The 69,333-nt window shown below is 51.3% G+C and overlaps 3 protein-coding genes, 1 long non-coding RNA gene and 2 other non-coding genes across 11 annotated transcripts in view; 2 read left to right on the forward strand and 4 right to left on the reverse strand.

Annotated features, from left to right (window-relative positions):
* Window positions 1-22,315: 22,315 nt before the first annotated feature.
* On the forward strand, window positions 22,316-41,748 carry ST6GALNAC2 (ST6 N-acetylgalactosaminide alpha-2,6-sialyltransferase 2). 4 transcript variants are annotated; one of them, XM_088829313.1, is made up of 9 exons: window positions 22,316-23,164; window positions 27,044-27,107; window positions 32,079-32,253; window positions 32,876-33,044; window positions 33,464-33,602; window positions 36,043-36,146; window positions 37,779-37,979; window positions 39,758-39,857; window positions 41,251-41,748. In XM_088829313.1, exons 1-9 carry the CDS (start codon window positions 23,040-23,042, stop codon window positions 41,419-41,421), a joined length of 1,248 nt encoding a protein of 415 aa, XP_088685439.1. In that variant the 5' UTR covers window positions 22,316-23,039; the 3' UTR covers window positions 41,422-41,748. The 4 variants fall into 4 exon arrangements, with proteins under 4 accessions (XP_088685439.1, XP_055264485.2, XP_055264486.2 ...); XM_055408510.2 differs by having other exon boundaries at window positions 22,327-23,164; window positions 40,969-41,391; XM_055408511.2 differs by having other exon boundaries at window positions 22,376-23,164; window positions 37,896-37,979.
* Window positions 41,749-42,454: 706 nt separating this feature from the next.
* LOC129544685 (uncharacterized) lies at window positions 42,455-47,044 on the reverse strand. 2 transcript variants are annotated; one of them, XR_016035582.1, is made up of 5 exons: window positions 46,895-47,044; window positions 46,289-46,371; window positions 45,755-45,848; window positions 44,121-44,216; window positions 42,455-44,001 (listed from the first exon to the last, which is right to left on the reverse strand). It is a non-coding gene; the product is annotated as an uncharacterized LOC129544685 (long non-coding RNA). The 2 variants fall into 2 exon arrangements; XR_016035581.1 differs by having other exon boundaries at window positions 42,455-44,216.
* On the reverse strand, window positions 44,359-44,443 carry LOC129544824 (small nucleolar RNA R38). Its single transcript, XR_008683568.1, has one exon. It is a non-coding gene; the product is annotated as a small nucleolar RNA R38 (small nucleolar RNA).
* LOC129544823 (small nucleolar RNA R38) lies at window positions 45,928-46,005 on the reverse strand. The gene has a single exon (XR_008683567.1). It is a non-coding gene; the product is annotated as a small nucleolar RNA R38 (small nucleolar RNA).
* A 13,126-nt stretch (window positions 47,045-60,170) lies between the features above and the next one.
* Window positions 60,171-64,111, reverse strand: PRCD (photoreceptor disc component). Its single transcript, XM_088828573.1, has 4 exons — window positions 63,609-64,111; window positions 63,243-63,311; window positions 60,655-60,735; window positions 60,171-60,264 (listed from the first exon to the last, which is right to left on the reverse strand). The coding sequence occupies exons 1-3, from the start codon at window positions 63,680-63,682 to the stop codon at window positions 60,714-60,716; spliced, it is 165 nt and encodes a 54-aa protein (XP_088684699.1). The 5' UTR covers window positions 63,683-64,111; the 3' UTR covers window positions 60,171-60,264; window positions 60,655-60,713.
* A 2,058-nt stretch (window positions 64,112-66,169) lies between these two features.
* CYGB (cytoglobin) overlaps window positions 66,170-69,333 on the forward strand; it is a 9,944-nt gene continuing 6,780 nt past the window's right edge. Inside the window, exon 1 of one of the 2 annotated variants that reach the window (XM_088829314.1) lies at window positions 66,170-66,458. In XM_088829314.1, coding sequence (XP_088685440.1) covers window positions 66,316-66,458 — 143 coding nt within the window. In that variant the 5' untranslated portion in view covers window positions 66,170-66,315. The remainder of the gene's footprint in view (window positions 66,459-69,333) is intronic. The other variant, XM_055408513.2, reaches the window with a different exon arrangement.

Genomic DNA, 69,333 nt, shown 5'->3' on the forward strand with positions numbered 1-69,333 from the left:
AAGCCACGAGGCTTGCCTGCCCCCCCCTCCCACCACAAAAAAAAGAAAGGAAGAAATTTAGCAGGAACATACTATCAGTTCAATGAGAGAAGTTGTACTTAATAGCTCTCACCCTTTTCTTTAACCCATTCCAGCCTGGACTAAGAGCGTCAAGTTCAAGTTCACCCTTCCCAACCCTAAGGCTTGGGCATTCCTTGGTGGCCCGGTGGAATGAGGTTCCACTGGAGGGGGCACAGGTTCAGTCCTTGGAACTAAGATCCCACATGCTTCCTATGTGTGTGTGTGTGTGTGTGTGTGTTAGTCACTCATCTGTGTCCAGCTCTTTGCAACCCTGTGAACTGTAGCCCACCAGGCCACTCTGTCCATGGAATTCTCCAGGCAAGAGTACTGGAGTAGGTAGCCATTCCCTTCTCCTGGGGATCTTCCCGACTCAGAGATCGAAGCCAGGGGATTGAAGCCAGGTCAGATTCTTTGCCATCTAAGCCACCAGATGAACATGTGCCTTGTGGTATACCCCCCCTCCAAACAACAAGAACAACAAAACTCTAAGGTCCTTCCTCCCACCAGGAGTGCATTTGTAAGGATTCAAAGCCCGGGCCAGGAAGAAGGAATTTTGCCAAAGGGCAAACCCCAGGATCTGCCAACTCAAGGGGGTCCCGTCACTGAGCTTTCATTAACCCACTTCTCTTTTTCCTCCCTCTGCTCAGAACTTGCTGCTCAGGTTCTCACTGTTACTAACCCACTTGCCACTAACATTGCTTCTCCTTTCTCACATGCCTGGGCCTTATGTTTCTAAGTCAGCACAGCTAGAGGACTTACAACCTTAACGGGCAATCCCACCACTGCTCACAGTTTTGTATTCTGTCTACCTCTGTTCCACCCAGTGGCTTCTGGGTCAGCGGTTTTTGTTCCTGCTTTTCTTCTTTTTTTCATAAATTAAAAAAAAAAATTTTTGTTTCTTTTCTGATGTGGATCACTTTTAAAGTCTGTATTGAATTTGTTCCAATATCATTTCTGTTTTATGTTTTGCTTTTTTGGCCACAAGGCATGTGGGATCTTAGTTCCCCAACCGGGCAGGCATGGAACCCGCACCGCCTGCATTGGAAGGCCAAGCCTTAATCACTGGACCTTCAGGGAAGTCCCTCTGCTCTTCTTGTAGTGAGAAAGCACTTAGATTTTTTGAAGTTTGTGAAAATGAGAGAAAGTACCCGGATGCAAAAGCTGTTCCTGGGTCCAGAGTATGTTACAGAGATGGAGAGGGATTATGAAGCAGAACGGATGTTGGTGTTAGTGACGGAAGGTCTTTAGTTGACTTAGCAGAGGATGGTGGCATCTTCTGTTCTCAGGGGCGATCCAGCACCTGCTGTCGACTGGTATAAAGGGAAGGTGAAAGTCCACCAGTGTTCACAGAAGGAGAAAGGCTCATCTTCACCAGCTCAAGGATTTATTCACATCTACAGAATTGTTTGCAGAGGGGTTGATACTAAAGCATGGCGTTCTCTGGATTACCACGTTCTGGAAAAACACACAGGGCTGCAGTGTGCTGGCTGCCTGGGAACCAGGAAACTGGGAGCCTTCCCTGATCCTCCTCACACACACACCAGCTTCCTCGAGATCTCAAAGCAAAAGCGCACCCAGGTGATGCAGGGCATGGCCGCCATCATATGTTCACCCTCAGTGGAATGTGAGGGCAGGCTCCACGTGCCCTTTCATTTCCTGTAGGCAACACACTCCTTCCAGACGAAACACAAACTCTTGGGAGACTTTAACCTATGTCGTGACTGGAGAACTCCTCTCCCCCCAAGATGCAGTAAATTTACCCAGCGTTGGTGGTTGTTTGGGAGGTGTCAGAAAAGTACAAGGAGGGGCTTCCCTGGTGGTCCAGGGGGTTGAGAGTCTGCCTTGCAAATGCAGGAGGCAGGGGTTCAATCCCTGGGCTGGGAGGATCCCACATGCCCTGGGGCAGCTGAGTCCATGCACTGCAACTACTGAGCCTGCGCTCTGGAGCCTGCGAGCCGCAGCTACTGAAGCCCGCGCGCCTTCGAGCCCATGCTCCACAACAAGAGTCGCCACCGCAACAAGCAGCCTGCACACCACAACCAGCACACCCAGGCGTGCCCCCCAGGAGTAGCCCCCGCTCGCTCTCCGCAACTGGAGAAAGCCCACCCTCAGCAACGAAGACTCAGCACAGCCAAAAATAAATTGTTATTTGTTATTGTTTTTAGTCACTAAGTCATGTCTGACTCTTTTGCAGCCCCATGGACTGCAACCTGCCAGGCTCCTCTGTCCACGGGATTTCTCAAGCAAGAATACTGGAGTGGGTTGCCGTTTCCTCTTCCATGGGATCTTCCTGACCCAGGCATCAAATTCGGGTCTCCTGCATTGGCAGATGGTTTCTTTACCACTGAGCCACCTGGGAAGCCCAAAGTAATTAATTTAAAAACATGATCAGTATCTCGGAGTTAGGGACAAAAGAAATCAGAAAACCCACATCAGGAGATATGATTGGAATCTGAAAAAGAGGGTTGGTGAGAAAAGTGTTTGGGATGAGGGACCAGGTAGGTTTCTGATTTAGACATTTAGAGCAGTATCATTGATCACAGGGCTCAGCTTGGTGTAGAGACAGACACAGGCCACCTCTTGCTGGGGACGTTTATGGATTTATAAATACACCCACACGGTTCCCAGGAACTTCTCTCTCCTGCCTCATTGTCTTCCAGCCTCCAGTGTGGAAACTAGAAGGAGTCCAGTAGAAGGCTAATTCGTTTTCTAAGTAATGCATTCCTGCCACTGGAATTCCACTCCTGGGAATTGTGGAATTTCACCAGGAAAAGCCCAGGGCTTACCTTCTCCTCCCTGCGAGTCTGAGTCAGATCAGGAAAATCTTTATCATTCACCCGTGTCTTCCCACCTTACTGCGCTCCCTTTTGTCCCTAAGATCCGTCCTTCAAGTCTCTCGCTTGATTTATAATTTATGTATTTTTAGTTATTATTTTTTGCCCTGTGAACCAAGCATTTGGATTTCAACCAAAGACTACACCTTTTTTTCAGATCCTCTTGTGAGTTTTTTTATTTAAAAATCCTGTCGCCCTGAAACGGATACATCTTTATAAATCAACTATACTTCCATTTGTTCTCTCTTTCTGGCTGTGCTGGGTCTTTGTTGCTGCTTGGGCTTTTCTCTAGTCGGTGTGCGGGCTTCTCACTGCAGTGGCTGCTCTTGTGGAGCACAGGATCTAGGCTCACCGGCTTCAGTAATTGCAGCACGTGGGCTCCGCACTTGTGTTGCACGGGCTTAGTTGCTCCAAGGCATGTGGAGTCTTCCTGGACCAGGGATCGAACCCATGTACCCCAAATTGGCAAGCAGATTTCTATCTACTGCACCACCAGGGAATTCCTCTACTGAGTTTTTAAATTTAAAATTCCTGTATACCTGAAACTAACACAACACAGTAAATCAATTCTACTTCCATTTTATAATGGTAAAAAAATAAACTGCAAAAAAATAAAAAGTCAAGGGTGTTTTTTTTTTTCCTTTCCATTTGTTTCGGCAGGCGGGAAGCGGGGACATCAGTCCCAGAACATTTTTAAATGTTCTAATAGAATCTCCCTGAAAGGACTCATAACCATTTAAAGTTCTCCTCCCACCAGGCCTTCCTTTTGTTTCAGTGGTGACAGCTGGGGTGTTCAGCCTTGACCTTGGGTTGTGTAATCCTCCTAAATTAGCCGCCCTCTTTGGGCTGCTGAAAACTTAGCACTTCCTCAGCCACCAGGCCAGGAGAGTGGGATGTGAGATGTGATAAGAAGGCTGTCGGCACATTTGCAGGCCAGGGTTGAAGAGCCCAGTGTGAGCCCTCTGTGGAAGCCCCGGCAGGAAGTCCCACTGCTGCTGGGCCCCCAGACGTCAGGCGCAGCAGCTCCACCCCAAAGCCTGGGCCTGTGAAAACCCCGCTCCCTGAGAAGCGGCCCTCCAGGCCTTCCGAATTCTGAAGGCTTGGACAAATGACCACATATTTGCTCACGATTTTATGGCTCAACGATCGAGTCTGAGATCGGCTTCCTCCTGGTACGGTCTGGAGTCACCCACGCAGCTGCAGGCCTGGAGCTGGACGCTCCACGACGGCCTCACCCTTCTGTCGAGTCATCCATGCTGGTTCTCATTCTCCTCTGTGAGGCCTCTCGTCCTCCAGGAGGTTAGCCCGCCTCCTGGACATGGTGGCAGAGGGTTCCAAGAACACCCTGGAGCAGAAGCTACAAGGCCAGGGACTTCCCTGGTGGTCCAGTGGCTAAGACTCCGTTCTCCTAATGAAGGGGACAGGGGTTTGATCCCTGGTCAGGGAACTAAGGTCCCACATGCCACAGCTAACAATCCTGCATGCCACAGCTGAGACCCAGCATGGCCAAATAAATCAATCAATAAATATTTTTAAATTTAATTTATTGTATTTTTGGTTGTGCTGGGCCTTCATTGCTGCTCGTGGGCTTTTCTCTAGTTCTCTGGAGCAGCGGCTTCTCTTCACTGTGATCTGCAGGCTCCCCCTGTGGCGGCTTCTCTTGTGGAGTGCAGCGTCTAGGCATGTGGGTTTCAGTGGTTGCAGCTCGAGGGCTCAGTAGTTGTGAGGCTTAGTTCATGCACAGCATGTGGAATCTTCCCGGACCAGGGATTGAACCTGTGTCCCCTGCATTGGCAGACAGACTCTTATCCACTGCGCCACCAGGAAAGTCCAATAAATAGTTTAAAAAAAAAAAAGATGCTACAAGGCCAAATGAGGCTGATTGTCAGAAAGCACACAGTGTCATTTTGGCCACATTCTATTGACCAAATAAAGTCCAAGGCCAGCCCAGAGTTAAGGGGGGGGTTGGGTAACAGACTTGACCTCCTGTTGGGAGGAGGCAGTTGAGGATGGGAGGGCTTGTCGTAGCACCTCCGCCAGCAATGTACCTGGTGACAGTAGGCTTTCAGGTGTAGCCCTCCTATCGCACCATCCAAAGCCTGGCACTGTGGGCAGACACAGCATTTCACCCACAAGGGCCCTGTCTTTCTCCTGGTCCAGCATCTGTCCCTAACACATCACTTTTCAGTCTGCATCGGACTAAAAACATCTGTACAGGGCTTCCTCCATTTCCAGAACCGTTGCAGGCACATTTGATAAGTGTAGCAATTCTTTTTTTTATTATTATTTACTTTTAATTGGAGAACAATTGTTTTACCATATTGTGTTGGTTTCCGCCATACATCAACATGCATCAGCCAGAGGTACCTGTACATCCCCTCCCTCTGGATCCTCCCTCCCATTTTCCATCCCATCCCCCCTACTCCCAGGTTGTCACAGCAGCAGATTTGAGTTCCCTGGGTCACACAGGAAATTTCCACTGGCTGTCTAATTTTACATATGGTTATGTATATGTTTCAAAGCTTGATAAGTGTGGCAGTTCTTATGAAGTCGTTACAGATGAGGAAACTGGAGGGTAGCGAGCTTAAAGAATTTGTCCCAGCTCACAGTCAGTCAACAGTAGAGCTGAGGGTTTCCCATGGTGGCCCAGTGGTAAAGAATCCGCCTGCCAGTGTGGGAGACACAGATTCGATCCCTGGTCCTGGAAACTCCTACAGGCCACGGGGCAACAAAGCCTATGCACACAACTATTGAGCCTCTGCTCTAGAGCCTGGGAACTGAAACAAGAGAAGCTGCTGCAATGAGAGGCCTGCCACTACAACCAGAGAGTTGTCCCCACAGCTAGAGAAAAGCCCCCGTAGCAATGAAGACCCAGCACGGCCAAAAATAAATAAGTAAGTAAAAAAAAAAAGGCACTGAAATTGTGGATTGTGATCTACTCTCTTGAGCATCCCACCCTCCTGTCTTTTGACGTTCTGCCTCGGAGGTATCTGGAGGTACCTTCTACCTTGGCGTCCCTCTCTCCTTCCTTGTCTAACTAATCCCAGGGGGTCAAGCCCAGGGCTTTGAGGGGGATGGTGGCTGGAGCGCACATCCCTACCCCCTTCTCTCCCCGACTACAGCAGCCAGGGAGGCCAGCAGGCAGGGCTTGGCATGAACATCTGAACTCCAGAGTTCCCTGGGGAAGGAGGCAGGTGAGAACTTGATTTGTTTCGGTGAAGTGGGCGACTGTCGCCAGGGACCAGCAGGGACGAGGAACGCTTGCCTGGTCTTGCGGAGGCAAAGCTATGTAGGAAAGTGCAGGCATGTGGGCTCCCCGTGAGGATCCAGCCAGTGCAGATGGAGGGTGGGGCTGGTCTGTGCAGTTCTGGGCACTGGCTGATGGCCACTGGTTAGCCCTGCCCTCACACACACCCTGTGTCCGTGTAGGCGTGCATACACACATGATTTCAGTTACATCCTCTTTTTGAGCCCAGTGCTGAGTGCTCTCATAAGGAATGAAGTGAAACCAAACAGGTGCTCATGTGACCAGGCAGCTGAGCCTGTATCCAAGCCCGATCTTGCCCCTGGAACCGTCCACTGGGGACAACACCCCTGTGTCACTCTCACCAGCTATTTGCCAGAACTCCACTGGGCCTTGATCATGTACAAGAGATCCGTGGTGTAAATTTCTTCATCACTTATAAGACATCCCCATTTAACCCTGCAGCTCCCAACTGGCCCAGGGAGAGCGTCCAGATAGAGCGACAGGGAGCCCCAGCCCCTCCAGCTGTGCTTGGTTGCCAGCGGGAGAGGGCTGACTCTCCTTCGGCTCCCATGGTGGGAAGGAGATCCTTCTCCCTATTTACTTGGCAACTGCAAAATAATCATGTGTTTGGATTCTAGATAGACATGGCAAATTTCCATTACCTAGGAACTTTGTTGCTTTCCCACCCGGTATTTTTTTTAAATATTTATTTATTTGGCTGCACTGGGTCTTCATGGTGGCATGTAGGGTCTTTAGTTTCGACACGCAAACTTGTTGCAGCATGTGGGATCTAGTTCCCTCACCAGTGATGGAACCTGGGCCCCTCGCACTGCGAGTGTGGAGTCTTAGCCACTGGACCACCAGGGAAGTCCTTCCACTCAGGATTAGTCCAATAGATTTGGTTTGTGTGTGTGTGTGTGTGTTTTAAGATTTTTTTTTTAATTTATTTTTTGATCTAGGCCCATGGCAGTGAAAGCACCAAGTTCTAACCACTGGACCAAGGAATTGCTGAGACTTTATTATTTTATTTACCCTGGGTTCGATCCCTGGGTTGGGAAGATCCCCTGGAGAAGGGAAAGGCCACCCACTCCAGTATTCTGGTGTGGAGAATTCCATGGACTATACAGTACATGGGGTCGAAAAGAGTTGGACACGACTGAGCAACTTTCACTTTCACTTTATTATTTTATTTATTTATTTTTTGGCTGGGCTGTATGACATGTGGAATCTTAGTCTCCTGACCAGGAATCAAACCCATGTCTCTTGCATCAGAAGCTCGGAGTCTTAACCACTGGACTGCCAGGGAAGTCTCAAGGCTGTATTTTTCTTTCTTTCTTTCCTTTTATGGCAGTTTGAGGTTCACAGCAACATTGAGAGAAAGGCACAGAGATTTTCCATAGACCAGCTGTCCCTACACATGCACAGCCTCCACCATTATCAACATTCCCCCACCAGAGCAGTACGTTGGTTACAGTTGATGAAATCCATTTGTTTTTACATTAAGAAGATTGGTTTCAGATTTGCTGATGTAAAGTGTAAAGGACCCTTTTAACCCAGACTGTGTTTTCTACAGATGAACAGATTTCAATTGTGAATTCACAAAGGGCCAGTTCCTGCGTATGAACCTGAGTGCATGCCACAGTAATGTGCAGCCAGATACTAAGGGCTTCCCAGGTGGTGCAGTGGTAAAGAATCTTTCTGCCACTGCAGGAGACACAGGAGATGTGGGTTCGATCCCTGAGTCAGGAAGATCCCCTGGAGGAGCAAATGGCTAACCCCACTCCAGTATTCTTGCTTGGAAAATCCCATGGACAGAGGAGCCTGACAGGTTACGGTCCATGGGGTGGCAAAGAGTCAGACATGACTGAACACGCATTCAAGGGCTGGCTAGTGTTCAAAGAAAATGAAAGGAAAGGAAATGAGTTCTTCCCACCCCTGCTCCTATGGGAACTGGCTTTATCTCTTCAATTCAGAAATATAAACTCTAAATTGAAGTCTATCTGCAACCTAAGTGAGAATTTTCTAGTGCATTGCTTTGTGCTGAACATTAAACAGCAAGATGCTTTTGAACTGTGGTGCTGGAGAAGACTCTTGAGAGTCCCTTGTACTGCAAGGAGATCCAACCAGTCCATTCTAAAGGAGATCAATCCTGGGTGTTCATTGGAGGCACTGATGCTAAAGCTGAAACTGCAATACTTTGGCCACCTCATGCGACGAGTTGATTCACTGGAAAAGACTCTGATGCTGGGAAAGGTTGGGGGCGGGAGGAGAAGGGGATGACAGAGAATGAGATGGCTGGATGGCATCACCGACTCTGTGGACATGAATTTGAGTGAACTCCAGGAGTTGGTGATGGACAGGGAGGCCTGGCGTGCTGTGATTCATGGGGTCGCAGAGAGTCGAACACGACTGAGCGAGTGAACTGAACTGAACTGAACTGAAACAAGTCTGAATACCACAAAGTTTACAGATAGTAAAGCAAATTTAACACAATTTACATTTCTCCAGGAACTTGGCTGCACATTAAGACTTTTAATTTCTCCCCACTATGAATATAAATTATTACTATAAGTTCTTTATGGTATTTTGGTTAGCTTTTATGATATTCTCTTGCTGTTTTATGATATTTAGAGTATAAATAAATGGGAGCATATTTTGTTCTGAGTTGTATATAAATTGGACAGATAGGAAAGAATAAACACAGGTCATAAGACAGAAAGGGAAAGGAAGTATACACTTGGTGTGTATACACTTGGTGTATATACACTAAAACACAGACATACATTCATACCACAATCACACACCATTTCAAGCACACCTCAGCACATGGTATTAGCTGAGTCTATTGGTGAATATTAATTTGAGCCAGTATATGGCAAGTGTCCACAAAGCCAGGCAAAGGAAAACCACCAGAAAAAGAACAACCACTAAGAATCTGGGAGGTGAATGAACCAGAGCTCACATAGCTCAAAAAGCCATGGCCAGCAGACCTGGGTTAGAAGAACTGTCAAAGGAAGTCCTGAAAGAAAAGGAAATTATGCCCAGTGGGTACTCAGGCCTACAAGAAGAAAGGAAGAGCTCTGGAAATGATAAAACACCAATTTCATTTTCAGTGCTTTTGAAAGATGATTGATTATTTGGAGAAAAGAAAATAGTGATGAACTGTAGGGTGTAGAAGTAAAGTGTCCAGTAATATTGATATAAAGGATGGGAAGGGGAAATGAAAGTATACAGTTTCCACATTATACATTAAATGTCATGCTGTCATTTAAAAGTAGGTTATGATAAACTAAAGATGAATATTATAAACCTTAGAACAACCATTTTCAAAATAACCCAAAGAAATACAGCCAATAAACCAATAGAGGAGATAAAATACTAACAAAAAAAGAACAAAGAACAGACGAAACTAATAGAAAACATTCAGTGATCTTGTGGGTATAAGCCCAATCATATCAATAATTATATTACATGTAAATGTATTAAATACTCTGAAAGATAGAGACTGACAAGTTGAATGAAAAAAAAAAGCAAGACCGGTCATATATTATTTAAGAATGAAAAAAGTTAACCATGTAAACATTTATAATAAAATAGTTAGGGTGGCTATATTAATACCAAACACGATAGACCTCAGGACAAGGAATATAATCAGAAACAAACAGGAGCATTTTATCATGATAAGATGGTCAATATATCAATAAACAGAACAATCCTAAAAGCACATACATCAAATAACAGAGCTTCAAACTACATGAAACAGGAACTAACAAAACTGAAAAAAGAAATAAATAATTTCAAACCTGTTTTGGAAATGTCAGGCTCTTTCTTCTAAGGCTAAATATTCACCTTCCTTATGATGTTGCAATTCCACCTCTAGATATTGACCCAAGATAAATAAAAATATATACACAAAGGGATTTGTACAACAATGTTCAGAGCAGATTTACTCATAGTTCGTAATAGCTAGAAACTGGAAACCTAAATGTCCATCAATAAGAGGATGGATAAATAATGTGTGGTATATGCATACAGTGGGATGAGAAATACGAGACGAGAATGAGCTGCTAGTGCACAAAGTCACAAAGAATACAGGCCGCGTGACGCATTTTTATGAAGTTGGAGAACAATCAAAGCTAATTTTTATTGAAAGAAAACAATAGTGGTTGTGTCTAGAGGCAACAGTGGATTGACTGGAAAGGTAATGGAAATGCCTGTATTTTGATGGGGTGTCGGTTACATCAGTTCAGTTCAGTTCAGTCCAGTCGCTCAGTCGTGTCCGACTCTTAGCGACCCCATGAATCACAGCATGCCAGGCCTCCCTGTCCATCACCAACTCCTGGAGTTTACTCAAACTCATGTCCATCGAGTCGGTGATGCATTCCAGCCATCTCATTCTCTGTCGTCCCCGTCTCCTCCCACCCCCAATCCCTCCCAGCATTAGATTCTTTTCCAGTGAGTCAACTTGTCGCATGAGGTGGCCAAAGTATTGGAGTTTCAGCTTTAGCATCAGTCCTTCCAATGAACACCCAGGATTGATCTCCTTTAGAAGTATGTGCAGTTTCAGAACTGTATTATAAAACTATGTATTTCACTCCAATTAAAAATAAAAAATTTAAAAATCTACGTATTTCCGTGTATACATATATATGTATGTAAGTTATTCCTCAATTTAAAATATGGAATGGCAAAAGCAATCAATATAATTCATACTAACAGAGGGAAAAGAGAGACCTAATAGGATTATCTCAATAATGCATTTGAAAAAATTTAAAATTCAACACCCATTTATGATTTTTTAAATTTTTAGCAAACTGGGAATGGAGGAAAATTTCCTTAATTTGATAAAGTACAGCTACTAAAAAATAAAGTCAGTAACAAATATCATTCTGAGCGGCAAAATATTGAAAACTTTCCTCCTGAGACTAAGAAAAAGATAAAGATGCCAGCTGTCATGACTACTATTCAACACTAAACTGGATATCCTAACCATATCAATAAGCAAGAAAAAGCCATAAAATGCATAAAGATTAGAAAGTCATTATTGTCTAGCAACATGACTGTACACGTAAAAAAATCCAGAATAATCTAAAAACTACTAAAATTAATTAGTGAATTTAGCGACATCTCTAGATACAAAGTCACTTCAACAGAACTTTGTGTTTCTGTATGTCAGCAACAAACAAGTAAGAAATAAAAATTTTAAAACAGCATAATTTACAATAACATCCCAAGGCATGAAACTCCTAGGAAAAAATCCTAAGGGAAAATGTGCACATATCCACATATCTATACTGAAAATTATGAAACATTACTGAGAAATAACGAACTCAAATAGATGGAACTACACACAAAGAGATATACTCAGAAACACTATAGATAGGAAATTCCCCGGTGGTCCAGAGGTTAGGACTCCTGGCTTCCAGTGCAGGGGGTGTGGGTTTGTCCCTGGTCGAGGAACTAAGATTGGACCAGGCACTTGGCAAGGCCAAATTCTGATTTATAGATAAATCAAAGTAGAGTGCTAAAAATAACACACAGGAAGGCAGAAGAGGGTGGGGGGAGTGGGGATTAGGGGCAGCAGGGAAGAACTGGGCTTCTCCGGTGGTGCTAGAGGTAAAGAACCTGCTTGCCAACGCAGAAGATGCAGGTTCTATCCCTGGGTTGGAAGATCCCCTGGAGAAGAAAATGGCAACCCACTCCAGGATTGTTGCCTGGGAAACCCCATGGACAGAGGAGCCTAGTGGGGCTACAGTCCATGGTGGCATGAAAGAGTCAGACACGACTTAGCAACTAAATAACAACAAGTATGACCACAGTGGCTAAGACTCTGAGCTTCGCAGGAAGTCTGGTTCAATCTCTGGTTGGGGAACTAGATCCCACATGCTGCAATTAAGTAGTTCACATGTCACAAGTAAGAAATTGCGTTCTGCAGCTAAAAGGTACCACAAGCAGTAAGAAGATCAAATATTCCACATGCCACAACTAAGACCCTGCAGAGTGAAATAAATATTTTTAAAAATATATGCATGCATGTGTGCTAAGCCATGTTTGACGCTTTGTGATCCTACAGACTGTAGCCTGCCACGCTCCTCTGTCCCTGGGATTTTCCAGGCAAGAATACTGGAGTGGGTTGCCATCCTCCTGCAGGGTATTTTCCTGACTCAGGGATCGAATCCACATCTCTTATATCTCTTGCAGGTGGGTTCTTTACCATTAGTGCCACTTGGGAATCTGCTTGGCTTCACTAAAGTACCATATCTTCCACTGTGCCTGGTTTCCTCCAGACCAAGACTCTATTTAACTCTTAGAGGGAAACAACCCTCTGGTCTTTTGCCAAGAATGAGGGGCAGCATGTGTTTGAAGAGTGTGTGGAAAGGATTTTCTTAAACGTATTTCTATCAAGCCTCATTATAGAGGTACAACCTGCCAAAAATTTCTAACCCCTTTGAAGCTTCTGCAGTATACATTAGTTTGGTTGTTGCCCCCCCGACTAAAAGTTCATATGCAGCTATCTGCTGCTGCTGCTGCTAAGTCGCTTCAGTCGTGTCCGACTCTGTGCGACCCCAGAGACGACAGCCCACCAGGCTCCCCCGTCCCTGGGATTCTCCAGGCAAGAACACTGGAGTGGGTTGTCATTTCCTTCTCCAATGCATGAAAGTGAAAAGTGAAAGTGAAGTCGCACAGTCGGGTCCGATTCTTAGCGACCCCATGGACTGCAGCCTACCTCCTCCATCATGGGATTTTCCAAGCAAGAGTACTGGAGTGGGCTGCCATCGCCTTATCTGGAGATGTTAAATCAGTTACTTATCCTTCTGATTTCAATTTGCAGAACTGTGTTGCTCTGATCTCTAATCCTCTCTCCCTCAACTTGTGGGTTTATGCTTTCAAAAAATCCCTTTATTATCTATCGTAGTGGTTTTTTAAGAGGGAATATAAATAAATGCACGTGTTCAGCCTATCATGCTTATCCAGAAGCCTATGAGAAATGTTTAGTTTAGTGGTTTTCATTTTACTGTTGTTCTTTTAAAAGCTTAAGAGAAGTCTTTCTGGTCATCTGGACACTGGTAAGTATTGCCATATGGTTTCAGTGCCCCATTTATATTGATGATTATTTACCCGTCTCCTGAAATGTCATATTTTAATTACTTTTACCACAATGTTTCTCAAACTAGAGGACAGGGCTTTTCTATATATACATAGAAAAGTATCCTCACACTTTAAAAATTACTGGCAGTGATATGGACCTGGGCTTTCCAGGTGACACTAGTGGTAAAGAACCAGCCTGCCAATGCAGGAGACATAAGAGACGTGGGTTTGATCCCTGGGTCAGGAAGATCCCCTGGAGGAGGACACGGGAACCCACTCCAGTATTCTTGCTTGGGGAATCCCATGGACAGAGGACCCTGTTGGACTACAGTCCATAGGGTTGCAAAGAGTCAGACATGACTGAAGCAACTTAAGCACACATGCGCAACATGGAAACTCTGAAATCTTTAAGCAGACGAGAGGTATGTTTAGAACTCCATCTAAGTCACATATGCAGCTAGCTGAGCAAAAGTTGAATTTGAGAGGACAAGATGGAAGGCAGACTGGTGATTAGAAAACAATTGTAACCCAATATTGTCCACTTATAGTAGGGGCGGGGAGATGAGCACAGATTTGAAAAATATTTAGGATCCAGATAGTAAATGGATAGTAAATAGAGGGACTTCCCTGGTAGTCCAGGGATTAAGACTCCCAGCTCCCAATGCAACAGACCCAGGTTCCATCCCTGGTCAGGGAACTAGACGCCACATAATGCAACTGAGAGTTCCCCATTCCAATAAGAGTTTGTGAGCCACATCTAAGGATCCCACATGCCGCAACTAAGGCCTGGCACAGACAAATATAAATAAGTAAATCTGTAAAAAACAACTTATTTTTAAAAACAAGGCTCTCCTCCCTTAAAAACAAGATAGCACATGGATTCAATTTGGATTCCAAACTAACAACAACAACAAAAAACATAGTGAACTGTGTTCAGCATCATAGACAGGAAAATAGTAAATCACTGATTTATTTTGGAGCAGTTAATTCACTATAATAAATACAGTATTATGGCAGCACAATTGAGATTAATGATGAAATCACTTTTAAGTCTCATAATTTTAACATTTTTGTTTCCTATTATTCCCAGGAACAATTATAATTGTGCAAAATTTTATCAACTGCACTGTCACACAAACAGACAAATCATCTATTGTTAAGACTAGTTTCTCATTTCTGACAAAATAACATTTGTTTTCTCAAGAAGCTGACATTTTTCAAGGGATTGAAAAAAATTCCCATTAATAGGTCTATAGAAAAAAAATGTAAAAAAAAGAAACATTTTACATCTTGAAAAGCATTAGGCACTAATTGTTTGAATCACAAATGCTAGTCCGTGTTCTGACTGACCCAGAACATCCCAGCTGATATTCAAAATTTTGTCATCAACTGTATTTTCTTTTTGCAAGCTCAGTTTCTACTCAGCTTCAATTCAGTGCATAAATTTCTCTTCTTATAAATTCTTGAATTAAAACTGGAACAATTTTCATCATGGCTTTTTTCATAAAATAATAAATAATCATCTAAAAATGGTTTTGATTGAAATAACAAAAACTAGCTTCTGATACATAATTAGAACATCTGATAAATTTTGATTAGGAACTTGCTTGAAATTCATGCCATTTCAGATAACTGAAAAATAAACTGATTTTAGTTAAAAAAATTTTTTTACAAAGATGCTTATAAAAGTTGTTTCAGAATGAAGAGCACTCAAAGTTTGATCTCTCAGTTCTATAGAACATAATCTTAGGTGAAAAGTATGTATATATACTCTTCAGGGTTTTAATTCAACTAAATGACATATTTCTAAGATATCTAATGAAGTATATTTCACATGTAGACAAAAGAAAAAATTAACATTTTATTACGGAAAATTTCAAATATATACAAAAGTAGAAAGGATAGTGTAGTGAACTCCTACCATGCAGCTCATATTAATAATAATTAATATAAGTACTAATACAACATAATAGAAAAATTGTCAACTCTTAGCCAATCTTGTTTCATCTGTAGTCCTTATCCCCTTCCCACTAGGGCCCTCCCTCAACTATTTTAAGCAAATCTAGTGTGTCATTAATGTTTCATCTGCAGACATTTCAGTATGCATTCTAAGAGGTAAGAACTCTTTAAAATAATATTTTAAAGACTTTAAAAACTCTTTAAAATAATAGGTATAATATTATTATGCCTAAAAGAGTTAAGAATTTCTTAGATTCACCAAATATCCAGTTTGTATTCAAATTTCCCTGATTCAAGCTGTAAAATAACAAACCAACAGAAAAGCCAACATTAAGTTAAAAATCATTGCAGGGGATAAATTTCCAATATGACAGCCCAAGAAATTCCACAGACCCACTCTGCAGTGGAGCTGGTGAAAAGTATAAAAAGATAACCATTGGGACTTCCCTGGTGGTACAGTGGCTAAGACTCCACACTCCCAATGCAGGGGGCCCAGGTTCAATCCCTGGTCAGGAAGCTAGATCCCAATTGTTACAACCAAGACCTTCACATGCTGCAACTAAAGATCCTGCATGCCCAGCTAAGACGTGGAGCATCCAAATAAATAAATGAAAAAAAATTTTTTTAAGAGATAACCATTCAAAGCACCTGGAAATGGTCCTAAAAATATACAGCAAATACAGAAACATCTATTGGAGAAAATCTACTAAAAGTTGATAAGAGTCTTTGAGCCAGAATTGCTCGCTTGCTCTCCCTCCCCCTCCCTACTCCCAGCCCAGTGGAGACAAAAACTCCACTCCAGATTGGTACAGCTAAGTGCACAGGGCTCACCCTCCCATCAGTTCCCTGTCAGAGCGTTCTTTCTAGGAGAATTAATGCATCAACATTTCTCATCCTGCCCTAGGTACCTGCTTCTGAGGCTAAGTTATGGACTGTCTTCTGCTCAGCCCCGCCATTCATGGAGCAGAGGCTCTCCTTTGGCCATGACATCACTGAGGATTCTGGGGCCTTGGTCATCCCTGCCCTGGCTCGTAAAGTGGTGGTTCCACGCCAGGAGAGGCAAGCAGAGAAGACCCGAGGCTATGGGCTCTCTTCTGCCACTTGGTCAACTCTTACACAAGGGTATCACTCAGAGAGAAACACATCATTGTCCCCACCCACAGCTGGAGTCCAGGCTCAGAGAGTTTGCCTAGGGACAGAAGCAGACTATAAAACAGACAGGTCTATTCTCTTCCCAAAGGAACTGACCTTATCTACAACACAGTGGAGAAGTTCAAGCCTAAGGATGCTCTCAAAACAGAAGGCTGGGACTTCCCTGGTGGTCCAGTGGCTAAGACTCCGTATTCCCAATGCAGGGGGCCCAGGTTCGATCCCTGGTCAGGGAACTAGATCCCACATGCCCCAACTAAGACCTGGTGTGGACAAATAATAATAAATGCGTAAATATATATATATTAAAAAAAACAAACAGAAGGCTGTGTTGAAAGGCAACTGGAAGAAGAGTGTAGATTCCATGAAGATCAGGCTAATGTGTAAGTCAGCTAGCTTGCAGGATAGAATCAGGGAGAGAAACAGGAGACGGTAACCTCAGGAACTGTTCCTTCAAAGGACACCGAGTCTGCAGAGCAATTTATGTGCCAGGGCATTGTTGAAAGCAACAGACCAACTGGTGGTTAATGCATCTTGACAGCTGTGTGTGGTCAGGGGAAGAGATAAAGAGGATCTAGCGCAAGTCGGTGGGCAGGCACCAAACTGCACTTCCCTGTGCATCAGAGGTTAACACTTCAGGGACCAGAAAGATCAGTGGGAAAGAAAAAAGACTTCAGAAGCGTGAGGAGGAGATGTGAACTGACACATTCTAGGGGTGGGGTGTGGTGGGTGGGAAGACCCTGCTTTCGCTGGCCGAGAGGGAGGAAGGTTCTTGGAGGAAAAACCCAAGGGGTCGTGGAAGGGGCTTTCCCTGGCCAGGTCATCTGGGAGGGCTTGGGAGGCCCTGACTCTGTGGATGGATGTCCTTCGGGGTGGCCGCGGACCAAGCAGGGTGGAGTACAGCCCTTCTTAGTAGGTCCTAGCTAATGGGAGAAGAGTGGACATCCATTTCTTGATCCCCAGGCCTGATCTCACCCCTAAACTGTGACTTTCCTGAGAACAGCGTTCTTGGACACCGTGGGTAGTGAGACACGAAGGGATAAAAGGAGGATGAAAAGAAAATGGCAAAAGACCAAGTGAAATGCGGCATCTCAAAAAAAAAAAAAAAGAAAGAAATGTGACATCTCCCAAGGTCCTGTGACCTCGGGTTACTTCTCAGTTCATCTGCAAAGTGGGGAGAAGGTGGTGGGTGAGGAGGGAGGCTTCATTACAATAAGCCAGCCAGTCCACTAAACAAACACGGGCGTTACAGCAAGCCTGCGGGAGCGAGGGTGGGGGACAGTACCCAGAGTTGCTACAACTCTAAAATGTCCAGTTTCCAACAAAAATAGATGAGACAAGCAACTAAGCAGGCGTAAAAAACAAATAAACAGAAACCTCAGTTAAATAGAGTCAGGAGACTGAAGCGGGAAGCTTTCATGCCCAGCGAGGGCAGCAGAGCCCAACAGGAAGGAGAAAGACACCTCTTTCTTCCTGGCAAGGACTCAGCCAGTGAAAAGCCTTGGAATCTTTGTTTACTGTAAGCCCTCCCAGAGCCCGTTTCCTCTGTGAAAGCCAATTCCTTCCCTTGCCCTGTGGCACCTGCACATGGTCCTTAGTTATAGATCCAGAATTCCAATTCTCTGTTGAGCCAAATGTTTTTTTTTTGGCTGTGCCAAGTGGTTTGTGGGGATGTTAGTTCCCTGACCAGGGGTTAAACCTGGTCCCTATGCAGTGGAAGCACGGAGTCCTAACCACTGGACCACCAGGGGAGATAAATATATTTATATACAACTTGTATCTGGACACACCTTTCCTCCAGCTACGAAATACAAAAAAAGGAATCTGTATGGGACTAAAAACAGCTGCCTGCAGATGTAGAGAATGGACTTGTAGACACAGCAGGGGAAGGAATGTAAAGTGTAAAATGTAAAGAGGGCTTCCCAGGCGGCTCAGCGGTAAAGAATCTGCCTGCCACTGCAGGAGGCGGAGACGAGGGTTTGATCCGCAGATGGGGGAGATTCCCTGGAGTAGGAAATGGCAACCCACTCCAGTATTCTCGCCTGGGAAATTTCAGGGACAGAGGAGCCAGGCAGGCTAGAGTCCATGGGGTCGCGAGTCAGACACGACTGAGTGACTGAGCACATGGGTAAAATCGGTAACTAGTGATAAGTCACTGTATAACACAGGGGCCCAGCCTGGTGCCCTGTGATGACCTGGAGGGTTGAGACAGGGGAAAGGCAGGGAGGCTCAAAAGGGAGAGAATGTATACATATGATTATGACTGATTCACATTTTGTATGGCAGAAACCAGCACAACATTGTAAAGCAATTTTCCTCCAATTAAAAAATAAATATAACTGCGTGCGTGCACTGCTACTGCTGCTGCTAAGTCACTTCAGTTGTGTCCGACTCTGTGTGGAAGCCCCTTAGACGGAAGCCCACCAGGCTCCCCCGTCCCTGGGATTCTCCAGGCAAGGACACTGGAGTGGGTTGCCATTTCCTTCAATGTGTGAGAGTGAAAAGTGAAAGTGAAGTCACTCAGTCGTGTCCAACCCTTAGCGACCCCACAGACTGCAGCCTACCAGGTTCCTCCATCCATGGGATTTTCTAGGCAAGAGTACTGGAGTGGCTTGCCATTGCCTTCTCATTGTGTGCGTGCACAGTTGGGGCAAATTCTGGACCCAAACGATACAAAGAGACCAAAAAACCCATGTGCCTCTTTAAAGACAGGATGTTGAGAACAAAAGCAGGGTACTGTGCACACGCCCTGCACACACCACCACGCAAGGGGTGGGCAAGCCACCTAAGCCACCACCCCTCTGGCCCAACCCCTGGACACACCCCTACCCTCACCCCATATAAGGAACAAGCTTGCCCCTCCTCGGGGATCAAGCAAGCAAGAGTTCCTTCTGGCCTCCAGTAAAGCCTTGCCTGAATTTCTTATCTGGCTTCTGATCAATTTCTATTGATTAAAGAGGCCAAGAACCCTGAGCAGTAACAGTTCCTTGTGCCATACAGAAGGTCAAATAAAACCAGTTTTGCTGTTGAAACAGCTGGCCATCTGTTTGTTTCAGGTCCACACAAGAAAGCATGACTGTTAAACCAGAAAAAGGCAGTCAGCAGAAACTACCTTGTGGGAGTGGCCAGATGCTGGATTTAACAAACACCTAAAAGGACTCCTGAGGATGACACTTCAAATTTTTTTCAGAATTCAAATTCAGAGGCAGACACAGCAGGACTAGAACTAGAAAACGTCTGCTCCATTGTTCCACTGGGAACAAAGCAGGCCCTGGTGGCCTCTATGGGACAGTTTCAGTGGGGAGGTAGGTAAAGAAACCAGATTCAGAGAGAAAAGGTAACAGCGTGGATGTCCCAACAAGAACGAGGATGAAGAGTGTCAGCTCAACAGAGGTTTTGTTTGACTTTGTTTTGCTTTTTAGGATGAGTTCTTGGGATATATTCATAGCCCAGGGGGGCTTCCTAGGTGGCGACAGTGGTAAAGAATCCACCTGCCAATGCAGGAGACACCAGAGACGAGGGTTCGATCCCTGGGTTGGGAAGATCCACAGGAGTAGGAAATGGCAACCCACTCCAGTATTCTTGCCTAGAAAATCCCACAGACAGAACAGGACAGAGCAGCCTGAGGGCTACAGTCCATGGGGACACAAAAGAGACGGACCCAGCTGAGCAGCTCAGCACACACGCATAGGCCAGGACAAGGACCCTGTAGATCGGGAAGGATGGCTGCCAAAGGGCGACCCAAAGAGGTGGGAGCACTCGGCAGATAGGCCGGCTTTTACAGGAGGAGAGCTTGGGCGGGTGCAGGTGAAGAGGCGTGGACATTAACACGCTGGGAGCCCTCTCCGGGTGAATCACATTTCTGCACACATTAGCAGAGGCGCTAACTGCCTTTTGTCCCAGACTATCTTTTCAAGAATGTTGGTATATAGCAAACTGTCTTGGAAGATAAAGATAATACCCCCATCTGGAGCAGAGGACAAATTTTCTTACTTTCAGTCTAAGTTTTGGTTTTATTTCCTCTCTTTAAAAGTCTTTCGGAAGTGCCCTGCAGCATGTGAGATCTTCATTCCCTGACCAGGGACTGAACTCGCATCCCCTGCAGTGGAAGATCAGAGTCTTAACCTCTGCACCACCAGGGAAGTCCCTCCAGTATAATTTTTAATGCCTGCCTCCAGGGCAACGGCAGGTTTGCCTGCAGCCCATTGTAAAAGATCCTGGTTTCCCTTGTTCAAGCTTCCTCAGTCGTGCAGCAAACCCGCTGTGTGGCCCCTTTTGGGTCCCTCTGCCTCTCCTTCGTGGAGTCTGAGGAGCAAGGAGGCACCATCATGAAGTTCCCATTGCTCATTGTGCCACCAGTAATCAAGTCATTCATCTCTGACCCCAGAGTCTCACGTCTTCTGCCAGCATCCATAAAACTGTAGCAGGCTGACCTGTTAGCCCGATCACAGGGTAAACCTCAGACCCTTCACGTTCTGGCCAGGAGGTACCTTTGTAATTGGGGGCCTGGGAAATTGAAGCTCCCCTCTTGGAGGTATGGCAGGGAGAAAGGAGGCTTGAGGTGACATCCTGGAATCCCTGTTGGGCAGGATGGAAGCTAGAGTTAACCAAGGATGGGGAAATGGCTGGTGTGGCGAGCCCAGCTGATGCCCAGTGGGTACCATTCTATTCTGGAATGAAACAGTCCCCGGCCAGCAGCTCCCAGCCAGGCCAGGGAGCAGGCAGTGTGGGGGAGGGGACACTGCACAGGCCGATCAGAGTGTGAATCCAGGTCGGAGTTCTGCTGGGCAGAAAGCCAGGAACACAGGAGAATCTGGGTTACGATGAGAGTAGCTCTCAGATTATGACCCTCAGGGGCCTGGCTGGAAAGGAAAGAAAGCTTCAGGGAGAGAACTGATGTGCCGGGAGACAGTGGAGGGGTGAGGACACAGGAGGCTGCAGACAGGAAAGAGAACCCCATGTGGTGGATAGGCAGCTCTGGTCTTAGTGGGGTATTACCTTTTTAAAATATATGTATATATTTATTTATTTGGCTGTGCAGGATCTTAGTGGCAGCATGCAGAATCTTTTTAGTTGTGGCACTGGGGACCTTTAGTTGTGGTATGTGGGATCTAGTTCCCTGACCAGGGATCAAACCTGGGCCCCCTACATTGGAAGCTCAGGGTCTTAGCCGCTGGACCACCAGGCAAGTCTTGAGGTACTTGTCTTTTAGGCACTGGAGATGGACCCAAATCCTTAATACGGATGTGCTTGTGTGCATGTTAAGTCACTTCGGTGGTGTCTGACTCTTCACAACCCTATGGGCTGTAGCCTTCCAGGCTCCTATGTCCATGGGATTCTCCTGGCAAAAATCCTGGAGTGGGTTGTCATGCCCTCCTCCAGGGGATCTTCCCCTCCAGGGGATCTTCCCCACCGGGGATCAAACCCCAGTCTCCTGCGTTGCAGGAGAATTCTTTACCGTCTGAGCCACAAGGGCCTGGGGGTAGGTTTGGAACTTAGGGACTTAGAGAGAGGTCTGATGTTTTATCAACCCCTGAGGAAATGGGAGAAGTTGCTGATCACGGGATAAGTAACTGAGCCAGGGATTTGGGGGATGGAAAACCATAAAGATTAAAAGACTTGAAATCATCAATTTAAGTCGTGTCCGACAGGAGGGTAGGCAGGGGCGGCATTTTTTAAATAGTGTGAACAGAGCCTGAAGGACCTGCTCCTGCCTGAGAGCAGAGGCTCCAGGAAGTTTTTGCCGAAGCCTTGCAATTAGACAGATACCTGTTGCTGCACCCAGGCTTGTCCTTCATATGAGGATTGGGGTGGGGTTGGGGGTGGGTGGGTTGCAGGTGCCTGCCATTCTTGCATTTGTTGACAGTTCAGGGTCTAGGATATTTCACAGGTTTCTGGGGCCAGGGTGATGTCCACTGGAGAATACAGTGTCTCATCTACCGCTCACCCCTGGAAAGGCACTGCTTCCAGGGCACGGGTGCCCGGGCTTCCCCGGGCCTTCCTGGTGACACCTGAGCCTCTGCTACACCTTTCAGGTGCCTCTGGGTTGCTGAGATCTCCAGGTTGCCCCGGGTTTGTAACAGGGACGCACTGACTGAGGGCTCTGGCCCGTCACCAGATGAGAGAGACGGACAGCCTCAGCTCTCCCGCGCTTCCCCTCCCGGGCAGACCCCCTGCCTCACCCGCTCCAACTCCACCCGGGGTCTGAGCGGTAGGGGTTTAACCCTCCTTGCTCCTCGCCCCTTCCACGGGCCTCGGGTGTCAGGAAGCCGCGAGCCCGGGGCCCCCGAGGGCGCAGTGCGCGGCCCAGGCGGCAGGTGGCGGCGTCTCCCCGCGCCCCGCCGCCCCACGGAGCCCCCGGACCGCGCGCGCGCCCGCCCTTGACGGTACCGGGAAGCGCCCTGCCCGACACCGGCTCGCGGCGTCTCTGGGCTGGGCCGCCCGAGTCCGGAGGACAGAGGGTAGCGCCCGAGAGGCGCGGGCAGCTCTGGGTGCGGGCGCGGCACTCTCGCCTCCGGGACCCGCCGTGCAGCCCCCGAGGGCGCGGCGGCGTCCGGAGGCCGGGAGCCGGCAGAGGGGGAGAGGCGCGGCGGGGCCGGGCGGGGCCGGGCGCCCGACTCCGGGAGTCCAGCCCGGCGCACCCGGGCCTCTCCTCTCCGCCCGGGTCGGCTGCCGACGGGACGCCCTCGGGCCGAGGCTGCATGGGGCTCCAGCGTGGCCGGCTCTTCTGGCCGCTGCTCCTGCTCGCGGCTGTCTGCTCCGGGATCCTGGTCGCCCTGTACTCCTCGGCGGTGGAGTTGCACCTGGGGCCCCGCACCGGAGACAGGTAGGCGCTGCCGCGCGGGACCTGTCCGGAGGGCGCAGGGGACGCGCCGGGCGCCGAGCCCGGGGCCGGGCCGCCCTCTGGGGTGGCTTGCCGCGGGGACTCGGGCTGCGGCCCTTTGTACCCAGAGCCTCCACCCCAGCGTTAAACTCGTGCTGCCGGGGGTCCCACAGCTGCTGCTGGATCCAAGAGGAGCTTCGCCCCTTGCGCACCGGAGATCCACTCCCGAGAGCTTTCTACTGACTTCCCTCCGGCCCTGATTAGAAACCCTTTCATTTGTCCAACTTTGGCTGGGACATAGGAATCAGATAAAATCAGTCCCGGCTTTCCACGAATTGCCCTCGCTAACGTCACATTTCTCAGATTCTACTTTGGGGGCAGGGACCCAAGTCTCCCAGGTCCAGGGTTGCGCGCGGCTCCTCAGCCCGGCGGCGGCAGGTCGCGCCTCTCCGGCTCGCTATGGTCCCCCACCCTCCCCGCGCCCGGCTCGCTTCTCTCCTCCCGCTCTGTTCCCTTGTTTATTTCGATAAGCCCCGTCTGGGCGCGATCCGGTGAAGAAGTGGACAGGGACCCACCTTGGGCTCCATCCAAGTTTCCCTCCCTGAGCTGCTCCTGCTGCGCTCCGCTCCCTCTAACCCTGGGCGCCTTCCTTTCATTTGGGCCCCAGGAAGAGAAACCTGAGAGCCTGCCTTTGGTCGGTCACGGTTCCAGTTACTGAAGAAACCTTAAAAGGGATTTAGCTTTACTTCTGGAAGGTGGGCTGAGCTGTGCCCAGCGTCTGGATTTGTGAGGCCCCACGGGTACTTGCAGCCTGGTGCACAGGCCTCTGGGCCCTGGCTTTCCCTTCCCAGTGCTTTTCCACCCACACATTCCCACTAAAGGGAATGAAGTCAGAATTAGTGTCTGCTCTCAGGAATGGGGCTCTCCAGGTGGCTCAGTGGTAAAGAATCCGCCTGCCAAGCAGGAGACCCAGGTTCAATCCCTGGGTCAGGAAGATCCCCTGGAGAAGGAAATGGCAACCCACTCGAGTATCCTTGCCTGGGAAATCCCAAGGACAGAGGAGCCTGGCGGGCTATAGTCCATGGAGTCGCAAAAGAGTCAGACACTCAGATAGGACTTAGCAACTAAAACACAAAACCAGAAACACTCAGGAAATAAAGTCAAAGGGCACCCAGTGTTGCAAAACAATATGCCATTGATTATGCGTCCCCTCCCTTTAGAACCAAAGGTGCTCTAGCTGGCAACACCTGAAGTTAACTTTGCCTCCTTGGAGTCAGACATTGCATAAGGAGGAGGACTGAAAAGGACTGAGGGTATTAAGAAAGGAGATCGTATCAGTTTTCTGTAAAGATGTTTTGGACACATTTATTTGAACATCCTTTGAAAGTAACTAATACCACTATAAATATGAGGTTGACTGAACATCCATTATACCTCAACAAAGCTTTTTTAAAAGACCTTTCATGTTTTAAAAATCTAGTACAACCTGTCCACATCCTTGATGTTTTGGTGATGTTTGCATTTTAGCTAAACCCCAGGGGCCAGGTCCACACTCCACCTCATTAGGAGCTGGACAAGCAGAGGGGCAGGTGGGTTGGAAATCTGATCAGGGTGAGCAGGCTGAGTGACCCCCTCACCTGGGGATCAAAAGCAGCCCTCCCGGGCTCTAGTGGGGAGTCCAGGGGAAGCCGCCGTGCTGGGACCAGGCCTGGCACACTGGAGATGGGAGATGAGGCTCTCCTTGCAGGTTAGAGGGTGGAATCGGTCCAATCAGTAATTCCCAGGCTTGGGATTTCTAGACTTGTTTTAGAGTGGGTTGCCATTTCTTCCCCCAGGGGATCTTCCTGACCAAACCCATTGTCTCCTGCATTGCAGGCGGATTCTTTACCGCTGAGCCTTTGGAGAAGCCTTGTTCCCAGGGTGGTGTCTAAAAGCCTTTGGATTCCGGCGAGGGGGTGGTGTCGGGGGAGTCTCTTGAGCAGAAGGGGTGCTCTGGAGAGGAGCTGGCCTTCCTGAGACCCGAGTGATTCAGGGCTCCCTCCTGTTTCTATTCTGCCCATTCAGCAGTTCCTCTGTCAGGTCCCAAGCCTGGCTGCACGTTAGAATCACTGGGGAGGAAGGAATGACAGTGTGGGGAGGGGGTTTGAATCACCGGAGACCCAGAACCATCCGATAAGAATTCTGGTGTCTTTCAAAAGTTCCCTGGGGGTTCCTGAAGGCCACCTGGGCTGAGCACCAAGGTCCCAGTTCCTCCTCTGAGAGGAGCTACAGGGTTTCGTGGTCGGCCGATCTGGGTTGAGTGGAGGAAAGGATCGCCCTGCTTTTTCTGGCCTGCTCTTCCAAAGTCTTTCACAACCCTGAAGGCAGGTGGGTCCAGGTGCCCTTGTGACTCTAACGGTCTTGGTGCCTAGAAGCAAGTCACTGGAAGCCTTTGTTTCCTTCGGGACTGCTGATCTCAGATCCTCCCCACCTGCTCCCTCAGGGTTAGGGGAGGCAGGAGGGGTCTGGGAGTAGCCTGACCACCCTCTTGAATGGATAGGGGCTCCTGTTCCTTCCTGTTTGCCCTCTGCCCAGGTGGCTCAGTGGTAAAGAATGTTACTGCTAATGCAGGAGCTGCAGGTTTGATTCCTGGGTCAGGAAGATCCCCTGGAGGAGGAAATGGCAACCCACTCCAGTATTCTTGCCTGGAAAATCCCATGGACAGAGGAGCCTGACATGCTACATACAGCCCATAGGGTCGCAAAGAGTCAGACACAACTAAGCACGCACTCACGCACTCACACACACACACACACACACACACACACTGGTTCAGGGACCACCTAGCACCTGGAAGGTGGGGGTGGGGCAGTAACCTAGACCCTTACCTCCCTCCAGAAGGGTCAGTGTCGTTGAGACTGTCACAGGGTCCCTTCCCTTTGCCCTTTAGGTAACAACAACTAATTATTTAGAAGACATTTTTTACATAAGATAACACAGACTCTGTTTGAAGCCTCCCAACAAGAATGCAGGCAGGGCTTTACTGGGGCCCCTGCCTCAGCAATAGGAAGCAAAACCAATACCAGGCTCTCTTGCTTGCTCCCTGGGGCTGGTGGGGGGAGGGCTCAGCGAGTAGGTTCCTTCTGCGGGTGGCAGCAGGGATGGGTCCAGGGGGCCAGGCCAGAGGTGCTTAGGTGGCCTGCCCACCCCCATGTGCATACCTGCTTCTGCTCGGATTTTGGTCTTTCTGTATCTCTTCGTTCGTAATTTGCCCCGGCAGCAGCCACGTGTACTCAGCTACTTTTAGTCCCTTGTAGCTTATTTTGCATTTTGCTGCTCGAGGAGGTGTTTGTCCAAGCAAGCCCTGCAAGTGCAGCAAGCACTGCAGCAAAGGGTCCCAGGCCCCCAGCCTGACCACCCTCATACCTGCGTGAGCGTCCCTGCCGAACAGACACAGACACTCAGCCTCTGAGAAGGTCCGGCTTCCAGAGGTCCTGGAACCCCGGCCCGCGGAGCTGGGCTTTGGCCCCACCCCTTTCGCCAGGTGAAGGGGGCCCAGGGCGCCTGGATCTCACACCTGTTTCTGGGGCCTTAACAGGGAGACTGCTTAGATGGACATGAGCCCAGGGTGCTGGCAATCTTTCCTATTTTATATTTTCATCTCTTAACCACCATCTCACTATTCCCACACATTCCACATTTCAGCCACTTGCCAAGGGGCTAGGCAGAACATAATAAGGTAATAATATTTTGTGCCCAAAGAGAAAGAGATGAGAGAGAATCAGAGCATAGGGGAAAAAATAAAAAATCAGACCCTGATGGACAGTCAGCCTCCAGAGTTACCAGATAAGCACGCTCCGGGGGCAGGTCAGACCCCGGCTTTACTTCCGCCTTCTCCCCCAGGAACACCACGTCATCCTCTCGAGCTTTCTTTGGACCCAAGACATCGGATTCTAGGACGAGAAAGGTACAGTGGCGGGCTACCCTGTGGCGGGGTACGAGGGGAAAGAAAAATGGGAATGAGAACATTCTTGTGAGCCTGCTGGGCGGGAGCTCTCTGGAAACCCCCCCTCCTATCCCCCCGCCCCCCCTACATGCCCCTCCCCACCCAGAGAGTGGAGCGCAGAACTGAGGGGCCAGCCAGTCAGCGCTCTTCAGACCTGACCACTGAGGTCCCTGCACCCCAACAGCAGAGAAACATGGCTCCATCTTTACTCCTTGAGGTATAGCCAGCAGAAAAGTTCTTGCAAATCTTGATTTATCTTTAAAAGTTCTCTTTTACATTCTATTCCTCAAAGCGTCTTTTTACTGTAAAACTCACATTTAAACAGTTTCTTGCATGCATACTAAGTCGCTTCAGTCGTGTCCGACTCTTTGCGACCCTATGGACGGTAGCCCTCTGTGCACGGGATTCTCCAGGCAAGAATACTGGAGTGGGTTGCCATGCCCTCCTCCAGGGGATCTTCCAGACCCAGGGATCAATCCCGCATTGGCAGAAGGGTTCTTTACCACTAGCACCACCTGAGGAGCCCTTTAAACTGTTTACCATGAAGTAAACACCAAGTCTGGGGAACTTCCCGGGCCCTGCTCTGTAACAGAGCACACTGACCATAGCCTGACAGGCCATCTCAAGCATTTTACCTGCGTTCTCTCACTTACACCGTCAGCAAGGTTGGGAGGCAGCTTTTACAGTAAAAAGGGGCACAGAGATGCCAGGTACACCCTGCTCAGGTTACCCATGGAGAAGAGGTGGCACAGGGATTCAAGCCTCTCTTGGACCCCCGGGCTGGCTCTGAACTCCCGAGCAAGGCGCCCTCACCCTGTCTGCAGGTTGCAGTCGAGCGGGATGATGACTGTGTAGTTCTGGCCTGATCCCAGTTTAAGAGTTGTTTTTCATGCCCAAGACACTGGAACTTGTTAACTGAGGTTTCATGGGGTCAAGATCTCACCACACCCAAGACTGAGTGACTGCAGAGCTGTCAGCGGCAGAGCGAGCTGCCCCCGGCAGGTGATAGAGACCCCAACCCCCCTGCCCCAAGAACAGAGGTCAGGTGGACACTTGGCCGGCTAGCTGAAGAAAGGCCTCGAGCATCTTAAAGCACCTGGCCAGGTCATCTTTACTTTTCCTAAAGTCCTTTTCACCTTGAGCTACTTGATGCTAATTGACATATTTCCTCACCTGGTTTAAAAACAAAAGGATTTCAGCTTTGGTCTTTTGGATATATATGACGTGGGGGGAAAAAAAGAATAAAATGAAGTAGGTAAAGGAAAAATAAAAGTAAGAAAGTTAGACAATGTCAGATAAGTGCATGAAAAATATGCCAGAGGGTGTCAGAGATGGGCTCTGAGCTTCACTGTGATGACAACAAAGAAGGAAAGCTTGCCACCCTGTCCATGAGATAAAAGTGAGCCAGCTGCCCAAGCCAAGTGCAGCCTTTCTGGATATGGAGACCTGAAGATTTTTCTCCCGGAGCCTTGTAAAGGAGGCCCTGGGAAACATCCCTATCATGAACTGAAGAGTAGTGAAACTGATGCAGTCAGTTCAGCTTAATGCTTGCTTTTAAAGCATGAATTTGGTCCATAAAGATTGCTGTGGGAGGAAAACAAGTTGAGCAGAACCCAAATTTCGTGTGTGTTTATCAGTGATTTTGTCAGCCAGAATACTGGTAAATGCAGAAAACCATACTCCAGCAAAGGGAATCATGTGGGAATACCCAAAAGGCACGCACGCGCACACTTCAGACAGCCATCTGCTTCATCGTATGTTTTACAACTGGCTTCCCACCACTTCACAATAACTCCTAAACTGCCACCCTTCTGAAGCCCGCATCCCCAAGCAAATGTCACGTCTTTTCCAAGGTCAAGTGCCATATTCTGAGAACTACTTATATATTTCTTGGGCTTCCCTGGTGACTCAGACGGTAAAGAATCTGACAGCAATACAGGAGACCTGGGTTTGATCCCTGGGTTGGGAAGATCCCCTGGAGAAAGGAATGGCTACCCACTCCAGTATTCTTGCCTGGAGAATCCCATGAACAGAGGAGCCTGACGGACTGTAGTCCACGGGGTTGCAAAGAGTCGGACACAACTTAGCAACATTTTCACTTTTCTAGATGTTTCCTAACCAGTGAATGTGTAAAACTGCTTCTATCTTCATTTTATGCATCACTGATCAAGTTTTTTGAGTTTTTGCTGCTAGTAGTCCCTTTTCCCAAAAGCCCTGTGGTTTGGGTTGCAGTTCTGCACAATGGTTTTTAGGCATTTGTATGTCAAAATCACTGCAGATGCCGATTGCAGCCATGAAATTAAAAGACACTTGCTCCTTGGAAGGAAAGTTATGACCAACCTTGACAGTACATTAAAAAGCAGAGACATTACTTTGCCAACCAAGGTCCATCTAGTCAAGGCAATGGTTTTTCCCGTGGTCATGTATGGATGTGAGAGTTGGACTGTGAAGAAGGCTGACCGCCGAAGAATCGATGCTTTTGAACTGTGGTGTTGGAGAAGACTCTTGAGAGTCCCTTATACTGCAAGGAGATCCAACCAGTCCATTCTAAAGGAGATCAATCCTGGGTGTTCATTGGAGGGACTGATGCTAAAGCTGAAACTGCAATACTTTGGCCACCTCATGCGACGAGTTGACTCACTGGAAAAGATTCTGATGCTGGGAAAGGTTGGGGGCGGGAGGAGAAGGAGACGACGGAGAATGAGATGGCTGGATGGCATCACCGACTCTGTGGACATGAGTTTGAGTGAAATCCGGGAGTTGGTGATGGACAGGGAGGCCTGGCGTGCTGTGATTCATGGGGTTGCAGAGAGTCGGACACGACTGAGCGACTGATCTGATCTGATCTGATCTGATGTCACATAACAGCAGAAATGACTGTACAACTCTTTCCCACGTTGTCCTTTGATCAAACCAACGGCTTAACCAAGAGCCCCCTTCGGTGGAAGAATAGCCCCGCCCTGGCCGGGGCTGCTCAGGAACCTGACATGGGGGTCCGCAGGCAGAGAGAGCTGGGACCTGTCTGGTCCGTGTGCTCTCCTTCAGGGTCGCTGTGTGCGGAGGCCCCTGCAAGTCTTCCTATGGCTGCCAGCACAAAGGACCACCAACTTGGGTGTCTTAAAATAAGAGAAATGGAGTCTCTCACAGTTCTAGAGGCCAGAAGTCTAAAGTCAGGTATCCAGCAGGGCCAGCTGCCATGTGAAGGCTCTAGGGAAGAATCTCTCCTGGCCTCTCCCAGCTTCTGGGGCTCCAGGTGTCCCCCGGCTCGGAGCTGCATCAGTCACCCTCTGCCCCCACCCCGCCCCGCCATCAGCACATGCCTTCTTTGTGTGATTTTATTTTTGTTTATTTTTGGCCGTGCAGTGTCTTCGTTGCTGCCTGGGCCCTCATCTAGTGGTGGTGAGCGGAGACTACTCTCTAGCTGCGGTGCACGGGCTTCTCATTGCGGTGACTTCTTTTGAGGCAGAACACAGGCTCTAGGGCACACACACTTCAGTCGTTCCGGCCCGTCGGCTCCGTAGTTGCGGCTGCCGGCCTCTAGAACACAGGCTCAATTGTTGTGGAGCACAGACTTCACTGCTCTGCGGCACTTCCCGGATCAAGGATCAAACCCATGTCTCCTGCCCTGGCAGGTGGGTTCTTTACCCCTGAGCCACCACGGGAAGCCTAGCACATGCCTTCTTATAAGGATACCAGTCATTGAATTTAGGACCCACCTTAGTTGTTATAAGTTATACTCCATTTATGTGTGTGGCTCACTCACTTCAGTCTTGTCTGACTCTTTGCAACCCTATGGACTATAGCCAACCAGGCTCCTCTGTCCATGGGATTCTCCAGGCTGAAGTGTGTTGCCTAGCCCTCCTCCAGGGCATCTTCCCAACACAAGGATAGAACCCACATCTCCTTCACCTGCTTGCATTGCACGGGGATCCTTTACCACTGAGCCACCTTACGGTATAAGCTCACCTTACTAATTATATCTGCAAAAACCCTCTTTCCAAATAAGGTCACATTCTGAGGTTTGGGGTGGACATGAATTGGGAGAGGGGACATTATTCAACTTAAGATAGGCACCGGCTGGTCAAAGACATCATAGATCTTCCCAGCAGCCCTTTCCACATGAACCCTACTGCAGCAAGGATGGCCAGGGCAAGGGTTTGGACCCAGGCTGATGGATTCCAAAGCCTGGGGTGGACCTCCTCCAGCACAGTGCAGGCAGGTCTTACCCATTTGTGGGAAAGCGCCCTCAAGTTCCCCCCAAGTGTGAGGTGAAATAGGAGGCCAGAGCCGTCAGGCCCCAGAGACGTGGCATCCAGGGAGAAGGGCTCAGTAGGGTAAATCCAGAAAGGTCTCTGACCCCCACCAAGCCACTGCGCTATAGGCCAGCTTGGCTGGCACATCTAGGGGGTGGCCCAAGTCTGGAGGCGGAAGGGCAGCGCTTCCCTCCCAGCCCTCTTGTGGGGTGTGCGGGCTCCCTGGAAGGTTCCAACCCACCCCACCTTCCAGATACAGCCCTCGGGGACTTCCCTGGGGGTCCGTGGGCTTCCCTGGTGAGTTTGATCCCTGGGTGGGGGGAGATCCCACCCAAGAGAAGGAAATGGCAACCCACTCCAGTATTCTTGCCTGGAGAATCCCATGGACAGAGGAGCCTGGCGGGCTACAGTCCATGGGGTCACAAAGAGTTGAACACAACTGAGCGACTACCACTGGGGGTCCAGTGGTTAAGAATCTGCCTCGCAGTGCAGGGCACGAGGAAAGTGGGATCCCACATACCTCAGAGCAGCTAGGCCCACGGTGCAACTGGAGAGCTCACATGCCACACCTAGAGAGGCCTGACCACGGAGATCCTACATGATGCAACTAAGACCCAAGGCGGCCAAATAGATAAGTAAATTAAAAAAAGAAACAGCCCTCTTATCTTGTCACCCACAGAACCTGCTGTGTCGACAGCCACTTTCTCTCGCGGTTCAGCGGCACCCTCGCTTCCGGAATCTGTTTGACCTCTCCACTCCAGTGCTGCTGTCCGGAGACCGCGTCACCCAGCAGCTCTGGGACAGCCTGAGCCAGCACAAAGCCCCCTACGGCTGGCAGGGGCTCTCCCGCCAAGGTAACCTGCAGCCCTCTGGCCCCAAAGAGTCCATTCCTCCTGCTTTGCGGCCATGGTTCCCCTCTCTCCTCACTTCCTCCCAGGTAGGCTTCAAGGCTCGACACCACTGCTGTGCGACTCCCTGCCTCTACAAGCACCCTGTACGAGGGCCAGGGAGAGGGGCCTGGCTACCGCCCCAGCCCACCCCCGCCACCAGTGGCTCTGACGCTCCTGGGGCCTCCCTGGCATGAAAGATGGCCAGTGTCCAAAGGTGGCCGAGGATAGCAGTTGTGAGCCCTCAAACGGCCCACTGATTGCTGCTGGGAGAGACCATCCAGAGCCCCCTCCACTTTAAGTCGGCCCCTCCACCCGACCCCCACAGGCCCAAATTATTTCCTTTTGGAATAAGCAGAGTCTTGGGAGGACTGGTTATCTGAGTTCTCGAGATGACTGGGGCCACAGCCAACCCTCCCGCCCCACCACCCTCTCTGCAGGCATCCTGCTCCCACGGACGTTTCCCTGTCCTCCACCCTCTGTGCCTCTCGAGAGGGGGCTGGTGTCAGGCCTCAGGCAGGTGTGGGGTGCCAGGAAGAGTCTCGGGAAGGCCCCAGTGCCCCTCACAGTGCCCCACCTTGTCCCATAGCCATCGCCTCCACCCTCAGCCTCCTGAACGGCTCGGAGAGCACCAGGCTGTTCGCCGTCTCCAGGGAGCTGCTTCCTGGCTGCATCCGGTGTGCTGTGGTGGGTAATGGAGGCATTTTGAATGGCTCCCGCCAGGGTCAGAACATCGATGCCCATGACTACGTGTTCAGGTATGTGGGCCAGGGGCCAGGGAGGAAGCAGAAGAGGAGCTGGGTGGAGAGCTGGTCCCCAGCCAGCCCCCCAGGGGGAGCATTGTAGGTGAGGGCGTGGGCTAATGGAGCAGCAGCGGCCTCAGGCAGCTCACCATCAGCCTGTGATGGGCAGACAGGTGTGCACAAGGGCGTTAGGCAGACAGACCCTGAAGACACATGAGGCTGTGGTCAACCCAGGGGACCCGGGAGGAAGGAGCTGCCAAGGCTGCCTTCGCCCGTTTCACGGCGTCCCTTCAGGTGCCCGGTTGTCAGGATGGGGCTGGCGACCGGGCACTGGGGCTGCCGTGGGTAGAGGGAGTGGCAGAAGCCTGGGGATGGAAGTCAACGTGCAGTACCGTGTAGCCACAAGCAGGCTGATGAGCCTCTGTTTGGACCAGACTCAATGGTGCAGTGATCAGAGGCTTCGAGAATGACGTGGGCACCAAGATCTCCTTCTACGGTTTCACAGTGAACACAATGAAGAACTCCCTCATCTCCTACTCGACCGTGGGCTTCACCTCTGTGCCGCAGGGACAGGTGAGGCCCTGATGGGCACCATGGTCCCCGACAGGCGGCGCCGTTGTTTCCTGTCCAACCCCCATCCCACCGTGGGGCGGACCACGGGGCTCCCAAGCCCGAGCCCAGGGTATGGACAGGTTGCGTGCCAGGATCTAGGGCCTGTGTGATGGGGCGCCCTGTGGCTCGGGACCAGGAAAGCTCTGGAGTGGAGCGTGAATGACTAATATTTACTGAAGGCTTATGGATACCAGGCACTTTACAGAGGCCACGTCAGCCCCCTCTTACTGGTGAGGGCACTAAGGCTCAAGGCCCCTTCGTTCAGCAGAGCGGCAGTGGAGCCGGACTCAAACCCAAACTACCCCCGACCCAGAGCTCAGCAGCACACAGTCAGCCTGAGGGTATTTACTGAGTGTCTTCTCCATTCCCACCCCACACACACTCACCACAGCAGCCCCTGAGAACTGGAACCTGAGTCTGTCTGCTGCTTCCAGGTTCTCTCAACCACACCCAATTGCTCTAACACCATGCTGCCCCCTTCTAGAGGGCTTCCCTGATAGCTCAGTTGGTAAAGAATCTATCTGTGATGCAGGAGACCCCAGTTCGATACCCGGGTCAGGAAGATCCACTGGAAAAAGGAAAGGCTACTCACTCCAGTATTCTGGCCTGGAGAATTCAGAATTCCATGGACCATATAGTCTATGGGGTCGCAAAGAGGTGGACACGACTGAGCGACTTTCACTTTCTTTCCCCTTCTAGAGCAGGCTGGCTACCACATGCAGCGGGGAGGTTCCAGGATAAGGATGCTGAAAAGGGTGCTGTGGTGCCCGACAGGGCTGGTTTGAATTTCCAGCAACTTCCTCCTCTGACCAGGGAAGTCAGGTGTGTCCAAGCCACAGCATCCATGCTCCGAGGCCTCTTTTATCTCATGATGAAACAAGATAGCACAGTTTCATTTCTGGTGTAGCCACAGAACCTGTATGCGTGCGTGCTAAGTTGATTCAGTTGTGTCCAACTCTGTGCGACCCTATGAACTGTAGCCCTCCAGGCTCCTCTGTCCATGGGATTCTTCAGGCAAGAATACTAGAGTGGGTTGTCATGCCCACCTCCAGGGGATCTTCCTGCCCCAGGGATCGAACTCATGTCTCTTATGTCTCCTGCATTGGCAGGTGAATTCTTTACCACTAGTGCCACCTGGGAAGAACCTGTATGAGTTCTCCATAACTGCATGACAAATGACCCCCAAAGCTCATAGCTCTGAACAACAAACACTGCTTATCTTGCCGTTTTCATGGGTCAGGAATTCGGGAGCGCCTCCGTAGAGTGATTTTGTCCACTTCTTTTTTAGCCTCCTCTGGCAGCATGAAAGTGTTAGTCGCTCAGTCGTGTGGTCTAACTCTCTGCGACCCCATGGAGTGTACCCCACCAGGCTCCTCTGTCCTTGGAATCCTCCAGGCAAGAATACTGCAGAGGGTAGCCTTTCCCTTCTCCAAGGGATCTTCCTGACCCAGAGTCCAACCTGGGTCTTCCTCATTGCAGGCTGATTCTTTACTGTCTGAGCCATCAGGGAGATGACTCAGCAGGTAAAGAATCCACTTGCAATGAGGGAGACACAGAAGATGCAGGTTCGATCCCTGGGTTGGGAAGAGCCCCTAGAGAAAGAAATGGCAACCCACTCCAGTATTCTTGCCTGGGAAATCCCATGGCCAGAGGAGCCTGGCGGGCTACAGTCCAATGGGGTCGCAGAGAGTGGGACATGACTGAGCGACTAAGCATACACACACCAGCAGCACGTGAGACCCTAGTTTGCTGACGAGGGATTGAACCCGCGCCCCCTGTGTTGGAAGGTGGAGTTTCAACCAGTGGACCAGGGAAGACTCTCATCAGAGTGGTTTTGGCTCAGGGTCTCCCAGTAGTCACAGTCAGGCTTGATAGGGGCCACGGTCATCAGAAAGCCCGCCTGGGGCCGGGGTGAAGATGGCTCCCTCACAGCCACCACCATGTGGGCCCCTCTGCAGGCTAATACACGGCCTCCCTGATAGGGTAGCTAACTCGACCCAGAGCAAGTGATCCCAGAGAGCAAGGAAACTCTTGCTCCCACTCTGGCTCCAGTGTCTTTTATGACCCCCTCTCCAAGGGGGTCACACACACTTCCTTATTTTTATTCCTTCCCACTTTTTCTTATTCATTAGAAAAATTCTTAGTCCCTTAGTCCAGGCCACACTCAAGGGAATGGCAGTTAAGCATGGCTCCTTGAAGGGAAGAGTATCAGCGGTTTTGAATGCTGAAACCCTCAGTGGAACCTGAAAAAACAGGGCACCTGAAAGTGGAAATTACAGACTCAGAAGGGAAACGCTCCTGCCAGGGCAGGGGGCCGGACTGGGTGGAGGGCGGTCCACTCAGAGCAGGAAGTCCCCGTGATCTTGTCCCCACTGGGGCTGCGTCTCTGTTGCCCCAACAGTACCTGCGCTATATCTTCATCCCCTCGGACATCCGTGACTATGTGATGCTGAGATCCGCCATCCTGGGTGTGCCTGTCCCCGAGGGCACCGATAAAGGAGACAGGTGAGCAGCCAAGCAGGGAAATAGGGCACGGTACTGCTCCCGGGTCCACTGTCAGATGGGAAAGGTAGCTGAAGGTGGCCAGAAAGGCCCCAAGAATCCACCAGAGCATTAGAAGAGTAAACTTTTTTTCCTACCCTCGGGAAAGCCCAGGTAATGCTGCTGGTCCCCAGGGACCTTCCTGAACAGATGGGCTGCAGGTTCAAGGGGCTCCTTTCGGAACGGGGGTCGGCAGGCCTGGCCCCTCAGATTCAGCTGCGGTCCACATAACCCACCCAACCACCCATCTGGCCTGTCCGCAGCTGGCCCTGCTGTCCCGTTGAGTGCATTGTGTTTGGAGACCAAGAGTCGGGGCCAGGACCCACGCCACTCCTTGGCAGGCACCCTCCCAAGACTGCCCATGAAATGGGAGAGCAGGGGACGTGGGCCCAGTGTCCTGCAGAGTGGGAACAAAGGGCCTTCTGTTTGTCCCCCCCCACCTTCCTGGCCAGCAGGCCCGTGTCCAGCTCTTTTGAACCATGTCAGGGCCTCATCTGAACCTTCCCCCTGTGGTGCTGAAGACAATTTCTTGTCCCTGAGTCGGGTCTTCACAAATCTGCACCAACCCCTGTGGCCACAAGGACCGGCCCTTCTGTCTTGCTGGCCCTTGGAGGTCTCACCCACCCTCAAAGAGCACCTTCTTGAGGCGTCCTTAGGGGTTAAGCCCTCGGGGGCCTGGCCGGCTCCGCCAGCCCCGCCCTGTGCCCCGCCCCCACCTGCGGATGACCCAACAATCGCCTGGCAGCCGCTCCTGGGGGTGGGCTTTGTGACCCACACGGGACTGGCTCCTGGGGGTTGGGGGGAGCTGGCTCAAAGACATCGAGTGGACGTTAAACCTCCCCAACACCGATGAGCTCCCCCTCCCATTCCCCTAATCCGTCCCCGGCCCAGTCCCCCTCCCAGTCCCGATCCAACCACACCAACCAGCAGCCCTACGCCAGCTCTGGCGGCTCAGCTCCCTCCCCGTCCCCCACGCGGGGGTCTTCCCGTGCCCCCTCTCACCCTGCCACCCCAAATGCCTCACAGCCCTCCTCCCGGGCCTCCTCCCTGACCCCCAGCCCTCATGTCCAGCCTCGGGGGTCTTCCCAAAATGCCACTCCACCCGCCTCCAAATCTCCCTCTCAATCTGGCTTGAAATCCCTCTCCCGAAACTCTTCCCAAACTCCCCCCATCCCTAGCGCCAAGTCCCCCGCCCACAGCCCCGCGCCCTCGGCCTCCTACCTCGGGCTCGGGCCCACCCGGGGCATCCCGTCCTACATCGCCCCCTACGTGCCCCGCTTCATGAAAGAGGCCCCCTTCTTCCAGCCTCCTACTTCGGCACTCCCGCAGAACCAGTGCTTCCCCTGCTCCTTCCCCTGCCGGGCCCGGGACCGCCCGCGCAAGCCCCCCGACTCCCTGTACTTCCCTCTCCTCCCGCCGCCTCCGCACCTCCCCCGGATCAGCTGCTCCTACCCGTCGCCCCCCGCCCTGTTCACGCCGCCCTCCTCCCTCTCCTACACCCCGCCCGCCGAGGTGCTGGTGGGCGGGAAGCCGCACGTGGTCCCCTCGGTGCTGCCCGCCACCTTCTACACGCCCTTCTCCCGCCACTACTCCCAGCCCCGGCCCTACCGGTCCGGCCGCCGCCCCCGCCCCGGCGCCTTTCACCTCTCCTCGCTCTACAACCCGTCGTACGACGGCTCGGGCCGCTCTGTTCACTTTTACCGTGGGTCCTAGGCCTCAGACCTATTTTGGACTGGACTCCTCTGCCAGCAAATTCAAGCTCCTCCACCCAGACTTCATCAGCTACCTGACAGAGAGGTAGGTGTGGGCAGGGGTGGTGCTGGGAGCAACTCCCCCACCGCACCCCCACCATTCGCCCCACACACCCCCCCCCCGCAGCACTGGCTTTATCCCCCAAAGATGAAACCCAAAGCTGGACCATGTGCCGAGGACCACCCTGGCCACTGCCCAGCTCCCCGCCCCACAGCACTTATCCTGCTTTATTTACCTGTTGTTTGTTTAGTCCCTCAGTCCTGTCCCATTCTTTGCGACCCCATGGATGGTAGCCCGCCAGGCTTCTCTGTCCATGGCATCTCCCAGAAAGAATACTGGAGTTGGTTACCATTTCCATCTCCAGGGGATCTTCTGGACCCAGACTGAACCCAAGTATTCTGTTATTGGCAGGTGGACTCTTTACCACTGAGCCACCAGGTTAAATACACTGATGGAGGTGATGTTCTATCAGTCAAGGTAGACAGGAAATAGACAGGAAACTCAACAGGCTTACCTACCAAAAATGTTCACCAACGCTTAGGCTGGGCACAGAGGGACCGTAAGTGTGGGGCTGTATGGGGGACTAGTGGAAGCCAGCGTTCAGGCCCAAACACAACAGGACCCTGGGAGGAGCCTGGGGAACCCCTGCCTGCGGATCTCCACCACCACCCCACTCCCCACCCATCAGTGGCTCTCAGCAGCAGGCTGGTCCACTGTCCTGCCTGGAGAGTTTTGGTTGTCACTAGGCGACCTGAGTGCCCCCAGTGGACAGAGGCTGGGGATGCTGCTGAACCACCTACAAGGCACAGGGCAGCCCCTGTAACTGACAACTGTCAGCCCGAAGTGGTGATGGTGCTGCAGCTGGGAAACCTACTGCATGCAGTCCCAGGCTAGCACCCCAAGACCCAGAGCAGGCCAGGGGTGGCAGGAGGGTCTGGGAGGCAAACTGAAGACCACTCAACAGAACAACAGGCTGAGACGCTAGGTGATTTGCCTGGCAAGGCCCAGATGAGCACCCAGGGCTGAGGCCAAGGCTCGTGGTCACCATACTGTGGCCTCACTTTTGGACCATCTGGGTGTCCGAAAGCGTGTACGTGTGCACGCAGACATGCGCACCATCTCACTGGCGGCCCAGTCACAGGACCTACGTGTACTCTGTCCTCACGTCTGGCTCCTGCTTGGCCAGTCTGGAGGGAAAATTTAGGTGTCAGGTTAAATAACTACACCAACTATGCCCTAGACATTGTGGTGCGGGAGGGTGTTGGAGAGAGGAAAAGCAAGTTAGGCTGGATTCAGGCTTCTGGAGAGTGGGAGAAAGGGCAGGGTCTCACCTTTGGTTCTTCGGGAGGGCCTGTTCTTCCTCCTCACTGCTTCTCTTACCTAAGGTGTTATTTCAACCTAAGATTTTTGTGTATAATTCATCTTACTCCAATTGGCAGATGGGTGAGGGTAGAAGGGCCAGAAATTTTTGCCGTTTTCCAACCTGCCTGAGTTGGTGTAATGGCACAGCCCTCAAGCTAATGTGCAAGACCAAAAGTCATGGGGGTTTTTTTTGGCCACACCAGGTTTTCTTTACTGCATGGGCTTTCTCTAGTGGCGAACAAGGTCTACTCTTCGCTGTGCAGTGCAGGCTTCTCATTTTGGTGGCTTCTCCAGAGTGCAGGCTCTAGGCACACGGGCTTAGTTGCTCCTTAGCATGTGGGATCTTCCTGGAGCAGGGATTGAACCCATGTCCCCTGCATTGGCAGGCAGATTCTTAGTTACTGGACCACCAAGGAAGTCCTCCGGAGTCTTTGAGTTTTGATGCTTCTTTTTGCTTCCAGGTTTTTGAAATCAAAGTTGATTAACACAAAATTTGGAGACCTATACATGCCTAGTACTGGGGCCCTCATGTTGCTGACAGCTCTGCATACCTGTGACCAGGTAAGAGGTCTACTCTTTCAGGAGCCCACAGCAGCAAAGCTGGTGTGAGTGGAACCTTACTCCATCCATGAGATCCTCTACGTGAGGCCTGCTAGCCCAGACCTGGGACTCTGGGCCTCCAACCCCGTGGCGGAAGGCTCCCCAGCTGCAGGAGCCATCTAGCCTAGAGAACGGGGTGGAGGACGTGCTCTCAGACCCTCAGGGGACCACCTTCGGGCCCAGTCTTGCCTTCCTCCCCAGGGCCACCTTCCCCCGGGCTTGTCCTTTCACCCTCTGCTCCGGGGCAGCTGCTGCACATGGTGTTTAAGGGACATACGACCCAACTGCTCTTGTAAAAGCAAAATCTCAACCAAAGTGGGTAGGGACATCTGTTTTGGGAAGACACTCTCAAACTGAGGTGGGCAGCCTTCCACACATGGAGTCTCTGAAATCACTCCATGAGCCAATTCTTGCTGGGGTGGTACCCACATGAGCTGCAGAGACAGAGGCTGAGAAGCAGTTTTCAGGGAAAGGCAGCGGTGACCCAGGCACAGGATCTAGAGGCCAAGCACCGCTGGACTCAGGTCCCCTTTCCCATGTTTCACACAGGACTATCCTGTCTGCAGTCACCATTAGAACAGGAAAACGGGAGGTAAGGGGCTTTCTGCCTCCATCTTGAGCATAATGATCACAGCTTTGGTGTCACAGACCGGAGTTCAAAACCCAGCCCAGCTACTTACTAGCTTGTGACTGAGCTAGTTTTGTGACTGAGGACACACGTTTTGGTTATCTTTCTGAGCCCACTTCCCAATTTGTAAAATGGGGACAGTATCTACGATTATTTAGAGCTGGGTGAGAAAATGTGCAGTAAGAGCACAGCGCAGGTGTGAGAATGTGGCTGAGAACGGTTTATCCTCACCTTCACACAAGGCGGCTACGCCTAAGTTCCTGTCACTTACCCCATGGACTGCAGCCCACTAGGAACCTGTGTCCATGGGGATTCTCCAGGAAATACTGGAGTGGGTTGCCATGCCCTCCTCCAGGGGCCACACTGCAGGCACATTCTTTACCATCTGAGCACCAGGGAAGCCCTTTACACACAGCAGCTCAAATGCTAACTGTCTTTGTCCAGGTTAGCGCCTATGGATTCATCACAAGCAACTACCAGAAATTTTCTGACCACTATTTCGATCGAATGAAGAAGCCACTGATATTCTATGCAAACCACGACCTGTCCCTGGAAGCCACCCTTTGGAGGGACCTGCACAAGGCTGGCATCCTTTGGTTGTACCAGCGGTGACCCAAAAGCATCCAAGACCTCTGTTTTTGCAGTGTGGCCCTGGGCCCCTCAAGTAACTGAAGCTACCTTCTTGTGTGTTCTATTCTTGACACCCACCTACCCTCTTCCCTACAGAGGACAGAGTGGATGTGTCAGTGTTGCTCAAGACTGCGCTTTGTGGGACACCCTGACCTGTCCTTAGCTCATCCAAGGAGACTCCTCTGGGCCCAGGGAGACAACCCAGCCTTGGTCAAGGAAAAAGACTGCTCTGCTGGGCTCATCTTTAAAACTGAGGAGAACACTTAAGGTGAGACTGACCAGGGTGAGCATGCAGGCATCCTTCAGAGTTGAGCATTTCCAAGCCAGCAGTGGCACGGACTGACTAGGTCAGTGGAGTGGCTCAGGGTGTCTCAATTAACGCAGGTCAAGCAGCAGTAGAAACAAATGCACTTTTCAGCCCAAATCCTCCCACTAGCATGTCCGGCCTCAGACTCCAAAGCAGTTCACCTCAAGGACATGTTGGAACAGCTTTTCTGAGAACGGGAATGGACTCACTTCTGCCCCGTCAGAAAGTGGGAGCACAAAGGGCAGTCATTTGAAATTAGTTAACTGCATAAACGATGGATAACCACCGTGTCTGTGTTTGTGTTGGGGAAAGTAGTGTATCACGCACGGTTAGATGGAAAGTCTGAACCACCGGAAAGTTCTGGCCTCTGATTAAAGGCCCACTGAAGATGTATCACCACCTTATGACCAAAAGGACATTACTGGGTAACAGCCGTCATCAATGGACATTGACTATCGAGGCTTCAATAATTTGACTGGATACAGGCAGCTTTCTTTTAGATTATACGGGTTTCAAAGCGTAAATCAACTGAATGACCACTACACAGCTCCGCACACAAACCCTGGATTTGACTGCTGTCGCTATACCCCGTAAGGTAGTGGAGTGGGTTGGGGAGGTATCCCCAGGGCTGGCTGGCAAAAGCCTCCCACCCAGAACCTGCCCTCTGGCCCCCGGCCCTGAAGGGTCATTCCTCTCTGTACAACACTGCTGCCTTATAAACTTAAGACAGGTGAGTAAGAGAAAGGACATTTAGGATTTAACTACTACAGCAACTACTTGAGAAAGCATGGCTTCCTGATGCCTGGGCCCCTTTCCCCCTCTATTTTATTTTTTCCCTATTCCCATCACATCGGTAGTTAGCAAAACCAGTCAATTGAAGATCGATTTAGTGAGAAACTTTAAACTTTCATTTATAAAAGAATGTGCTGATTCACAGAAGAAATCACTGCTCTTAGAAGGGGTCTCAGTATGGAATCCACAAATGCTAGTAAGTCAACTTTTAAATGTTTTAATTTGCTTTAAAGTTAAACCCAAGACACTGGAGAAATCCACTGAGAAATGTTTTTTTTAGGCTGAACACGTTTCCCCTTAGTCTTCAACAGAGCGTGCACATGAGTTTCATTTCACAATCACTGCAGTCCCCCCACTGCACCAAGATCACCTAAACTCTGTGTGTGGTATTGCAAATGTTCTTAATTATACTTTAATTTACAAGAGGCAATCCTGAAGGAACTCATTCTAAGCCATCTATCATTTTGCCAGTGTGTTTGTGTGTGTGAAAAGCACAACCAGATTGATTCAGTGCAGGCTAGTGGGTCCCAAATGCCTCTTTCCGGCAAACAGTGATCTGAGGGAACAGAATTTGGCAGGGGTCCAATAAAGAACACCCACCAAGTGCTGGGACATTTATATTCAGATGCCCTCTGAAGTCCAACATACAGGTTCGGGGAATCCCCTGGTGGTCCAATGGTTAGGACTCGGCGCTCTCACTGCCAAGGGCCAGGGTTCACGTGCTGCAGAGCTTAAAAAGCAAAACACAAAAAACCCCTCCAGGTTCACTTGGGTCAAGTCCACTAAGAAGCAGACTGGAGCCCAGCAGGCAGACCTTCCCACTTGCTAACATGTCCTTCCACTACGTTTTGCTTTAGGCTGTAGGCTGCTTGGACCCGTTTTCTAGTTCTTTAAACCCCACCCCAAATACAGCTTCCTTGGTGACCAAACAAATATGTGACCTTACATATGAAGAGCTGCACATAACTCCCAACTTCAGGAGAAAAGAAAGGCAATCTGTGCCCACTTCAAGCATGGCATTTCAATGGGAACAAAGCCCAGTGCCACTCTGCTACAATCTTGAAGCCAGTCATGCCATTCAGACAAGAGCTGGGCTAACCCCAAGAGAGTGCCCTGCTTCACTTCAAGGCACCTGGAAACCATGCTAGTGCCATGGTACCCCTTCTTTCCTGGATGTCAGGATACAGTACAAAGGCAAGACAGAGATCAGATAGTCCTGAAGTGTGCTCACTGCCACAGCCGGCACATGTCTTCCACTGCCCTCTGTCTCAAAGAGCGCATTCATTTTCTTGAAATATGTGGCAAGCACTCTTTCATTCCACAATAAGGGCATAAGCCAAATCTGGGCCACTTGCCCACTTCTGCCACCTCTTATAGCCGGTGCCCTCAGAGCCAAAGGGTGACAGGGCAGCCCACCACTGGTTTTCAAGTGGCAGAGGGATAGGGCACCAGGACTGGGGTCTCGGTAGGGCACGTGAGCACAACTCCCTTTGGGGTGCATTCCGTCTGATCCCTTATAAAGCCTGAATTGCTTTTAAGAGCCCAGGGCCAGCCCCTTAAGCCTCAGAACAGACTGTTTTCCCTCAGTCGAGATGTTCAGACAGGGATAACGAACCATCACAGGCTTGTGGGTACTCTTTGGGACACGTAAGATAAAACAGAAAGCGTACATTACAAACAACGGGGGAGGAACGGTTTCACTTGCTTTAGGTAAAGCAGGTCGGTTCTGTTTCACACGCTGCAGACACCTAGCAAAGAAAACAGACCTATGTCAAAGTCTCCTTGCCCCTCAGCACCACCCAAGGGCCGGGGGAAACAAAAAGAACATCCACCCTGGCCTGTTCCAAAGGTTTTCTCTATTACACACTAGAGAAATTCCATGTCAGGTCCAGGGCAGCGGCCACAGCAATGAGCCAGTGTCTTTTTCTGTAGTATCCTTTTCGGCCTCAAACTGAGGCTGTACCTGGAGAGGGGAAATTGCAAAGGAAAACCTATTCAAAAAGGTCCACACAAGTATCTCTCAGCTCACTGTTAATTCAGGCATTAAACAAACAAACCAATCAAATAAACCAGGCCTCAATTTTCCTTAAAGGTAACTTGGGAAACTGAGTCTCAGATATCCAGATTCCACACTCAAAGGCCTTTTTTTGGCCTTCAGACAGGGATAACTTCACATCATCATGGACTCAGCTCCCCACCCAGCTGCCAGGCCACAGCACAAGCAAACTATGCTTTCCTTACCAAATTCCACTTTACTTCCTTTCTCGGGAACTCATTCAATCTTACCTACTTTATTAGAATATGCTTTCCCTCAAGGGCAAAAACTGTATCTAGTGTCGAGCTGTACCCAGTGTCCCAGGCCTGACACAGTGACAGTTCCTGTCCTTTTAAAGCAAGGGTCTCCCTGAACATAAAATGTCTAGTAGCCTAGAAAATATTTCGGCATCTTTGTGCTGTCAGTAAAAATGTCTGAAACAGTGTGGATTACTCCTTTCAGCCAGAGCACTGAAGGCCGGCTGCACAAAGGGTGCCTGATGCCAATTAGAATCAACACCAAACAAGGTCACTTCTGTGTGCAAAACGATACTGCAGAGCGACCATGTGGCTTTCAGTTCTTTAAGATAGGGATTATAGATTTGCCCTGAGAGCTACTTAAAAATAGCCAGTATTATAACCTCACTGTAATAAAAATCCCTGAGCTAAAAGTAGATCAGATCATCTCACTGTTCCTCCACATCCGCTCTTAAATGGCCACACGTTATTTTTGGGCCACACTCTAGATCCATCTCACCCATCTTAGCATGGCTGGAGGTGGGGTCCAGGAACATCTTATTGGTGCAGAACCAGGTCTGAAAAGTACCACTCCTGTCTTTTAGAAATGAAGAAACAAGGTTCTGGTGTAGTTACCTGGTTACAGGCTGAGACAGGAGTCTCAGTCTAACACTGGGTCTCGACTTCAACTCTACATTTCGGGCAGGGAGTTCTTTGTCGGGGTGGTGGGAGGCCTGTCACGTGCACTATAGGGTAATTAGGGGCACTGCCTGGATCCCAGCAACACCCTCCACCCCTAGTTGAGAACCACTAGTCTAACTCAATAACCAGTTGTTCAACTATATCTCAATAAAGCTTAATGATAATGTCCCCCTTCCAAAATCACTTATAGCTATATTTTGATGGTTCTTTAAAAAAAAAACACCTAGTTGTGTAACTTTGGGCAAGTGAACTCATTAATTCAGTTTACTTACTCGGGAGCAACGTACGGAAAACATCCACCTCACACAGCGTTGTAACAACCACTGTGAGGGTGCTTGGTGAGGGGTCTAGAAGAGTTCACACTACTTCTCTTCTCTGGGCACTAAAAGGAAAAACTATTCAAGCAGGTCTACACAAGTATCTCTCAGCTGTTAATGTGTAGGAAAATACACACGTCTCTGAAATCTAACAAGCCAACACTTAAAGGAACCATAATCTATGCAATTCTGTGAAAGTTAAAACTCTTACCATTTATAGAAATCTCATCACAAGGATCCTTACATCTCTGGATGATGCTTTTCATGTGACTTTTTTTTCAAAGCCCACAGCCTACATCTTTAATCTAAAAGAGAAAGAGGGATATAACACATTAACAGTAACAAACTTAGGATATTCATCCCCAATAACAGTTATTGAAAACGTTGAGCCTCAGCAAGTTAGACTTCCTCACAACAGAAATCTTTTCAGACAGGGATAACTTTAAATCATCCTCAGCTCAACCATTAGCCAACATTTCTAAATCTCAGTCAACTTTAGAGCTCAATTTCCAAGTCTCCCTTTTACCCATGAACCCAATGGCATCCACTTTGGCCTCAAACAGCGACACCCAGTGGCCCGAATTCCACTGGCACAGAGACCATCCTCATTTCTGGATTCTGGGTAGGACCCAAATGGTCCTGAGTCAGCCAGGATTCAGAGCTGCAGTGTGTGGCAGGCCTTAACACCATCTCAGCTTTCTTATTTCTACTGCCCACCAAGGATCCTGCCTACATGCATTCTTACCTATTTCAGACTTTCATTCGTTACTTCTAAGCTTCAACCTGCAGGTCTGCTGCTCACTGTCTCTGCACATGCCGAAGAAAGGCCTGTGGGGAATAAAAACATAAGCGTGTTAAGGGTCGCTATAAAACTACAGCCTTCCAAACAAAGTCTACCACGCCACTGATTATTAGCTGTAGAATTAAGTGAAAATTGATTGAGGCTGTCCTCAAGGCACTCCATCAGGAAGCCAAATATTTAGACGTTAATACCCTGGATGTTAATTGCGAGCTTGCCCCGTGGGCGGACCTGGGGACCAGCAGGGCCGCCGGGCCTGCAAGCTCAGCGCTTGGGTGGCCGTGAGTCCTGAGGGCTGCGCAGGACGGAAGAGCCGCTCTCCCCCAGGAGGGCCGCTCCGATGCCAAAGGTGGGCTTGGGCTCTCTCTCCTCTCAGTAACAAAAACTCGCGCCTTTTGGAAAGCGTTTTCTCACCGAGTATCTCAGTTAAGCCTCCCAACCTCTATGGGGGGTGGGGGGTGGGGAAACCAGGCTTAGCGTCACTATTTCGCCTTCGAGGAGCGGGAGGCCAAGTATGATAACGCCGTATCAAGGAATAAGCTTTTTATTCACCTCCGGAGCCTTCCTTCGGCCAAAGGCCCGAGGTTGCTGGCCTTGCTGGAACCACAGCGAGAAAGCCATGACTCCCTCCCATGCAGCCCGCATCGGAAAAGAAGGCGGGCTTCCGCCTGCGCGCAAGTCTTCACGGAAGTCTCGCCCGAACTCTCGCGCTGTTGAGAAAGGGCTGCTGGGAAATGTAGTGTAAGCAACGGCCGCTGAGGGGCGCCCGCGGCTCTGGAACCCGGTTAAGATGGTGGCCGCCGCTGGGGACAGTAGAGAGCTCAGGGTGGGAGGCTTAGTCTGTATAGAAACCCCGGCAGTTAGAAAACGAAGACCGACGGTCGTTTCGGTCACAAAGCCGCTGTCTGTTAACTGAACAGGCTGTCCCTGACCGAAACTGGCTGGGTGGTGGAGGCCGCAAAAAGCTCGAGGGGGCTTCGAGAGGAACGACTGAGGGAACTGGGGCCCCGCCGGACTTCGTAGTTAATTGCTCGACGGATTTTATTAGAGTCAACGGAGGAGGTGGTTGCGTCAGTGAAGGAAAAGGAGATTCCCGGGGAATTCGTTGTTCGTCGTCCCGCTCCGTTGCTCTTAGTTGGGGCGCGGGCGGCAGAGGGCGCCCGAGAGCGACGGGTCGGGCCGGGCCGGGCCGGGCTCGAAATTCCCCGAACCCCAGGGGCGCCACGCAAAAATAATTATACTTTGTGAAAAGAACAGAGCAGTGTAACACCGTCTGTTACTCCTGAGGGCTGTTTTTCAGGCAGTCACCCCAGGCTTTAGTTTTGAAATTGTAAAAGGGCAAAACAACAACTAGAATCAGAGCCAGAATTTATACCTATTTGGAAATTAAATGTGCGGACTTCCCTGGCAATCCAGTGATTGACTCTGGACTTCCAGTGCAGGAAACACTGGTTCAATCCTTGGTCAGGGAACTAAGATCTCACGTGCTGCATGTCCTGCGACCAATAGTAGTAATAATAGTAAAGTTGCAAGACCAGGAAGCCTTTACTACATCACCCTTTCCCCATCCTCATCAGCCCTTTAGCAATGATCTCAATGGCATTTAAGTCTGGATTAAATTGTTCTGTGTGTAGTAATATGTTTCGGGAACTGATTTTCAAGTTACCACATTTGTTAATGTTTGCCTTCCTTAATTTGATTGTAAGCTCTTCAAGGCAGAAGTCTAATTTGTTTTTTCTTTTTAAATTCTTCACAGACCTAGTTGGTATTCCACTGCCTCTGCTCACAGTAAGTACTCCACAAATACAATCATTAACTCAGCAATAGCTTCAATTGTGTGAAATTGGCCCCTAAGTTTCTCTGTTTTACCCTTGAAGACAAATTATTTTGTACAGTACCAAAAGAAAGAATGAGGTCTCTCCCTGCAGACTAAATTTATTTCAGGCTCTAAGTGTGGAATTTGCCAAAAGCTGCTTGTGTGTAGGCAGGTGATCTGCTGGCAAAACAATAATGATAGCTAATGCTTTATAGCACTTACTGAGAGACATTCACTCCTTGAGTACTTTATGGATATTAATTCATTTCATCCTCACCACTGCATGGTGAAGTGTGTTATCACTACTCCTGTTTTCACAGATGGGGAAAGAGGAACATTGAAATGTTATGTAACTTGCCCCAGTTCACACACTACTAACTGGTGGAATCGGGGTTTGATCCTAGTCTGTAGAGTCTGTACTTTTAAGATGAAGGTATACTGTACTGTGAGTATATATATATATATATATAAATTGATTTTATATAGAAGGGTTTTGGATTGTGGGGGAGGGGAAGGAAAACAGATTTTGTGTTTTGCCATGGGCAGTTAGGGATGAAACTGGGAAGTGGGGTGTGAATGATGGGCACCTGTTCACTGTTTCCAGCCATTTTCTGGCAGGAAGAGTGAGGATGAGAGGCTGCAGGAGCTGATGTGTGAAAGACTCAGGGCTCTGGGCTCTCGCGGGGCTGTCTTGAAAAGTGGAAGTGTTAGTCACTCAGTTGTGTCGACTCTGCAACCCCACGGACTGTAGCCTGCCAGGTTCCTCTGGGATTTCCCAGGCAAGAATACTGGAGTGGGTTGCCATTACCTTCTCCAGAGAATATTCCCAACCTGGGGATTGAATCTGGGTTTCCTACATTGCAGGCAGGGGGCTGTCTTGGGTCCCAGACTCATTGTCACCCAGTGTGCAGTGAGGGCTGTTCGTCCCAGCTCGAGAAGGTCCACTGTGCCACAGGACACAGTGGAGCTTTCACACCTGACAGGGCCCTTGGTAGAACAGCAGCAGGCTCACGGCGGATAGGGGTGTCACGGGCTGCTGGGCTGTGGCCAAGTGACTGAGCAAAATGCAATGGGGCCTTGTGCCTGAGTACCTGTCAGGTGCCCTGCTTAGGCCATCTGGAAATAACTGGGAAGCACTTACAAAATGCGCTAGCATTCCTGAATGAGGGGGCCAGGGCTCAGAGCTGTTGAGAGGGAAATGCTGACGTTGTTGTGACTTCCTTTGCTGGTGAGGTCTAGGACGTTTGAAGTTTACATTATTCAAGGCCAGTGTAGACCTATATTTGTTACATGGAGAGAGTCACACAGTCTAGGGATAAGTGACAGAAGTAGATCAGAAGCTTTACAGGGCAGGAGTCCCCAGGGCTGCGCAGGGACCTTGGCTCTGATTGCAGAGGGGAAATCTGGTAAGCTGACCTGCTGCGCTCAGGCAGTCAGCTCACTGAGTTCCATTCACTGATAGGATTTCAGTTCAGTTCAGTCACTCAGTCGTGTCTGACTCTGCGATCCCACGGACTGCAGCACGCCAGGCCTCCCTGTCCATCACCAACTCCCGGAGTTCACCCAAACTCATGTCCATTGAGTTGGTGATGCCATCCAGCCATTTCATCCTCTGTCGTCCCCTTCTCCTCCCGCCTTCAGTCTTTCGCAGCATCAGGGTCTTTTCAAATGAATCAGTTCTTCACAACAGGTGGCCAAAGCAATGGAGTTTCAGTGTCAGCATCAGTCCTTACAATGAACAGTCAGGACTAATTTCCTTTAGGATGGACTGGTTGAATCTCCTTGCAGTCCAGGGGACTCTCAAGAGTCTTATCCAACACCACAGTTTGAAACCATCAATTCTTTGATGCTCAGCTTTCTTTATAGTCCAACTCTCACATCCATACATGACCACTGGAAAAACCATAGCTTTGACTAGATGGACCTTAGTTGGCAAAGTAACGTCTCTGCTTTTTAATATGCTCTCTAGGTTGGTCATAATTTTTCTTCCAAGGAGCAAGTGTCTCTTAATTTCATGGCTGCAGTCACCATCTGCAGTGATTTTGGAGCCCAAAAAAATAAAGTCTGTCACTGTTTCCATTGTTTTAGCAAATATTTGCCATGTAAGTGATGGGACCAGATGCCACGATCTTAGTTTTCTGAATGTTGAGTTTTAAGTCAACTTTTTCACCCTCTTCTTTCACTCTCATCAAGAGGCTCTTTAGTTCTTCACTTTCTGCCATAATGGTGGTGTCATCTGCATATCTGAGGTTATTGATAACTTCTCCTGGCAATCTTGGTTCTGGCTTGTTCTTCATCCAGTCCAGCGTTTCTCATGATGTACTCTGCATAGAAGTTTAATAAGCAGGGTGACAATATACAGCCTTGACGTACTCTTTTCCTGATTTGGAACCAGTCTGTTGTTCCATGTCCAGTTCTAACTGTTGCTTCTTGACCTGCATACAGATTTCTCAGGAGGCAGGTCAGGTGGTCTGGTATTCCCATCTCTTGAAGAATTTTCCAGTTTGTTGAGATGCACACAATCAAAGACTTTGGCGTAGTCAATAAAGCAGAAGTAGATGTTTTTCTGGAACTCTCTTGCTTTTTTGATGATCTAGCAGATGTTGGCAATTTGATTTCTGGTTCCTCTGCCTTTTCTGAATCCAGCTTGAACATCTGGATGTTCACAGTTCATGTACTGTTGAAGCCTGGCTTGGAGAATTTTGAGCATTACTTTGCTGGCATGTGAAATGAGTGCAATTGTGTGGTAGTTTGAGCATTCTTTGGCATTGCCTTTCTTTGGGTTGGAATGAAAACTGACCTTTTCCAGTCCTGTGGCCACTGCTGAGTTTTCCAAATTTAAAATTTGGTATTATTCAAAAACTGTGTCTTCCCAGGTGGCTCAGTGGTAAAGAATCCACCTGCCAATCTGCCTCCAGGAGACCCTGGAGACGTGGGTTCAATCCCTGGGTGGGGGAGAGTCCCCTGGCGAAGGAAATAGCAACCCACTCCAGTATTCTTGCCTGGGAATTCCCATGGACAGAGGAACCTGGTGGGCTACAGTCCATGGGGTCGCAAAGAGTGGGACACAACTGAGCAACTGAGCACACATGTTTGAAACCCACATTAATAGAAAAGAGTCTTTAAATATTGAGGTTAATGTCTTAACTGGAAAGTTATGTTTAAATTTATGAATAAGAACACGAAGGAGGAGCAGTATTCCCTGAGCAGTTGGCTGCTTACGTGGGGAGTAGTTGCACCAGTGGTATTCCCGGAAGTTCACCTGTGTGGCAGGCACCCTTAGCTCCACCACTGCCCTTCCTCCATCTGACAAACACTGCAGAGCTGCTGGGAGGGAAGGCCTGGCCCTGCCCCAAGGAGTGAGTCTTGAATAGTCTGCACCAGGCCCATGAGAAATCTCTTCTCTTCGCCAGGAATTGGTTTAGAAAACGATCTGCAGTGCAGTTCTACCACATTTGGGAAAGTTTTCTAGTTTTGAAAAACAATAGCCTCCCTTCTGGTTTTGGGACCCCATGAAGTGATGCCTGAGACCATGGAAGCCATCTTGTGTCCAGAAGGGCTGCTTTCTAGGAAGAGCAGAAGGTCAGCAGTGATGGACAGAACAAGCTTGAGTCCTTGAAGACGCTTTTGAGCTGCTGGAGAAGCCAGTCCCAAGATCCCCAGTCTTCAGACCTTTAGTTTGATTCAGAGACTCATATTTTTACATGTCAATATTTCTGAATGTGGGAGGCATCCTGTGAGCACTGGCATCTTAGTTTGAGTGAAATACAGAGTGGGAGATTTTAAAAAAGAAACCTCCTTATTGTTTAAGCCATCTTAAGCTGGGTGTTCTATCAGAATGATATGACTCTAAATGATAGGATTGATATATCCCAAATCATCCTCTCTTTTTTGTTGATGATTATTCTCGGGAAGAATGGGTCATGGCAAAATCAAGAAGACAAACTGACACGATCAAATTACCATCCTGAAAAAAATAATAGCTGGTGTATAGTGTTGACTTCATGCTAGGCACTGTTTTAAGTGCCTTTAAAAAAAAACACTTTACATACTGGACCTCTGTAGTGGCCACTGGTTAAGAATCTGCCTGCCAGTGTAGTGGACACAGGTTTGATCCCGTGTCTAGGAAGTCTCCACATGCCGCGGGGCAGCTGAGCCCCTGCGCCACGACAAAGAGTAGCCCCCTGCTCGCTGCAACTAGAAACAGCCCGCATCCAGCAATGAAGACCTAGCACAACCAGAGATAAATAGAAGAATATACATATTTTTAAAAACCTCTTTAATTGAGATCTGAGTGACATACAAAAACCTGCCCAGATTTAATGTATAAAACTTGATGACCCTAAGCACCTTCAGTTTGCTATCTCATTTGACTCTCACAACAGCCCTGTCATTCAGTTCAGTTCAGTTCATTGCTCAGTCGTGTCCGACTCTCCGCGACCCCATGAATCACAGCATGCCAGGCCTCCCTGTCCATCACCAACTGCCGGAGTTCACTCAAACTCATGTCCATCGAGTCGGTGATGCCATCCAGCCATCTCATTCTCGGTCGTCCCCTTCTCCTCCCACCCCCAACCTTTCCCAGCATCAGAGTCTTTTCCAGTGAGTCAACTTGTCGCGTGAGGTGACCAAAGTATTGCAGTTTCAGCTTTAGCATCCGTCCCTCCAATGAACACCCAGGATTGATCTCCTTTAGAATGGACTGGTTGGATCTCCTTGCAGTACAAGGGACTCTCAAGAGTCTTCTCCAACACCACAGTTCAAAAGCATCAATTCTTACGGCGCTCAGCTTTCTTCACAGTCCAACTCTCACATCCATACATGACCACAGTATCCTTCCGTTTTTCAACTCAAGTGCAGAAAAATGAAAGTCATTAGTGTGTGAAGGCACTGAGAACTCAGTTGAGCCTCCAAACCTATGGTCTTAACCATTGTGCTGGGTTTCCTGGAAAGATACACTGTAACAGTGGATCATGTTTTGCTAACTCCAGAGATTTTAATTCATCCAGCTAGAAAGCACATCCTCAAAGCATAGAGGATATTTTCCACTTCAATTTCTCAGGACTGTGAAAGAGGGCCACAAATCCCATTCAGCAGAAATCTTGGAGCATTGCACAGAGCTTACTTTCTGGAGGAGAAGAAACAGGACAGCACGTACCCTGTTTATTGAGAATGGATGACCTTGGGTCGCAGTGGATTCCTTCCTATGGTGACCAAAGGAAACATTCCATTTGCCTGCTCTGCAGATCTGTTGCCTCTCATAAAATTGTTGCTTAATAGGCTTTTTAAAAATAAGTGAATTTGAAGGATACCTAATATGCCATTGACTTTTCCTCCTGTTTTCTGGACATGACTCCCCTTCCCAGAAACCTCCTTCTCATAACTGCTGCAGCACCTGCTCTCATGCTGTTTGTTTCCTTTGCCTGGACATTCCCTTCCCTTCATCCTTCCCTTTGTACGTATCAAATCCCAACTCATGCTTCAGCATCTCCTCTGCAAAGTCTTACCTGAGATGCTCAGGCAGTCTGCTAGCTCCTTCCATCATTCCCGTGGCTGGCTGATATAGCACATGTTCTGCAACCAGGCGGGCATGGAGTCGGGTCCCAGCTCCGCTGATTTGTGCTAAGCAAGCCCTGGCGGACGGCTTCACCTCTCTCTGAGGCTCCTTATCTGCATCAGGAGGAGGTGGAGTCTCTCATGAACCCGGTAGGACCGTTTTAGGACTGTGCATGCAAAGCACCTAGCATGCACAGGGAAGCACACAGTAAGTGGAACTCTTCTTATGTGAACATACTTCTCTTAATACCCAGCATTTTATGATAATTTGTTTTCATGTCTGGCTTTTCCACTAGACCGTAAGCAAGACAAGAGTCAAAGCTTTATTCTTGGTTGTTGTTGTTTCTTTTTAACTCTTTAAGTCCTTTTTTAACTCTTTAACACCTTTATTGAGGCATAATTTACATACAATAAAATGCATCCATTTAAAAATGTACAGCACAATAGTCCAATAAGTGTATACACCTATGCAACCATGACCCCATCATGGTTTAGAACATTTTCATCCCCTAGAGATCCCCTTCACACCCTGTTACAGTCACTCTCCATCCAGCATTGGCCCCAGACAACCACTGATCTGCTTTGTGTCACTGCAGCTTAGTTTTGCCCGTTCTAGAATTTCATATAAAGGGAATCCTACAGCAGGTGCTCATTCATGTCTGGCTTCCCTCAGTTACCCATGCTGTGGCATATAACAGTCGTTCATTTCCTGTTTAATCACTGAATATTATTCTGTCAGGTGAATATACCACAATATTTTTATCCATGCACATGTTGATGGACATTTGGGCTGTTGGAACTATGATTAATAAAGCTGCAGTGAACATTTTTATACAGATGTGTTTGTGGACATGAGTTTTCATTCCTCTTGGATAACTGCAAGGGAAACTGCCAAACTGGTGTCCCCAGTGGTTTGCGATGCTTACATTCCCCCAAGCAACGTATTTCAGAGTTACGCTGTTCCACACCCTCACCAGGACCTGTCACAGTCAGTCTTACTGTGAGCCATTCTTGTGGGTGTGTTGTAGTATCTCACTGTGGTTTTAACATGCATCTCCCTGTTGACTGTGATGTTGAGCATCTTTCTGTGTATATTGGCCCTATGTGTACTTCTTTGCGATGAGTCTGTTAAAACCCTCCCTTTTTATTGGCCTATCATGTTACTGAGTTGTGAAAGTTCTTTATGTATTCTGAACACAAGTCCTTTCTCAGATATTTGCTTGGGAGATATTTTCTCCTAGTCTTTCCAGTTTTGATTTAGTCCAGTTTATCCATTTTGTTTTTATGGTTAGTGCTTTCTGTTTTCTGTTGTCAAGATTTTCCTTTCTCTGTTGAATCACCTTTGTCCTGTCTTCGGATCCCATTGATCTGTGTGCATGTCCTTTGGAACTGCCTCCTCTGCCCCCCAGCCCCCCGCCACACTGTCTTGAACTCTGATCATGCCTCCTCACCCTAGTGAGACCACCGTGGTCTGCATGTTCTGCCCCCCCCCCGCCCCCCGCCACAGGCAGGGAACTGTCTGAGGCAGATGCCCAGGAAGTCATGAGGTCACCATCCTGTGTGCTGCCTGTTGTCAAGTGTCTGTTTCTTATATTTTGCTCAGTTTTCTAGTTGTTTGTGGCAGGAAGTCTTAATTCATTTCAGCATCCACAGTGCCTGGCACACAGACACTCCATAAATGTCTGTTGAGTGAACGAGTCCTTGTTAGCACCTCCAGACACAGTCCATCAGAGTCTCTTTTGATTGGGAGAAGTTCTAGGGCCCCCAGAGGTCATCTGATTGATCCCCTTTATCTTAGTAGACAGTTCTTTTCCTGAGGATGGTCATTAGTCCTTTATGTTGCCAGCACCAGCCCACCTGAGTTCAACACATGCCTGTTAAATGGGGAGATGGAGGTCCAGAGAAGGAACGGTCACGTGGCCAGGCAGTGTCTGGGCTGGCAGAACTGGGCCTCCCAGGCTGAGATCTTGGTCTTGTTCTAACTGGCAGGGCAGGCACTGTCTTTTTTCTTTGCTGTCTCACTCCCAACACCTAAAACAAGATTTGTATGTTGTGGACTCCCAATATGTGCTTGTCAAATGAACAAGCAAGTGAGTACATTCATAGTCTGCTTTAATGCTGGATTCAGCTGCTTCTGCATGTGGCATTAAATGGACATGTGTGTGTTCACCAAGGGATGGGACTGGCCCTTCCCACCTAGGCTCACAGGCCATGGTCATCTGTTACTGCTGTTTTAACTTTCTGTCCACCCCCTAGGCTTAGTCCCCACTAGGGGGCATGTGCATCCCACAGAGAGGGTCTGTAGTCCTTACGTACCAGGACTGTTTCCAATTTCAGTCAGGGGCTCCCTCTCGAAGCCACCTGCTCGAAGCCCTCCCCCTCCTCCAGCTCCCCCTCCAGCCAGGCTGCTGGCTGTGTCCTCTCGCTCTGCCCTGGTTGAAGGGGACAGCAGATTGGCAGTGGCTCTGAGTGCTGGCCTCTCTGTCTGTCACCCCTGCCGGTGGCCACTGCCTCCTCCCTGAGAGGATGACAGATTCTGCAGAGCCTGCTCTTCTCTCCCCTGTCAGCTGGCAGGCAAGGACTGGCCATTTCAGGACCCCGTGTCTACCCTTGAACCATGGGTTCCAGAAGAGAGAGCACATAGATAACTCTGGCAGAGCCCTCCCGGCCCACCTGCAGAGGCATCGCCCAGGTGGGGCCATAACTGGCTCCTTGTGCCTGGAGGCCGGGTCACCCTGGCTTTCCTCGAGACTCAGGCCCTTCCTGCCCCGCCAGCTCACAAGCTCTGGCATCACGCTGCCCGGGCACAGGTCCTGGCTTTGCCACCAGCTGTGAGTGACCTTGAGTGAGTTCTGTGAACCTCACTTTCCTTATTGGGTCAATGAGGTTAACAGCAGTTCCTGCCTCATAAATGAGACAGTGCTTATAAATAAAACTCTTGGCACAGCACCTGGCACAGAGTGTTTGAGACCTGTTAGCCATTATTAATAATAGTAGTAGTATCATTATCATTATCATCAAGGTAAACCTCGGTATCAGCCACTTGGCTCTTCTTCTGTTGAGGCTCTATCTCAAGGTCTTGGGCTTCTCTCTAGCAGTGGGGCGCCTGCAGAGGGGGCCCCCTGCTGTTGTGTTATGTCATCGTGGCTGCCTCAGGTGGGGCCGTGTCCCACCAGTCTAGGCCCGGGCCTCTGCTCTCTGCCCCCACCCAGGACCGTCCTGTCCACAGACACACAGTCACACGTTTGGGATAAGCCGGTACTTCCCCCGGTCGCTTCTGCACCCCAGGGTCACACCAGACGCAGCTGCTGCGGCTGCTTCCCTTGCTCCCCCACCCCACCCTCGCCGCCTCATCAGCTCTCTGGTCGTGTCCCAGTCTCCCAGGCTCCAGGAGAGACTGGCAGCGGCCCTGAGCCTCAGCCGCAGAAGTCGCAGACGACAGCACCTCCCTGCCTCCGGCTGCTGCCCTCAGCCACCCTGCAGTTCTGAGCAGCCTTTTCCCTGTCACTCAGGCTTCCATGGCAGGGAGATTAGCATTCAGACAGAGGGTGGAAGAGCATCAGGGCAACCGCCGCCTGTCTTCTCTGGAGCTGAGAAGCGGAGCCTCTGGTGGGGGCAGGTGTCCAGACCAGGACCATCCCTACCCGCTGGAGGTTGGGACGGGGTTCTAGGTACCCAGGAACGACAGCAGCAGGCTCTTGTACTGTCTCACTGGGTGCTAGGTCGGTGGCCCCCACCCAGCAGTGCCACCCTCTGCCATCCTCTGGTTTATTTCAGAGTTGCCCAGTGCCCAGTGGGCGTCTCTGTGGAAAGACAAGCCAGGAGGGGCTCTGGGAAAGAGGGGAGGGACTCTGGCTGTTAGATTTACCTACTGATTGTTCTGTAATTGTTCAGTAACTGGCAGTTTACAAACGCAGTCCCACTAGCTCACATATACTGAACACTTAGTAACGTGGTAAGCACGCTACACATCTAGTTTAACATCAATCCCGTGGGACTAACACTATTATCTCCATGCTATAGATGAGACAGGCACAGAGACGCTCAGGAACGTACCCAAGGCCACAGAGGCACAAAGTGGCAGTGGAGTCAAGACTTCAACCTGGCGCTCTGACCCTGGGCTCCTCGCTCTCAAAGCCTTGATCATTATTCCCGAACAGCCCACACCCTGGACCAGGAGGGACCCAGCTCTCTCTCTCAAGTCTCCCTCAATCCCCTCCCTCTTGTTACAGCTGATCTACCAAGCCCCTCAACTTTTCTGCTCTCATATCCAAGCAACAGCTCTTACCAAGGAAACAGGAGGGAGAGGGACTCAGCCTCTTGGGAACACTGGGCCCACCCCCAGCACGGGCTTCAACCCAGTTGCTGGGACAGGAGATAGTGGGCCGAGCAAGGGGCGCCTCGGCCCCGGGCAGCCTCCTGAAGAGGAGTTCTCGGCCGAGGGTGGCAACTCTGCAATAGGAGCTGCCAGCGTGCAGACTGTACAGAGCCCAGGGGTGGGAGAGCCCTGAGAATAAGAGGCGAGCGTGGGCCGGGCGTGTGGGGAAGGTGTAAACACAATCTGCTCCCACCAAAGCCAGCCTGCTCCCTGGGGGGGAGAGCCCCTCCCGTCTAGCCCACATGGCACCCCGGCTGCCAGGGCCTGGGCAGCCTCCAAGCCCGGCAGACACCTCCCCCCACCTCCAGCAGCCCCTTCCTCTCGCTTTCCCTCCCTTCTTCCGGCTAATGGTCCCCAGGGGCGCCTTCACCTCCCAGGCGGGCTCTGAGAACAGGGCTGCAAAGGGGTGTCGCTCTGTGGATGTGAGTCTGGGCGGTGAGCCAGCCCCGGTGCAGCGAGCCGACCTTGCTCTGACAGGTCCTCAGCCCAGTGGAAGGAGACAGGCAGAGAGCGGCAGCCAGGATGGAGTGACAGGAATATGGCAAAGAGATTAGAGAATGAAAGCAAAGATAGGATCAGGGAACACAGGCCAGGTCCTGGGAACAGTGCCCTCTGGCCCTCAGCCTGTGAGTCCTGTCACCAGGACGGTGATGCCTCCTGGAGAAAGACAGGCTGATGGGAGCTGAGACAGGTGGTCACGAACTTGCGGCCCGTGTCAGGCGGGCAGTGGGGCTCTGACTCAGCTCCAGCACAGAGCTCCTTCCCCTGGTGCGACCCTTCCCCTGCCTCCACCCTGCCCTACTTTTTGAGGCTCCCACAGAACTGCCAGGTTCCCTGCAGCAGGCTGCGCCTCCTCCCTGTCCCTTGAGAGTGGGTTCCCCAAGTCTGCTGCATCTCAGCCTCCCCTGCTGTCTACAGAGCTCCTCCAGCTCCTGTTTCTCGAAAGTCAGGGGGCGGGGGCCGGCCAGGCAGAGCCCTCACTCCTGGCGGGAGGGTGAGCAGTGGGGGCTGGAGGGGGAGGAGAGATGCACTTGGTAGGAGGGGGGCTTGGGAGGATGATTGGCCGCGAGGCAGTGGGCAGCAGCTGCCTGCCGGGTCTGCGCCTGGATCTCAGGGAGCAGAAGCGGAAATCTGCTTTTATCTCCGCTCGGGATCGGGCAGGATCGTAAAGAGAGAGAAATGGCAGAGCAGCTGGGGGCAAAGGAGGCCACCGCCACCGCTACTGAGCAGTCAGCAGACTGACAAAAACAAGTGTCACGCTTCTCCCTTCCCACACGCTACTGCCCGGTTGGAACACAGGCTCGCATGCATGCACGCGCGCGCGCACACACACACACACACACACACGCACGCACACCGCGAGGACAGGCTGTGGGTTGCTTCCATCCAGCTGCAGGCAGACACCTCATCGACCCAGCCTGCCCTTCCTAGTGATCATTTCAGCAGAGGCGCCAGCAGGGTGAGCTCTGGGGGCCAGGCAGAGGCAAATGTCACAGGACATGAGTGCCACCACCGCCAAGTGACACCACACAGCCCTGGACGAGCTGAGCTGCCAGCGATGGGTGGCCAGACCAGCGAAACCACTTCCTCCGCTGAGCAGCTGCAGATTCCAGGTGGTTTCAGGAGGCTTGCACCCCCGCCCCCTTATGAGCCTGGGGTCCCCCACTTTCTGGCTGGGTGACACTGGGTAAGTCAGCGAACCTCTCTGCAAGTTTCCTCATTTCTGAACCGTGGGTGATCGCGTGACCAGCCTCCATGGGTTATTGTGAGGGTTCAGCAGAGGACGACAGGCAGCCCCTCCTTGGCGAACGTGAGCCACCGCTGTCCCTCACTTCTGGAGTCTCCTCACTCCTTACTGTTCCCTCCCGTCGCCCCAGGTGGCAAGAGTTGCCCCAGAGTTAACAGGGCTGGGGCACCCCACTGAGTCCCTCTCTCTGGGTGGCCTCTGAGGAAGGGAGCCTGTCCTTCCTCAAGCTCCTCCACCCCTCCTGCCTGCCTGACCAGGCCCGCTTCTCCAGGAGCCCCACGCCAGGGCCTGGGGCAGTGCAGACCAGCAGTCCAGGCCGAAAGGGGAGTCTACCTTCTCAACAACTGCTTTCCCTGGTCCCCCTCCTGCAGCTGCTGCTTCCAGCACATCATCCTTCTGGGGTGGGGGACACACCAGGACTTGAGCTGAAAGAAAAAACCAAGCTGATGGGCTGGCTCTCCCATCCCAGAGCGGGGGCTTGTATCTCAGAGTGGACATCCCAGAGTGCCACTTCTCCCTGAGAAGTCCTCTAGACAGCCCTCAGGCCCCCAGCAGGACCACCACCTCATCCCCAGGTCTAGAAAATGCTGTTGAGATGACCCCTCGTTCTCTTAAAACTAACCCTTATGTTGTGACCTGGAACACAACAGGCTCTGGGTAGAAGCCGCCGGAAGAAGTCCACCCTCCTACCCTCAACCTCCGTCATGACCACAGCCTGATCTGCTCCCACGTGGCCAGGCCTTATGGACTCTGTGTCCTTCCTGCCTTGTCCCCAGCCCTGCCCTCTGCCCTCAAGGCTGCAGACCCTGCCATACCTGCCGTGGCCAGCTGATCCCAGGCCCTGGGGCTGAGCTCCGCCTCAAGAGATCAGGGCTTACTTCAGAGGTTCTTTCTCCCTAAACAGGAAAGAACACGGAGTCAAAGGACTGGAGGGGATGACCCGCCCCTGTTTCCAGTCTTTTTTTTCTCCCAGCCCTGCACCTAGTGATTCACCCTACAATAGAGGAGCAGGAGCCCCCCAGAGTGGAATTAATGACAGTGGAATTGGAGAACAGAATTTTCCCATCTACCACCGCCCCCCCCAACTTCCCGCCCCCAAGCCAGCCCTCCGTGGAGCCGCTGTCAGCAAGAGGGGTAGATGGGAGGCCAATTTCTCCAGTTAGCTGAGTCCCAAGGAGTTAACAGTCCTGGCAAGGCCACAGCAGACCAGGCCTGGCCAGATGGTCCCAGATTTGGCCTTTTCTCTCCTGATAGGAGCTCCAGGGGCATTTCATGTGGAGGAGATGGAAAGTCAGAGACCTGCCAGTCCCACATCAACCACAAACTGGGCGGATGACCTCGAGCAAGTCATTTCCATCTCCCTGTCCTTCAGTTTCCTGCAGTGTTGACAAGAGCCAGAAGTACTTGAAGTGCTGAACCTCTGGAGCCAGGGACTCTTTTAAGTGAGTTAATGCATGAGAGCAAGCCCCCCGGGAAAGGATAAAGCCCTGATCTTATAACAGGAAGAGAGAACCTGGTGTTAATTGAGCAGTTACTCTGTGCCCAGTGCATTATAATGGTTATCTCACTCAAACCTCACAGAAACCTTGCAACCGCTCTGTTATTAATCTCAGTTTACATATAAATAAAATATTACATAATTCGCCCACAGGCTCTCAGTAAGAGGGGAGGTGGGATTTAAACTCAGGCTGCCCCACTCCAGGCTTCCTTGGTGGTTTAGTGGTAAAGAATCCACCTGCCAATGAAGGAGACATGGGTTTGATTCCCTGGGTCGGGAAGATCACCTGGCAGAGGAAGTGGCAACCCACTCTGGTTGCCCAAAAAATCCCATGGACAGAAGAGCCTGGTGAGCTACAGTCCATGGGGTTGACTGAGCACGCATGCCTGCCCCACACTAGACCCAAACCCAACAGTGAGGACCAGGGGACTCTCCTGGAGGACGAGTGGTTAAGACACCGCCTGCCAGTGCAGGGCGTGCAGGCTGGGTCCCCAGTCGGGGAACTAAGAGGAAGGGCACCACAGAAGTGACTCTGCCTCCTGCACAGGCCCTGGGCTTCCTGGGGACCCAGAGGAGGTAGGGAACGTGATTCTGACATTCCAAACCTAGGGGAATCCAAAGACTGAAAGTCAGGGCAGAGACACCGAAAAAGACCCACATTCTATTGCCCATCTCGACCTGTCTAGGGGTCACACCGCAGGCACGTTCCCCCACACCTTGGACGAGACACGGGGCACGCAGACAGGCACGCTTGCACATGCTGCCTTTCTCAGCCATCTGAGCCCTGTTGAGGAGACAGCCTCCTCCCAGGGGCCCCGCGGCCCAAGGCTATCACACTCTGTCTTTCACGGGGAGTAAGAGAAGCGGTGCCAGGGGTCAGAAGAAGCTGTTACAGGAGAGAATGTCCCTCTTCAGCTAGGCCCCCACATCAGGTGGGCCCGCAGGCACAGACCAACATTTCCCACAGTGTGTCCTTAACAAATATTGGTCGATTTTTCAGTGTATTGTTGGGCACAGAGCCCCTCTCATCAAAGGACACTAGTCACCCGGGGAAGGAAAACTCCAGACGTTGCCCCCACCCAAACTTCACCCCTTCTAAAGGCCACATGGCTTCAGAAGAGGGAAGAGTTAACTTTCTGGCCACTGGAGACAGCGTCCTGCCCGCAGGGGCTGCCCAGCCAATGGCACCCGGTGCCGGTGACGTCATGCGCCTCCCGCGCCTTCTATTGGGGACCGGACCGCGAATCCTGCTGGAGGTTCAGGCAGTGGAGCTGCCGAGGCTGGGCGGGGGCCGCGGGAGAGGGAGGGGGAAGGGAAGGCAGGCCGAGCATCGCAGAGCCGCTGCCTCCTCCCTCTTTTCTCTCCCCCTGCGCCTCCCAACGTGGGGGCGGGGCGGGCTGGGGACCACCCCACACTCGGACACGCAAGACAGAACAGTTTGGGTCCATAGAGGGAGGCTGGGACTCCCATACCCAGCTGGAGAAAACAGACATTCAGCCTACCCAGTAGGCACACAGGGAACAGGCGAGCTGCGGTGAGGCGCCAGCCTGGAGCGCATACACACACACACACACACACACACACACACACACACACACACACACACACACACACACACACACACACACACACACACACACACACACACACACACACACACACACACACACACACACGTACACCCCAGGGCCTGGAGCGCATACACACACACACACACACACACACACACACACACACACACACACACACACACACACACACACACACACACACACACACACACACACACACACACACACACACACACACACACACGTACACCCCAGGGCCTGGGCAGGGACTAGGGACAGTGGCAGCCTCCTTCGTGACGCCCTCCCTGCTCCACCCCAGGCTCTTCTGCCTTACCTGCCTGAGGACTGGAGGTCTGTTTCCAAGCTGCTGCCGGAAACTGCCCCGTCGACTCCACTGGGCTCTCTGCGGGAGGGAAAAGAGGTCGGCAGAGCTGTGGGCAACACCCAGATCCCAGAGCTCAGACCCTGGACCCCAGACCCTTCTCCTGCTTCTCTGCAAGACCTAAGCCATGGGTTCTGGGGACCAGAGGCCACAGCCAGCATCTTCAAAGAACTCCGAGTGCCCCCTACTCCAAGGGGAAGCCTCTCAGGGCTCCCCAGCAAGTCCCTCCCAGCCTCCCTGCGAGTCCAGGCAGCCCCTGCCCACCTTCAGCCCAATCATTTACCCCCACCCCAGCCCGTGGCCCAGTGAGTTTCTCACGGTTGGACCCGGTTGGCAAATCGGCGGCGCCAGAGCATGGCCAAGGTGCTGAGCAGGAAAAGGGTGGTGCACATGTCTCAGCTGCCCCATCCCCTCCAGACCGAGTCTGCAGGAGAAGGCCAAGATGGCCCCTGCCAGCTTTCCCGAGCCCCTGCCCTCCGTCCTGAAGTTCCTGCTGGCGATGGATTAGGAGGCTCAAGCTGATTAGTGGGGTCAGCAGACCTGACCTTGTGAAGCCTGATTAACCTCACTGGGCCCAGGTTGTCCCCCCAGTGGCCGGGTAAATCGCACTCTGTCTGTTGTGGATGTAGATATGACTAAGCCCTGGGCCTGGCCCTCTAGGGGCTTAGAGTCTAAAACAAACTCCCTGGCAAGTTAAACAAATGGCCACCACCCACCGCGGAGAGACTGAGGCGATTAAAGACGCCTACAGAACTCTCTGGGAATTACAAGCATCAGGAGACACTTCAGAGAGAAGTTGGGCTCTCTCATCTTGGCTGAATTTGCAGGGGCTCAGGGAAGAGTGGGCCCCGAGACAGAAGACTCTGCCAGGGCTGCAGGCGTGAAAACTCAAGGCTTGTTCCAGCAACTGGAATTCGAGTATTGGTGGAGCCATGATGTCACAGGGGAGGTGTCAGGAGGGGAGGAAGAGAGAGGAAGAATATAGATGATGAAGCCAGAAAGACAAGGGAGGCTAGGGAGTGAAGGGCTTGGTAAATGGTTCACTTCTAACCTCCTGACAGTCCTCACCCAACGCTTCCAATTACATACCCTCTTGAGTAAAAAGCAGAATTTAAGTGTGCACTCATGAAAGAAACATATGGGTGCACTCATAAAGGAATTATATGGACATAAATTATACACCATATTACTGTGAAAATACAGTCCTGCCACCAGAGACATGCACAAAACTTGTAAAGGTTGAGATAAAAGTAAATTTCTCCTACTTTCTGTCCACGTCCCAGGGGAACCTCTTGGGCCGCCGTTTGGAAAGCCACTGCACTGGCTGTGGGAAGCCCTCGGAGGAGTTTCTGAGGTGGCCCAACACAGCGTGCTCTGCCTTGGTCCAGGCCACATGTGGAGCACAGATCAAAAGCAAGTTCATGGGTCTAGAGTGGCCTAAGAAGCTGAGCCCACCCACTCTCCTCTATCCCTCTCCAAGACCCCCAGAGGAGGGCACTGGCACTGCCCTCCCTCAGCGGAGACCTGGTGGCAAGAGACCTCCTGCCCAGGGTTCCAGCAAGGTACCTGGACCCTGGACTCCATCAAGGCCCAGACCTGGGGCTGTGCCAGGGCACTCTACTTGGAAACATGATTTTTTAAAGAAGCACATCAACCAAAGCTAAAGAGCCAAACTACGCCTCTTGCAAAATTTGAGCAGTAGACATAGAGTTGGAAAGGCAGGGTCACCAGGAAGTCTTAGGGAGAACTGGACACACCCGACAAGTGCCCTCGCAGTTTTCAGATGCTTGCAGCCTCTGGCTTCAACTGGGAGTCAGAGGCGGGACCCCCACCACACGGGTGGCTCTCAGAGGTACAGTCCCCACCTCTGGTCCAATTGCGCCTCCCTCAGAAGCCCACCAGGACTTGTCTTCTCCACCCACAGAACCTCTCCCTAACCCAGGCCCTGGCAGCTGAGATGGCTCCAGCATCCTGGCCCTCCCCAGGACTTCTTGACATCCTGCCATCCCCAACACAGGGCCCCTGTGCCCAGTCGGCTGCCTCGCCTTCATACTTTGTTCCTCCAGGGCCAGCAATAGGGGAGTGCCAGGTTTTGGCCTGCTTGTTTCATTGGTAAGTTACCCAGGGCCTCCAGGGCCTTCTTTCTGAGGCCACGTGCGTGCATCGAGGGGGAGGGGTGCTGGCGGGAAGGAAAGAGGGGCTCGGGCCTCTTGGCCGCTCAAGTTCGACAGCCGCCCTCCTGTCCCCGCACCGGGGTTTTCCTGTAAGGTGTTGGAGCAGGGAGATGACCCCAGTCCCAAACCCTTCGGAGTCTGGGGTCCGGAGCGCTGGGGGTGGCGCCAGGGCCCCGCGGCTGGCTTGGGGACGGCCGGGGTCGAGCCGGAGCTCAGCTCCCACCGCGGCACTGCGGAGGGGCTTGCGTCCGGCCCCTCGGGCTCGCGGCCACGCTGCAAATGCCCGGGAGTGTTTGACTCAGAGTCAGCTCCCCTTGGCGGGAAGGGTGCATACACGCCCCCAGACCCGCACCAGCGCGGCGCACTCCGGTGCGGCCCGCGCGGCCCCGCGGCCGGTGACTGCCAGCCCCCTCCTCCCGGGACCCCCAGTACCTCCGCCACACCTACGCCCCAGCCCCGCCCGGCCATCAAACTCCGGTCTGGAGGGCGGGCGGGCGCCGGCCGCGTCGCCCCCACCCCGCCCAGGCTTCACCTTGCCAGAATTGGCTCACGGACACGGGTTTGGGGGTTTGGGGCGGATTTATGTTTTTTCACATTTTTTTCCAGCAGACCACATCCCCGCCCCCCGCTCGCGGTCCCCCGCCCCCTGCACATATACCCTACACACGCGCGCGCACACACACACACACACACACCCGGCGCGCACAGACAGACACGCTCCCTCCCTCCGGCGCGCTCTACCACTCGGCCGCCCGCCGCGCACGCAGCCGGCCCCGGCTCCCCGCGCCCCGCGCCCCGCGCCCCGCGCCCCGCCGCCGCCGAGCGAGGCCGGGCCGGGCTTGGAGCTGCTCATGGAGAAAGTGCCGGGCGAGATGGAGATTGAGCGCAGGGAGCGGAGCGAGGAGCTGTCCGAGGCGGAGAGGAAGGCGGTGCAGGCGACGTGGGCCCGGCTGTATGCCAACTGCGAGGACGTGGGGGTGGCCATCCTGGTGAGGTAGGTGTCGCCCGGCCCGGCCGGGCCCGGGGGACGGAAGGCGGCAGCGGCTTCGGGTCCGAGCTCGGGCGCCACCTTCCCAGCTGCGACCGGGGCCCGGGCCGGTCGGGGAATTGCGGGTAGCCTCGGGCGGCTTGGGGTGGGCGAAGCCCTGGCCGAGCCCTTCCTAGCTCTGGACGAGGGGCTCACCAGGAACTAGGAACCAGACACAGAAAGAAGGCACCTCCATCCCCCTCCTCTCCCGGGCCTCAGAACTCCTGGTTCAGCCAGCCTTGCCTTCCTCGCCGCGACCCCAGCCACCCGCAGCTGTCTTGGACACACATTTTGCGGCCTTTCCAATGGGGGTCGTGGGGGCTCCCCATTCTAGAGACAAGAAAACTGAGGATCAGCCAGAGAGCACAAAGAGGAGTAAACCCTTTTCTCCAGCTCAGCCCCTTTCCCTATTCAGAGACTTGGAAGGGCTGCGCAAAGGGCAAAAGAATAGAGGTCAGAAGGAGTGGACCCCAGAGGTCCCGTTTTCCCAGCTGGTCCCTTCCTGCCCCCAGGGGCCAGGCCAGCAGGGAGCTCCCAGGTGAGCTGCAGGTGAGTGGAGAAGTCAACAGTCCCCTCGGATACGGTCCCTGCTGAGTTTGATGGAGGGAAAGGGAGAAGCTTCAGGAGACAGGGCCCCATCCTGAACCCCAGGTCTGGGGAGGAAAGGTCGTGGGTCTTGGGCTCAGGGGTCATTCAGGAACCACATGCCCCCAAGGGATGCACACCCAGAGTGACACTGTTATTCACGCTCCTACACACCAGCCGGTGCACATGCATGATTCCCACAGAGTGCACAAGCTTAGTACCTGACTCCAGCTCCAGATAACTGCTCTCTTCCCACACATGCTGGTCCCTGGGGGTGCGGGCAGGGAGGCCCCAGACCCACACTCACTCCCAACCGTCTGTCCTTGGCAGAGGGAAGCTATCAAATCTAGGACAGATCGGGGCAGTCTTCTGGTTTAAAGATGGGGTGAAACCTTCCATTGGAAAGGACAGTTGAAGTGCATGCCTGTCTCCTAGGCTTGGTCCCATCTCTGGCTCCTCTTTTTCTCCCACACTCTCTCCCTTCTGCCTCCCCCAAGCCTGGGACCTACCCAGCTCCATAATGATGTGCCCTGATTCCAACTTAGAAACAGATTTTGGAGGAAAAAAAGAGCAAGCAGCACTCTTGAGGAGTTCCAGGAGGGCGCCTAAGGAAGAGACAGCTATTCGGGCAGCTCCCAGGCTCAGAAACAGCCAGGGTGGTGGGGAAGGTAAGAGGGGATTTCAGGTCCCCAAGCCATCTCTGCACAATCGAGCACCCACACGGTGTGTCGCAGAGTCACAGATGCGCCAGACTGCATCCCCGGGGGGCGGCTTTCAGCACTGAGGCCTCAGGGTGCACGCGGATACCCACACGGGTCACCAGGAGGAAATGAGGTGAGGTTAACAGGACCATGGCTATTTTTTGTCCCGACACCCTGCCATTTGCCAATAAGGACATGTAGAGGAGGGCAGGGCCAGCCAGTATTCTTGCCTGGAGAAGCCCATGGGCAGGAGCCTGGCAGGCTGCAGTCCATGGGGTCTCAGAGTCGGACACGACTGAGCGACTAAGCACAGCCCAGGAGATGTGTCCACAATTCCGCTCCTGGGACCCCTCCCAACTTCCCCAGGAAAGGGGGGTGGGGAATTGCCGAGGAAGGAACTGAACCCCGAGGTGTTTCTGGAGAGTCTGAGCTCTTGGCAAGGTTTTCTTTCTCTCTCTGTGCCCCTCTAGTTCCTTGGGGGGAGCTAGTTTCTCAGAGGGGACTGGGTTGGGCTGGGGAGGTCTTTACCAAGTGCCCAGGCCCACAATTAATCCAAGAAGAAGACCAAGATAGCAGTTAGATCTGGCTTGCTGATAACCGCTGGCTACACTTCACCTGATCCCACCTCGGTTGCCCGGAGCCCAGCCCAGCCTGGGAGAGAAGCTGGTGGAGCAGACCCTCCCTCAGCCCCCATCCCACCAGCCTCCCTTTTCTTTCACTCCTGCACCTGCTCTCTGCCCCAGGGTGGGCGGTGTTAGGGGACAAGACTGATAAGCTTCTCATATCAGGCTCCTCCCCAGATCCTGCATCCCCCCAGTTTTGTCCTGACCACCTCCTGTTTTCACGGGCCATCCACAGACCAGGTGGAGCCCGAGACAGTAGCCCTGGGGCCAGTCTCACACCCTGAGGAGGCAGCAGCCACAAGGAAGGTAGCAGAGGGGCCGCCCAGACCCCATCCGTCCTCTCCCTGCCAGAGGAGACCAAGAGGGAGCCCCATGCTCCAGGAAGGCTCCCCTCCCAGTTGTAACTGCCGCCTTCCCCCTCACGCAGACAGGCCTATTTCAGGCTCTCTTGGAAGCCCAGAAGCCTCTGGAAGCTGAGAAACTCCCCAAGGCTGGCCGCTGAGGCTTCTTCCAGCAGCAGCGCAGGCTGGGACTGAGAGGGTCAGGAGTAAGCACGGGGGCCCGGGAGAGACCCCAGGATGAAGGAGCAGAGCTCAGGCCCTTAGACTCTCATGACTCAGAAGAGGGACCCAGCAGGACTGTCCTTCCTCGGGGCCGTAACGTGGCACTGGGTGTGGTTGGGCAGTGGACCCACTGGGTCCCAGGCCACCATCCCCAGCAGAGCCACGTCTGCGGTGGACTGGGGAAGTCATGAAAGTGGGGGCTGCTCCGGCTCCTTCCTGGTCCTGCTACCCACTCCGCTGGGCAACCTTGGGCAGCAATTCCTCATTGAGGATATGGGGATAAAAACAGTGCCAACCTGAGGACGGCCTCCCAAGGATTGAGATCATATAGTAAGCGCTCAATAAATAGTCCCTGTTACCTCCTCATCAT

The sequence above is a fragment of the Moschus berezovskii genome, chromosome 20, assembly GCF_049115385.1.
Source record: "Moschus berezovskii isolate FMDL1 chromosome 20, NW_MosBer_1.0, whole genome shotgun sequence".
NCBI classification, from domain to species: domain Eukaryota; kingdom Metazoa; phylum Chordata; class Mammalia; order Artiodactyla; family Moschidae; genus Moschus; species Moschus berezovskii.

Excerpts from the sequence above, each read along its gene's own strand:
- ST6GALNAC2 (XM_088829313.1), top strand. The coding sequence starts at position 23,040 with ATGGGGCTCCAGCGTGGCCGGCTCTTCTGGCCGCTGCTCCTGCTCGCG. Across the intron at positions 27,108-32,078 it reads CGGATTCTAGGACGAGAAAG|AACCTGCTGTGTCGACAGCC; the intron begins GTACAGTGGCGG and ends TGTCACCCACAG. Across the intron at positions 39,858-41,250 it reads CTCTGCATACCTGTGACCAG|AGGACAGAGTGGATGTGTCA; the intron begins GTAAGAGGTCTA and ends TCTTCCCTACAG.
- PRCD (XM_088828573.1), bottom strand. The coding sequence starts at position 63,682 with ATGTGCACCACCCTTTTCCTGCTCAGCACCTTGGCCATGCTCTGGCGC. Across the intron at positions 63,312-63,608 it reads TTTGCCAACCGGGTCCAACC|AGAGCCCAGTGGAGTCGACG; the intron begins GTGAGAAACTCA and ends TCCCTCCCGCAG. Across the intron at positions 60,736-63,242 it reads GACCTCCAGTCCTCAGGCAG|GGAGAAAGAACCTCTGAAGT; the intron begins GTAAGGCAGAAG and ends TTTCCTGTTTAG.